General features: G+C 33.9%; 1 protein-coding gene and 1 pseudogene across 1 annotated transcript; both read left to right on the top strand.

The window, feature by feature from the left end:
- LOC110663812 (glutamyl-tRNA(Gln) amidotransferase subunit C, chloroplastic/mitochondrial-like) overlaps window positions 1-3,430 on the top strand; it is a 3,671-nt pseudogene extending 241 nt beyond the window's left edge.
- A 26,512-nt stretch (window positions 3,431-29,942) lies between these two features.
- LOC131178709 (probable UDP-glucosyl transferase 73B6) lies at window positions 29,943-31,705 on the top strand. Its single transcript, XM_058144203.1, has one exon. The coding sequence runs from the start codon at window positions 30,097-30,099 to the stop codon at window positions 31,630-31,632; it is 1,536 nt and encodes a 511-aa protein (XP_058000186.1). The 5' UTR covers window positions 29,943-30,096; the 3' UTR covers window positions 31,633-31,705.
- The last annotated feature ends 40,384 nt before the right edge of the window (window positions 31,706-72,089 follow it).

Raw genomic sequence — 72,089 nt, 5'->3', positions numbered from 1 at the left:
GGGGGGGGGTGTTTTGTAGGCAGAATTAATTGAAAGATTTAAGAGAATTTAGAATTTTTTCTATGAAATTTTTGTCATAAGCATGTTGGATGAATGACAATGCATGCCTTTTATTTTGGGTTGTGGTGGCCACTATATATATATATTCGACTCTGTTTTTTAGTGACATTTTAATCAGTATTGTTAAGTAATATTCTAATTTTGACAACAAAGAATTCAACTTTGTACGCATTAGTGCTTCTAAGAAGGAATTTCTTTCCGTGAATGGCTTGTCTAGGTAGAGTAATGAGTAATTCTTGGTGTGGGTAGCTCGATCACTGGTCGATGAATAAAGGAAACTAATTCATGTACCTCTGAAGCAAGGGGACCGAGTGACAAGTTTGGCTTGGAAAGAATAAATTATTAATATAAAGGGTTGAGTTTAGTAATGAAGGCAGGCTTGTGTAATTTGATGATCTTTGCACTTTGGTATTTGTATCATAAACTTGAACTGCCTCAATTTTTTTGTTAATAATTATTATTAAAGTAAATGATTTTGAAATGATAAAGACAAGTTGTCCTTAAGAAAATAATTTTGAAATAAAAGAAGGGACCGCATAGGAGAATGTTTTACTCATATAATATCTCTTTAGACTTGACATTATTAAACTAAAATTTTAAAAGTATTATAAATATAATATAATTTCAATTATTACACATAATCATTTAGCTATTTCTCAAATTTTCTTTTATAAATTTTGCATACCTTTTAGATTAGATATTAGTATAGCTATTTTAATACTAATATTATTATTTTTATTGATACTTTGATGTTGGAAATATATAATTATTTTTAAATATAATAATTTGAATGTAAGGACCAAAATCAGAACCAAATTTGGTACTGGAATCGGAACCAAATTTAGAATAAAAAATGTGGTTGAACCAGAATCGAATGTACTAAAAATTGAACCAGAACTAAGCTAAAAAACAAAACAAAAAAAAGAACCAAACTTTGGTTCCAGTTTTGTTTCTTGCCAGAAACTGAATCGAAACCACACACTCTTAATTTGAATTAATTAGATACATGATTGAATTTGTAAGTCTATAACAAGTTTTGTAAATAAGCAGAGAAATATATAAGCTATAAATTTTCTCCTATTTAGTTATTATTTATGATTGAATCATTTATGGATTGTTATTTATTTGTTTTGTTATATAGGAAATTTTATTTAAAAATAAGGCATTGTTTATTTCACGGAAAATACTTATATATGGATAATATTTTTCATGGAAAATGTTTTCTAAAAGAATATATTCCATGAAAATATTTTTCGTTATTTGGTTGTAATATTAAACTAATAGTATGTATTTATATTATGTATGTATAAGTATTTTCACATTTTAATAAGATTATTAAAGTTTATAAAATAACAAATGATTTCTTTTTTCAAAAAAGGAAGTCATTTTCCTTAAAAATGACTTAGTTTTTCTTTTGATAAGAAAAAATATTTTTCGTTGATTCATTTTTTTTTAGTTTTTTAAATGTTAGAAAGTACAAAAAAATATTTTTCTTTTTTTTTGTGAAATAAATAAAACCTAAATAAAAGAAGATTATAACCGTGAGGATATCTAAGTAATATGCGGGGGAAAAGCAATAAAATTTGATATCTTTTGCTCCAAAAAATAATTGGAATATTATTAATGAGCTTATGAAACGTAACATTAGTTTGAATTTCAGTATGAGTCAAATATAAAATAAATAAACAAAATAAAAATCAAATTCAATTACAGATTTTTAAGTTCAAAATCGCAAGTGATTGCAGCGATAGAAGTTTGGCCCATGTAGAGGTGAGCCTGCAGCTAATATTAAAGTTGGTTTCTATTATTGAGGATAGGACTAGGAGGAAGGGATCGAGGTTTGAAGAGGTGGTTTTTATTGAAGCAACAGAGTCAAAATGGGAAGCATAGCTCTATTACTACTCAAAGTACCATCACCACCAAGGCATCACTCATTTTTCAACAACAGAAAATTGAGCTCTGTTTCAGAACTGCTCACTCATTACAATAGTTTTAAGACACAAAAATGCTCAACAAAAGCAACACATGGGTCCTCTCTTCAACCCCCAAATGTGTGTCGTTTGGCTAAAACTGCTCGAATTTCAATTACCCCAAATGAGGTCTTATTATCTTATTCATTACCCATTTGAAATTCCTTATCAAACTTTATTTGTTAATCTTTTTCCCTTATCCCATTTGCTTTTTGATAACTATTTCAGGTTGAAGAATTCACCCCCAAAATTTGACAAGTGATTGACTGGTATATGCTTGTCTCTCATTGTGGCCATGTTTTTGTGATTCTATTTTATTTTATTTTTGGGGGTTGACTATAGTTCATGATTTCCTAGGTTTGGACAACTTCAAGCAGTTTATCATAATAGTGTTGAGCCTGCAATCAGAGCAAGTTCTTTACATTAATCACTTATATTTATTCAATAATTTTTGGCTTGCTAGTTATACAACACTTTGGATTTGGGTCTTTGAATTGAATAGGGAGATGGGGTCGAACATGGAAAATTTTATGAGAACCTACTTTGGCCACTGATATGGTTTCATAACAAGAATGCCTGTAATCACATTTGTGGGTATTATTTTTTAGGCTAATTAATTGACATCTAGCTGATTTAGTCTTCATATTATCCAGTCCTACAAAATTCTAAAAGTTATATTTTACAAAATTCTTTCATTTCAATTTTTACTGTAGTGATTATAACTTGACTAGTTGTTGATAAGTTTTAATGATACAAACAATACATTCTAAAGGATATTGATGTGTAATTGAGTTGTATATAATGTTTTTTTTTTCCACTTCATATAAGTTTTCTATGTTCATCAGTATTTTTTCTAACATATCAATCTTTTTATTGCTTTAATAATTAACTTAAGTTCAATCACATAAATGGGCACTAAACTTTTCACTATTTTAATCTTGTAAAGTTTCTTTCTTGAATTCATAGAGATAAGAGGTGAGAACTTGCGTGATGATATTCCTCAAGCATATGGGAATAGGTGAGGGAGGAATAGTAATTATTAATTGTTTCCTGCAGTACAGTAGTTGTATTAATTTCTATTGTGCTTTGAGCAAGGAAGCTGTGGTTGCTACTATTCCAAGCTATGAAGAGCCTTATATCAAAGTTCCCAAAGTTTTGAACAAGGAATAAATGCACTCTTTAGATAAACTTGCTTCTTTCTTTATGTATGCAACTTCAGCTAAGTTGTAGACATTGTTGTCAATTCCTTGCATGTTATTCATGGTTTAATTTGTCTAAATAAGTGGATTTGGGCATGCTCTCATATAGTAATAAATTTCTTTCCACTGTTTAGTCTTTGTTTTTACCCTTCACTTTTCAGGGTATTGGGCGGTTGGAAATGGAATTCTTATTGATGGGTAGGACATTTGTTTGTTGCAAAGAAGGATGTACTTAAGCCTCTAATATTATTTTATGCTGACTCGATATAACTAGGCATTAATAATGTCAATTTCTGTATACTCATCCATAAGAGACTACTAATCATACCTCTATAGAGCTTTTCATCAACTGGTTTTCCTTTTTCATCCTTGTCAAGTTTGGTGTTTGTGCTCATTGGAGTTCTACTTGGCTTACTATTCTCTTTCCCAAACCTCTTGATCAATTCTTTGGTGAACTTGGCTTGGTTGATGAAGATGTCATCCTTAGCTTGCTAGATTTGAAGCCCAAGGAAGAACTTGAGTTCTCCCATCATGCTTATCTCAAACTCACTCTTCATGGCATTAACAAACTCTTCACACAAATACTCATTAGTAGCACCAAATATAATATCATCAACATATATTTGTACATCAAGGATGTCATTTACATGATTTTTAACAAAAAGAGTTGTATCAACTTTTCCTTTTGAAAAATCATTTTGCAAAAGAAAGTTACTAAGCCTTTCATACCAAGCTTTAGGAGCTTCTTTCAAACCATACAAGGCTTTAGTCAATTTAAAAACATGGTTTGAAAACTCATGATTTTCAAAACTAGGAGGTTGCTCAACATATATCTCCTCATCAATAAAACCATTTAGAAAATCACTTTTAACATCCATTTGGAAAAGCTTAAAATTCATGTATGATGCATATGTAAGCAAGATTCTAATGGCTTCTAATCTAGCTATGGGGGTAAAGGTTTCATCATAGTCAATGCCCTCCTCTTGGTTATAGCCTTTGACTACTAACCTAGCTTTATTCCTAGTTATGTTTCCATCCTCATCTAATTTATTTCTAAACACCGATTTGGTGCCTAGAGATGGATGGTCCTTTGGCCTAGGAACTAAGGTCCAAACCTTATTCGTTTCAAACTGATTGAGCTCCTCTTGCATTGCAAGTGCCCAACTCTCATCATTAATGGCCTCATCTATGCTTCTAGGTTCTATTTGAGAAATGAATGTGAGGTTATTACATATATTTCTAAGAGAGGATATAGTTTTTACCCCTTTTGATGTATCACCAATGATTAGGTCTTTAGGATGATCCTTCTTGAATGTCCAATTTTTGGGTAGATTTTGTTGAACTTCTCGATATGGAACTGGTTGACCTTGTTGCTCTTGAGGCTCAACTTGATCAACTCCCAAGTCCTTCAAGGGATCTTCCATGTGTTGATCTTGAATTCCAGTAGATTGAGGATCTTCAAGAGTCAACTCATTAAGATTACCTATAACATCATCATCACTAGAAATATCCTTTCTAGGACGAAAGGGGTTAACTTCATCAAATACAATATGTATTGACTCCTTAACAACTAGGGTTCTCTTATTGAAGACTCTATATGCTTTACTAGATGTAGAGTACCCTAAGAAGATACCGTCATTAGTTTTGGAGCTAAATTTATCTAAATTATCTTTGGTATTGAAAATGAAGCATTTACAACCAAAAACTCTAAAATAACCTATTTTAGGTTTCTTGCCATTCCATAGCTCATAAGGGGTCTTCTTTAAAATAGGTCTAATCAAAACTCTATTTGAAACATAACAAGCCTTATTAATGGCTTCCGCCTAAAACTAAGTAGGCAAATTATATTCATTTAACATAGACCTCACCATGTCTAAAATAGTTCTATTTTTTCTTTCAACAACACTATTTTGTTGGGGAGTCCTAGGAGAAGAAAAATTATGAGTGATCCCTAGTGAGTTACAAAACTTATCAAATTTCTCATTTTCAAATTCTCTACCATGATCACTCCTAATAGAAGATATTTGAAAACCCTTTTCATGCTGAACCCTTTTTGAAAATCTCTCAAAAATATCAAAACATTCATCCTTATGAGCAAGGAATGCAACCCAAGTATACCTAGAGTAATCATCAACAATCACCAAGGCGTAATATGCACCACCTAAGCTAGCCACTCTAATAGGACCAAACAAATTCATATGCAATAATTGAAGGGGTATAGAAGTAGATACCTTATGAATAGATTTAAAAGAGTTCTTGACTTGCTCACCCATTTGGCATGCATTACACGCCTTATCCTTTTGAAACTTGATCTCTGGTAGCCCATCAACTAGCTCATCCTTGTTCAAGTTTGCAAGAAGGTTCATGTAACACCCTCACTGTAGCAATTCCACACATTCTACTGTTCAGGTGACCGGTGCAGGTCCGGACAGCTAGAACATTTGAAAAAATATTTATACTAAAGTGAGGAGTCATAATTAACTCAAATAATAATAAGAAAAATTTAGAAAAAATTTTAGAAATAAAATACAACCAAGTTAAATGAGCCGATGCCCTAGCGATGGGTAACCTAGTGGGAAGTTGCGATCTTCGTAGCTAGAAGCCCTAAACTCAGGAGAAAATTCATGAAATAATTTTTGGGACTCCAGACAAGAGTCATTGAGGTTTCAATGGCATTAAAATGCCAAGAAAATGCTTCTGGAATTTTATCAATCGGTATAGACAATTTTGGCTCAATAAGCCAAACGGAGGGCATTTTGGTCATTTTATCTTCAAAGATGATTTTTGGCTAACTTGTTCAGTTAAATAAATATTTTGTATAACATAAAATGTGAATAAATATTGCTAAAAATTGAATTAAAATTAAGTATAAAAAAAAAAGAAAAGAAAATTGAAAAAAATGGGACTTTTGACATCACATGATGTCATTAAAATTTCTCTCCACCAATCACAATTAAGCAAATTCATTAAATAGGGAAAATGAGGCAAAATTGAAACAAAAAACATCTGTTCTTCTTCCTTCATCAATCAATAGCTTCTCTCTCTCTCTCAACCTCCATTAAACCTCACTTCCCAAGCTTGATTCTTACTTTGTTTCACCACAAAACCCTAACCTCTCTTTATTAAAATTTTACCCCACACCTTAAACAACCTCTAGGCAGCCATTAGAAAGAGAAGAGTGGAGTTTTTCAAGTCTTGGAGATTGACTAAATTCAGGTTAGTGCCAATTTAATTGCATAATAGTTGTGTGTGGCTGCTATTGAACATGATTTTGGTGTTTTAATTCATGGATTGTATGTATATAGAGAATTGAAATTGTTGGAGTTAGGGTTTTGGAAAAACCTAGGGTTTTTCTCATGTATTGGTGAAAGGAAATTCTAATGGTCAATTAGTGACCATTTGGTTATGTTTGAGTAGGAATTGAAGTGAATTGTGCCATGGGAATTGAGGCTAGATGTGCTGCCTTGAGTGCCCTGCAGGTCTAGATGTGAGTCCAGCATGTGTGGGCAGCTATAACTTGGATTGTGTAGGTTCAATTGGTTCAAGGCCAATTAGACATGAAACTAGACACATAATGGCACAATTTTGGTGAAGGAACTCTGTCCAAAAACTAAACATAGATGCCCTAAAAATTAACCAAATCCGGGTGACTTACATTCTGCCTGGGCAAAATGACCAAATGAAGAGTATTAATTCATTTGGTTATAACTCAGTGTAGAAAGGTTCAATTGACCTGAATTTTTATCAATAGAAAGCTGAGACATAGGCCTACAACATTCATGCAGAAAACAAACCCAAATTTTGACCATAACATATCTAAAAACTGACCTGCAGTCAGTGTACAAAAACTGCAGAATTGATTCTGCCCAGAATTTCTGGAAAAATTACAATCCGGCCTGTTATGGTGTTTAGGCCATAACTTGAGCTAAAAAACTCCAAATTGAGTGATTTAAAAAAATATATGTAACTAGACACAATAAGGAACAACTTTGATGAAGAATATTTAGCCAAATTCTCACTGTAGAATGGCTTAATGGAATAGTGAACTCTAGCACCCAAAATTGAAATTTCTTATTTATTCACCATTAGTTAGAAGTATGGATTGGCAACTAATGCCAACACTTTTCGGAACCAAAATATGGTAAATTTATGTGATTAGGACTTATGTAGCTATTATGCATTGGAAAGTCAATAATTTAACCTAAATAGTAAAATGAATAGTAACCTTACATTAGAAGCATGAAAATTCAATCAATAAATTGGTAATGTGCCCTAGTACACCTAGTAAAATTGGTTTGGATAGGTTGGCATGCCAATAGGGTTCAGTTAGCAGTACCGCACATGGCATTATGCCACTCTGTGATTTTATGGCTTTTAGCCATTCTGATATTATGATGATACTTGGCCTTGTGCCTAATGTTATTACAGCTTATCAGTTATTCTGTTGCACACCGGGAGATACATACATGACCGATGGTGTGATAGCCCAAGGTACTTGGTATCCAGTGCCAGTTTACCCATTTATCCAGTCCAGTCATCCAGTATAGGTTACTTGGGCAACCAAAAATGAAAGTTGATAAATTTAATGAAATAATGGATATAACAAGTACCAAATAAATAAGACTACAAATAATTACAAAAAATTTATCTGCATGAGACATCAATTTACACACTGCATATTTATTTTCCTTTGGTTCTTTTTATTTTATTATTGGCACCACTAAGCATTATTGCTTAGCGCGTTACTTTTTGCTACACGTAGGTACTGGAGATACGGAGTGCGATCCTAGTAGACCCCAGTCAGGGTGAGAGTCAGATCTGCTAGTGTCCTGTGTCACCTCTCAGCTACAGTGCATTGGTAGGATGCTAGGCTACATTTTGTATTTTTATAAATTTTGTAATTAAACTTTTATTTTGTCATGTATATTGAAACTTATGTAATTATGTATTAATGAAATTATCTGTAAATGGTGTTCATAAATGAAAGTTGAGTATTTATTTATGATTTGAGTAGTAAATATGATGTGAATTGAATGATTGGAAAGTTTGAGAAATTGATGAGAAATTGTTGAAAATTGATGTGATAAATTGGGAGTTGTGGAATGAAATGATTATTGGAAGTGTTTTTCACAGGTTCCAAAGAACTGTTTTTTCCATTTTTAGCCGGTACTCTGCTGGATTTTCTATAAAATTTTTGGAACCTCAAATGAATTTATAATTTCTATAAATGACTTTAATGGGTCAAATCTCCCAAATTGCATTTCATCATTATAAAGAAATAAATTAAGGAAGGATAAAAATAATTCAGATAAAATATGTGTTCCGGTACATAGTGTGGCATATCTTGCTCTGCTATACTGTAGACGAGTAAGGGGTGTCATAGTCCATGCTAGCATGTGCAAGCCTTCTATGCTAAGTCCAAGAGTCATCACTAATAGAAACAAAACACTTGACATCTTTGTTAGGCAAAGCATGCAAATCACTAACATAAATATTTTCAATTCTTTCACCAATAAACAAAATTTTTATATCACTCATCTTAGACACAAAGCAAGATTTAGACTCAAAAACAACTCTCTATCCCTTATCACATAATTGACTAACACTAAGCAAATTATGTTTTAAATCATTAACCAAAAGCACTTTGTCAAGAATAGAGGAGTTTTCCTTACTAACCTTACCTATTCCCACAATTTTACCTATACCATTATGACCAAAAGTCACTTGCCCACCTCCATCTTTCTTTTTAAGTGAAAGGAAGAGATTGACATTCTTGGTCACGTGTCTTAAACATCCACTATCCAAGTATCACTTACTTTCAAGCTTTGAGGATTTCAAGCACACCTACACATGATAATTCAATTTACTTTAGGTACCTAAATGTGCTTGGGTCCTTGAAGGTTAGTAGTTCCATCATTAAAATCAAATATTCTACCATATCCAAGATGGATTTTGCTAATAGCATACTTATAATTGGTGTGACCAAACTTGCCACAATAGTGACAATGACCATTGAACCTTCTTATTCTTGGTCTATATGCATGAAAGTGTGAATATGGTCTCATGAGACTATTCTTTTTGTGTCTATTATGTGAATGTGAGCATGAGGCATGGTTAGTGTGATGATAGTTATGAGGCCTAGTAGCATGTTTCCTATGAAGGTTTGGCCTAAATGCAACTCTCCTAGATGTATATATCCTATTTACATTTTGTCTAGGAGCATGTTAATGAAATGAAGTCTTTTTAGTTTCATTACCATAAGATTTCTTTAGCTCTTATCCTTTAGGATTTGACATTGGACTAGGGACTTGGGGACTAAGCTCATTAGAACTAGATGCTTTAATAAAGATGGTCTTGGAAGGAGGTGCTTGGGAAAATTTACTATAGCCAAGTCTATACTTGATGCTAGGAGACCTTTGAGAGTCCAAAATTGCATTAAGTTTATCCTTTCCTTTAGCAAATTTAGAAAGAGAAGTTTTTAGCTCAATAATTTCATTCTTCAATTTCTCATTTTCTAATGAGAGCTCATCTAAGGATTTTTGCATATCATCCCCTCAAGGTTTATCATCCTTAGTTAAGGTCTCATTTTCCTTCCTCAAACTAACTACTTCCTTTTTCAAGAGCTTATTTTTCTTGTAACTTAGTTCTAGTTTATTATTCATAGCTTTAAGAGCACTAACTAGTTCATCATAAGAAAATTCAACAATATCATCATTTAAAGTTACCTCATTAGAGCTTTCCTCCATTGCCATGAAGCACATGTTGGCAACTTCATCATTGATCTTTTCACCTTTACATCTTGTAGATATTGCACATTCTATGCTTCTTATTCTTCTTGATTCTTTTTCATTGTCTTTCAAAGCAATTAAGCACATGTCAATCATGGAGTTTTCTTTGAAGCTTTGTTCATGAGCATTATCCACTTGTGGCATTTGCTCCATTTGTTGATGAGAGGAATAGTTTTTGGTGTACTCAACTTCATCAACTTGACAACAATGGTTAGAATTATACATAGAATCAAGAAAATCCCATATATCTTTAGCAATGGAGCATTTAGAAATTTTATTATAAGAAAAAACATTTAAAGAAATTCTCAACATATGCATAGCTCTTATATTCAAAGAAAACATATACTTATCATGCTTACTCCATTCACCCTTTGTCTTTGGCACATATTCACCATCTACTACTTTGATAGGAATAATGGGACCATTTTCAATTATATCCCATAAATCTACTCCTTCTAATTTAAGGAAGTAATACATCCTATTCTTCCAATAGAGAAAATCATGTCCATCAAAGAAAGGGGGTTTTACTATCGATTGACCTTCTTATGCATTGAGGGTTGCCATTGATCTTTGCTCCAAGATGATTAAGTCTTTGAATGGAGACCAGCTCTGATACCACTTGTTGTCCCTTGTAGCAACCCAAGAGGGGGGTGAATTGGATTCTAATTGCAAAATTAAAGACTAAAAGAAATTTAAACACAAAGAAGAGTAGAGGAAGAATGATGACATAAGAAATTTATAGAGGTTCGGCCATCCTAAGCCTACGTCCTCTCCTCAAGGCCCTCCTTGAGAGTTAACTCCACTAAAATTCTTCTTTGGATTAAGAATAAACCCCTTACAAGCACCACAAGAGCAAACCCTTGTGCTTTTACAAATCCCTTTACACTCAAGAGCTATTTAAAGCTCTATCACAATCAAAATTATAATAAGTGCTCACAACAACCTTGAATGAACTCTCAGAATAATGAATTTATAACTCAAATATCAACTTCTCAACATTAACTATGGTAGCTCAAGTTCTAAAGAGAGAGAATGAGGAAAATTTTTATAATATAATAAATTTCCAAAAGATTGTTGTGTCAAAACTTGTTTCCAATCATAAATGGTGCCTATTTATAGTTTTTGCAAGAAAATAGCAGTTGGGGGTGCATTAAATGCAAAACTAGCCATTCAACCACCCAATGCTCTGTTTTATCGAGTTGCAGAAACCCAGGTTCGGCTGCCGGAGTTAAAAAAACTCATAATTTTTTTTATCCGAACTCATATTTTTGATCCATTTGAACCATTAGAAAGCTAATTCAATGTATTTTGAAAATAAAATACTTTTCAAAATTAATTTTGCATTTTTGAAAAATTTATTTAATTTTCTCTTAATAAAAAATTAGGTGAAAACTAGGTTGAACAAGATATTCTTAGTACTACCTAGACTTAAGCCAACACAATTAATAAAATGAGATTTACAAGATATAAAATAAATAAAAGTTACATTGTAGGTTCCCATAAATGTTTGCTTCCTTATGTTACTCTTCCTTAACCTTAATTTGAAGCAATTTGACAATTTTGAGTCTATGGCCTACAAACTCAACACAAATACTTACAAAGTATATTAGTAGCATACTAATTGTTTATTATCATCAAAACATGGGTTAAGACACCTAGGTCCAACAACCTTCATTTGCCATCATAGATTGTGAATTAACATTTAATTCAATTAAACCCTAACTAAAAAGGGGGTTTTTGGATACTAACCTCTTGTTGCACAATTGAGGTATCCTTCTTGTCTTTGATGCCTCTATGACCTCAATTGAAGTCCCTCTAGCTTGTCCACCATAAGCACACCAAGGATCAAGTATGGCAGCCCCTATTTGACTTCCCCAGCCTTTGCCAACCACTTGTAATTAGGGGTTTATGTTTTAGTGAGGTTTAATGGATGTTTATAACACTAGAAACACTTTTTAGCAAATTTAATTCAAAGAAATGAAGGATTTCTCTTTGAATCAAGTGAGAAAGCAAGAAAGGAGAGGGGAGCTCAATGTTGCTGTCCACTTTGAGAGGAAGAAGAGAATTGCTTTCTCTTTCTTCTTTTTCCCTTTATATAGTAAGTCAAAGTTTACTTACGCTTGCCACATGTCACCATAAGATCCTATCTTACTTTTTGGTTGACTTAATCCTATAGAGCCAAGTGTCAAGCTCCCTTTAAATCATGTAAAGTGTGTTAGTGGTATACCCTAGAGCATATCATTTAGTATGTATCTTGTACATATTTTATAAATAAAAAGGCAATTTCACTTTTTCGTTTACATAATATATTTATGTGTAATAGAAAATGTCCATTGATATTTGTTAGAAATTCTATTCTTAAGTTGTTAAGAATATGAGTAACAGTATTTCTAGCATAAAGTCTCATAAATTGGTTCACAATCGAGGATATTTCATAATAAGGACATGACTTATCTAGAAAGATTATAATCATGTTTGTTCCCAAGTTATTTATATGAGATGTAAATAAGATGGAATGGTGAGTCTCATGCCATATAACAAACATGATAGGCACTTATGCATGATAAGTAGGCTGAACCAGTGACACTTATGACAAGCATATGGAGTTTACTCTTGTCAATGCATTGTCATAAATCATATCAGTGCATATAATCTTTAGACCTAAGATAGCACAGTTATCTTGTATATAGGTGGTTTGAGTTTGATATTGCTTTCATACTTGTACTATGTATGGGCATATGAGCATGTGCTGTCTCCTACCAGTTATGTATGGAGATAGGTGTTGATCAAGATGGAATCTGTTACCCTAAGTAAATAGGGATAAAATCCTATGTTCATTTAATTGTTCTTGATGTTTCAAGTTCCTGGCCAGGACAGACAGATTTAAACAGAAAAGAGTTTCTGATGAGAAAATCTTTTTAATCAAGAACTGGAATTAAAAGAGAACATAATATTTATAGTAAATGGGGTTTGACATAAATCGTAACTCTAGCTCGAATTGGAATTTTGTAACAGAGAGATTCTAATGCATGGTAACATATAATTATAGGTTCATTTAAGGTATTCCTTGTTACTAATTGGGTGGGCATGGCATGCTATGCTAGGTGTTAACCATGGTCTATGAGGTGCCTAAAATGATTTAGAGAAATTATTTATGGTAAGAAAAAGTTCTGATGATATTAAGAGTTGATATCATATCTCATTGCCAATTAGTGATGAGCCTAGTGAGTCACACACATACACAAGTAATCACCAAGTTAAATGTGATTTAATTGATTAATTAAAGAGTTTAAAAGATTAATTAAATAGGTTTGGTTTGCAATTAGATTACAAATTCCCTAGCATGGCTTGAAACCAAATATAGGTTATTGGATGTATAGTATAAGTTAAATTTATATTTAAAGTGTTTAAATATAAATTTAATTATGAGAAATTAATTAATAGAGATTAATTAATTAATTTATATTTGATATAAATTGATTAAAAGAGGAGAAATAATTTTTTTGGGTTGAGAACTCAAAATTAAAACACAAGGGTAATTTGGTCATTTCACATGGTAACATGTGGCACCATGAGATGGTAACACATGGCACCATATAAGTTTGCCATTTGTCTTTCTATTATGCAAGGTGATCAAAGTCAAGATTCAATCTAGCTTTGACACTTGGCTTAATGTGATTAGGTTAATTAAAATTAATATGTAATCAAGTGATGACATGTGACAAGGGTTTTGAGCGATAACCTAATTATATAAAGTGATGTTATGAGAAAAATAAAAAAAATCAGCCAACTCTTCTTATTCTTCAAGTGTGCTGCCACCTCTATGTTCTTCCTCTTCTCTTCTTCTTTTCTCATCAATTCAAAGAGAATGATCCAAGTTTCTTTGAATTAAAATTTCTAGAAATTGTTTCTAGTATCCTATATACATCTACAATCTCTCTAAAGGCAAAGACCTAAATTACAATTGGGTGGCAAGACTTGAGAAGCTGGTTTAGGGGCTACCATTGGTGATCTTGGTGTGGACAAGCTAGAGAGACAACTCTTGGGTTCCTAGGTGCTTCCCAAAGGTACTAATTACATCTACAGTGCATCAAAAGGTTAGTGCACATGTTATTCTTTTAATCTAGGATTCTAATGAATTAATTTATTAATTCAAAATCTTAAATGACAAATATAGATCCTAATATATATTAAAAGTGTTTTAATATGCAATTGAACATTGAAATCAATTAGGTACCTAATGAATGTTGCATGATGCGTGAGACCCTAGAACAAATTTTTGAATTCAATGTTCTAATCTAACAATTTTCATGCTTCTGCTCATTCAATTGGTATCAGAGCCACTATATTTGCCATTTAGATTGTTTAATATCTGATTTAATTGTGTGATTTGATCAAAAGTTGATTGATTCATTGCTGGTTAGACCAACAATGTGGCAGCAAGATGAAGAGCACCATTGGTGCGCATGGTTTGGTTCATTCAACCATGCACATGGTTTTTGGGCTTGAGTGTGGGCTTGGTTTCAAGGCCCATAATTAGGCCCATGACTAATTAAAATGTTTAATTAGGAGTTTTAATCACACAATTAAATTTTAATTCATTTGTTTGAATGAGATTCAAATCTAAATTTTTTAAATTTGTTTGAATAAGATTCAAATCTGAATTTTTAAATTTGATTGAATGAGATTCAAATCTGAATTTTTAAATTTGTTTGAATGAGATTCAAATCTAAATTTTTTAGTTGAATATGAGATATTCAATTTAATTCTAGTGTGTATGTTTTATTTAATTGTTAAATAGTAATATGCATGATGGATGATCATGGACAATAAAAGACTAATGTGATTGGATTTATTTCTTTTATGTTTCTTTGGGTTGTAAATTTATTAATTTATTTTGGTGGTATGTATTATAAGTGTTATAATAATTTTGGGTTATAATTTCATTTATTTGAGGACTTTAAAGTCCATGTTTTTGTAAATTTATCTTGGTATGCCAAGGATTACTATGTAATTGGATTGCAAGAAGATCAAGGAGGTTAAGAGCATTGGTGGGACCTGTGGGAGGAATTCAAGATTAAGTGTTGATTATGTACTCCTTCAGCAACTCTTGTAATATGAATGAATGAAATGCACCTAGGAATGCCCTGATTTAATTCTTGGTGGCTCAGAATTGAATCCCTTAGAAAGTCTATGATCATACCATATTTGTTGTTTATCCATGTATGCATGAGATGTATGAAATGTATGCAAGTATATGATTTATGCTTGCCAAATGGATAATGTGCAAAGTGAGACCATAATAGTAATTAAGCCGACCACAAAATCTTCCAAACAAATGATTAAGTTAGAAATGGTATAATTAAAGTAATTATATCATGGGCTCTCCATTGAGACAATTATTTTAAGAAATTTTAAATACTTGCATATAATGCAATTAATTTAAGAGATTTTCTTAAGAATAATTGTTAAGCATGAGATGTTGTAAATATGTAAATGGTTTGGTGGCCAATAATGGATGTGCCTGAGGACATTAAAATTATTTGCATGTTTACTGGCTCAATGGGATCAACTTAACTAATGCAAGATAAGTCAATAATGGATGTGCTTGAGATTTTGAGCATTAGGGGCTAGGTAAATGATTGAACCTCACATGAGATGTGATGGACAAGGAGTTGCTCACTTATAGTTTATTATAATTCCAATAATGGATGTGCCTGAAGATGATCAATAAGACTATTAGAATTCAATCACCAACTAAAAATCCATCCAACTAGGATTTCCATTTCCTACTTTGGAAGTGTAGGATTCACTAAGTTAGTGGGAGGACCAATTTGATTAAAAGACCATAATCATTTGGGTTAATTACATGATACATTTACTAATTAATCTAGTTATTTTATGTAGTTATTCTTCTGATAATAATGAGCACACAACAACCACCACCATCCAATATCCTTGTGAGCATACTTGATCACAATAGGTTGACAGGACCTAATCTTTCTGATTGGCTTAGAAACTTGAAACTTGTCTTGAACCTTGAACATATTGGATATGTTCTAGACTCAAATGTTCCTGGTACCTTACCTCTAGAGGCCACTCAAGAGGAACATGATACTTTGGACAAGTGGAAGGAGCATGATATGAGAGCCAAGTGTTACATGCTTGCTTCTATGAGTAATGAGTTACAGAAGCAGCATGAGAACATACAGAGTGCAAGTGAGATCCTCCTTCACCTACAAGAGTTGTATGGTGAGCATAGTAGGAATGCCAGGTATGAGATATCTAGGCAACTATTTTGAATGAGGATGTCTGAGGGACAGAATGTTGGGGATCATATCCACAAGATGATTCGGCTTATAGAGCAGTTGGAACATCTTGACTTTAACATGGATTTCCAACTGCAAACGGATTTGATCCTTCAATCCCTTCCTGAGTCATTTGGGAATTTTGTGATAAATTTCCATATGACTAAGCAGGAATACACCTTGGCTGGTTTACTTAACATGCTGGTTATTGCCCAAAAGAATATGCTAGGCAATAAATGAAAAGAGGTAGCTTTGATTGCATCTTCTTCTGCTAGAAAGTCCAACAAAAAGAAGGGCAATAAGAAAAAGAAACCTCAAATTCCTGGTCCTTCCAAGAAGATAGCTAAATAGAAGGGGAAGACCAAAGCTGATGGAGGCAAAGGAAAGTGTTTCCATTGCCAAAAAGATGGGTACTAGAAAAGGAACTGCCTAGAGTATCTTGCTTCTCTGAAGAACAAGAAGGATACACCTTCAAAAGGTATGTCTATATCTTGTTATTTAGATGTTAATGATGCTCATAGTTCATCTACAGCTTGGGTTTTAGATACTGGTGTCAGTTCTCACATTTCTTATGATATGCAGGAACTAGCAAACAGTAGCGGCTTGTGTTCTTGAGATGTTAGACTCCGGATTGGTGATGGCTCAACTGTTGAAGCTTTAGCCATAGGATCTAAATCTTTTTATATGTGTGGACATGTTTTATGTTTGAATGATATTTTATATGTACTTGATGCTTTTAAGAGCATTATTTCTATATCTAGTTTGACTAGAAATGGCTATGAATTTCAGTTCACAGATGATGTTTGCAATATTTATTTTGGAAATAAAAATGTTGGCTCAGGTTATATGCATGATCGTCTTTATTATTTGGATAATAATGATAAACACAAATTGAATGCAAGTGATCTAAATGAATGCAATGCCATAATGAAAATCAACCCAAGTTCAAAATATATTTGGCACTTAAGGTTAGGTCATGTTGCAGAAGATAGGATTGCAAAGCTGGAGAAAATGAGGATTTTATCCTCATTAGGTTCTGAACCTACTCCAACTTGTGAATCCTGCCTTCAGGGCAAAATGACTAGATCACCCTTTGTTGGACAAAGGCTAAGAGCTAAAAATATTTTAGAGCTAATACATAGTGACATATGTGGCCCATTTAGAGAAATGGCTAGAGATGGTTTTCATTATATTATTACCTTTACAGATGACAAATTAAGGTTTGGGTATTTATATTTGATGAAATACAAATGGGAATCCTTTGAAAAGTTCAAAGAATTTAAATCTGAAGTAAAAAATCAAACAGGAAAAGTATTAAAGCTCTTCGATCAGATCGTGGAGGTGAGTACTTGAGTACTGAATTTGATGAATACTTGAAAGAGCATGGTATTGTTTCCCAGCTGACTCCTCTAGGAATGCCACTGCTGAATGGTATATTTGAAAGGAGAAATCGTACCTTATTAGATATGGTACGTAGTATGATGAGCTATACTGATATGCCAATCTCCTTTTGGGGATTTGCATTTGAATCAGTTTTGCATATTCTAAATAGGATTCCATCAAAATCAGTATCTTCCACACTTTATGAGATATGGCATGGAAAAAAACCAAGTTTTAAGCATGTTAAGATTTGTGGTTATCTAGCTTATATTAAAAAGCTAAACACTGATAAATTGGAAACCAGATCAGAAAATGGTCGATTTGTTAGATATCCAAAAGAGAGTTTTGGATATTGTTTTATTTGCCAACATCACAAAAGGTTGTGGTACGCAGAGATGCCACATTTCTTGAACAACAGTATGTTCAAGAAGGAGGCAAAGGAAGGCAAATAGAGCTAGAATTGAAGAATTTTGATCAACTAGCAGATCAGATGGATATAGATCCATCTAGTCAACCTACACCTATTGATGAAACATCTACAGCTATTCCTCATAGATCAACTAGGATATCTCACCCACCAGTGAGATATGGTTTTCTTTATGAAGAAGAACAAGAGTTGTTTACTCATGAAGAAGTAGATCATGGAGATGATCCACTTAACTATGAAGAAGCTATATCAGATATAGACTCTTTAAAATGGATTATTGCTATGAAATCTGAAATTGATTCCATGTATAAGAATCAAGTTTGGGATTACCCACCTGAAGGTATTGTACCTATAGGGAATAAATGGGTTTTCAAGAAGAAAATTGGTTCTGATGGAAAGGTAGAGACCTATAAAGCAAGGCTAGTAGCGAAAGGGTTTTGCCAAAGGCAAGGAATTGACTATGAGGATACTTTCTCACCTGTTGCCATGCTTAAATCAATTAGGATTCTATTAGCAATAGCTGCATACTATGATTATGAGATTTGGCATATGAATATCAAAACAGCTTTTCTCAATGGATACATTAAAGAAAACATTTTCATGGAACAACCTAGGAGTTTTGAATCCCAAGATGGCTCCAAAGTATGCAAGCTAAAGCGATCCATTTATGGGTTGAAATAAGCTTCGAGAAGTTGAAACATCCGTTTTGATGAAGCCATTAAGTCATTTGGTGTTATTAAAAATGAGGATGAGCCATGTGTATATAAGAAGGTTAGTGATAGTGCTATCACTTTCCTTATCTTATATATGGATGATATTTTATTGATGAGTAATGACATAGGTATGTTGACAGCTGTAAAGGTATGGTTGTCAAAAACATTCTTCATGAAAGACTTAGGGGAGGCAACCTATATTCTTGGGATTCATATCTATAGAGAAAGAGCGAAAAGAATAATTGGTTTATCCCAAAGTCTATACTTGGAAAAGGTGTTAAAGAGGTTTAACATATTTGATTCCACGAGAGGATTGTTACCAGTGAGACATGGTATCCACCTTTCTAAAGAGATGTCTCTAAAGACACCTAAAGAAAGAGATAAAATGACCAGGATTCCATATGCTTCGGCTATTGAAAATTTGATGTATGCAATGATGTATACTAGGCCGGATATCGCATATGCTATTAGTTTAACTAGCAGGTTTCAATCCAATCCAGGTTTGGAACACTGGATAGCTGTCAAGAATATCCTTAAGTACTTGAGAAGAACTAAGGATTTATTCTTGATTTATGGAGGTGGTGACTTGCAATTGGATGGTTATACTGATTCTGATTTTCAATCAGATATCGATGATAGAAAGTCTACCTCTGGGTTTGTGTTCATTTGTAATGGAAGTGCAGTCAGTTGGAAGAGTTCCAAACAGAGTACGATTGTAGATTCCACTATAGAGGCTGAGTACATTGCTGCATCAAATGCTGCAAAAGAAGCTGTTTGGATAAAGAAGTTCGTGACAGAACTTGCAGTAGTTCCTTCCATTGAGTCAGCAGTTTCACTCTACTGTGACAACAATGGAGCAGTCATACAGGCTAAGGAACCCTGATTTCACTAGAAATCCAAAACACATAGAAAGGCGCTACCACATTATCAGAGAGACAGTTGGGTGAAGCGATGTAGCCATGCAGAAAATAGCATCAGCTGAAAATCCAGCTGATCCATTCACTAAGCCTATGTCACAAGCTCAGTTAGACCGACATCTTGAGAAGATGGGTCTAAGGTATTGTAATGAATGGCTCTAGCGCTAGTGGGAGATTGTTAGTAGTATACCTTAGAGCATATCATTTAGTATGTATCTTGTACATGTTTTATAAATAAAAAGGCAATTTCACTTTTCTGTTTACATAATATATTTATGTGTAATAGAAAAGGTCCGTTGATATTTTATTAGAAATTCTATTCTTAAGTTGTTAAGAATATGAGTGATAGTATTTCTATCACAAAGTATCATAAATTGGTTCACAATCGAGGACACTTCACAATAAGGACATGACTTATCCAGAAAGATTGTAATCATGTTTGTTCCGAAGTTACTTATATGAGATGTGAATAAGATGGAATGGTGAGTCTCATGCTATATAACAAACATGATAGGCACTTATGCATGATAAGTAGGCTGAACCAGTGACACTTATGATAAGCACGTGGAGTTTACTCTTGTCAATGCATTGTCATAAATTATATTAGTGCATATAATCTTTAGACCTAAGATAGCACAGTTATCTTGTATATAGGTGGTTTGAGTTTGATACTGCTTTTATACTTGTACTGTATTTGGGTATATGGGCATGTGTTAGCTCTTACCAGTTATGTATGGAGATAGGTGTTAATCAAGATGGAATCTATTACTCTAAGTAAATAGGGATAAAATCCTATGTTCATTTAATTGTTCTTGATGTTTCAAGTTCTGGCAGAATGACAGATTTAATCGAAAAGAGTTTCTGATGAGAAAATCTTTTTAATCAAGAACTGGAATTAAAAGAGAATATAATATTCATAGCAAATGGGGTTTGATATAAACCATGACTCCAGCTCGAATTGAGATTTTGTAACAGAGAGATTCTAGTGCATGATAACATATGATTATAGGTTCATTTAAGGCATTCCTTGTTACTGATTGGATGGCCATGGCATGCTATGCTAGGTGTTAACCATGTTCTATGATGTGCCCAAAATGATTTAGAGAAATCATTTATGGTAAGAAAAAGTTCTGATGATATTAAGAGTTGATATCATATCTCATTGCCAATTAGTGATGAGCCTAGTGAGTCACACACATACACAAGTAATCACCAAGTTAAATATGATTTAATTGATTAATTAAAGAGTTTAATTGATTAATTAAATAGATTTGGTTTGCAATTAGATTGCAAAGTCCATAGCATGTCTTGAAACCAAATCTAGATTACTGGATGTATAGTATAAGTTAAATTTATATTTAAAGCGTTTAAATATGAATTTAATTATTATAAATTAATTAATAGAGATTAATTAATTTATTTATATTTAATATAAATTGATTAGAAGAGGAGAATAATTATTTTGAGTTGAGAACTCAAAATTAAAACATAAGGGTAATTTGGTCATTTCACAGGGTAACATGTGACACTATGAGATGGTGACACATGGCACCATATAAGTTTGCCATTTGTCTTCCTATCATGTAGGGTGATCAAAGTCAAGATTAAATCTAGCTTTGACACTTAGCTTAATGTGATTAGGTCAATTAAAATTAAGATGCAATCAGGTGATGACATGTGGCAAGGGTTTTGAGTGATGACCTAATTATATAAAGTGATGTTATGTGAAAAATAAAAAAAATCAGCCAACTCTTCTTATTCCTCAAGTGTGCCGCCACCTCTATGTTCTTCCTCTTCTCTTCTTCTTTTCTCATCAATTCAAAGAGAATGATCCAAGTTTCTTTGAATTAAATTTGCTAGAAATTGTTTCTAGTGTCCTATATACATCTACAATCTCTCTAAAGGCAAAGACCTAAATTACAATTGGTTGGCAAGGCTTGAGAAGCTAATTTAGGGGCTGCCATTGGTGATCTTGGTGTGGACAAGCTAGAGGGACAACTTAGGGTCCTAGGTGCTTCCCAAAAGGTACCAATTACATCTACAGTGTATCAAAAAGTTAGTGCACATGTTATTCTTTTAATCTAGGGTTCTAATGAATTAATTTGTTAATTCAAAATCTTAAATGACAAATGTAGATCCTAATACATATTAAAAGTATTTTAATATGCAATTGAACATTGAAATCAATTAGGTACATAATGAATATTGCATGATGCATGAGACCCTAGAAGAAATTTTTGAATTCAATATTCTAATCTAACAATTTTCATGCTTCCACTCCTTCAAAGTGGTCTTCCATTGTAGGAAGACAAGTGGCAAGATCATATGGTGCCATGTGTCAACATCTCATGGTGCCACATGTCACCATATGATTTAATCTTACTTTTTAAAAAAAAAATTTAATTTGAGTTCTCAACTCAAAATTAATAATTTCTCCTCTTCAAATTAATTTATATCAAATATAAATTAATTGATTAATTAATCTCCATTAATTAATTTCTTACAATTAAATTCATATTTAAACAATTTAAATATAAATTTAATTTATACTATATATCCAATAGCCTAGATTTGGTTTCAAGTCATGCTAGAGACCTTGCAATCTTATTGCAAACCAAACCTTAATTAATTAATTAATTAAACTCTTTAATTAATCAATTAAATCATATTTTTCTTGGTGATTAACTTGTGTAGTTGTGTGACTTACTAGACTCATTACTTATAGGCAATGATAAATGATATTATCCCATAATATCATTAGAACTATTTCTTACCTTAAATGATTTCTCTAAATCATTTCAGGCACATCACAGACCATGGTTGACACCTAGCATAGCATGCTATAGTCACCAAATTAGTAATAAGGAATACCTTAAATGAACTTTTAATCATATGTTACCATGCACTAGAATATCTCCGTTATAAAATTCCAATTCCAGCTGGGGTCATGGTTAATGTCAAACTCCATTTGCTATTAATATTATGTTCTCTTTTAATTCTAATTCTTGATTAATTAGATTTTCTTGTCAGAACTATTTTCTGACTAAATCTATCTGTCTTGGCAAGGACCTTAAATCATCAAGAATAATTAAATGAACATAGGATCTCATCCCTATTTACTTAGGGTAACGGATTTCATCTTGATCAACACTTATCTCCACATATAACTAGTAGGAGCCAACACATACCTATATACCCATACATAGTACAAGTAAGAAAGTAGTATCAAACTCAAACCACCTATATACAAGATAACTGTGTTATCTTGGGTCTAAAGATTATATGCACTGATATGATATATAACAATGCATTGATAAGAGTAAACTCCATGTGCTTGTCATAAGCGTTACTGGTTTGGCCTACTTATCATGTATAAGTGCTTATCATGTTTGTTATATGGCATGAGACTCACCACTCCATCTTATTTATATCTCATATAAATACCTTGGAAACAAACATGATTATAATCTTTCTAGATAAGTCATGTCCTTTGTGAAGTATCATTGATTGTGAACCAATTTATGATACTTTGTTCTAGAAATACCGTCACTCATATTCTTAACAACTTAATAATAGAATTTCTAACAAAATATCAATGGACCTTTTCAATTACACATAAATAGATTATGTAAATGGAAAAGTAAAATTGCCTTTTATTAATAAAATATGTATAAGATACATACAAAATAATATGCTCTAGGGCATACTACTAACAGATGTCACACTTAACTTGCCTTTATGTCTAATAAACCCCTTTTTCCAACACACACCATTAGAGATTGTCACACCCTACTCTCCCGTAAGATGTAACATGATCCCGTAGTACACTTAAGGAATTACCGTACTTCGCCTACTGATAACCCATTAGATATACTACAAGGGATTTTAAAATAATTTTCGTGAAATTTAAATCATCGATTAAAATCTGGTATTATAAAAATTTTTTTAAAATTTTGGCAAAGTGCCAGCTGTATTTTGAGAAAACAGTTTTTCAACCTGAAAGGAAAAATACTCCCAATATGTTTTCTCAAATACAACTCCAAGAAACTTCATTTCATCTCACAATTCAATCTCAATAATCAATCATTTCATTTTCAAACCAACCTCATTATAAAAGAAACATTTCATTGATTACAAGACTCAAAATTAATATTACAAAACTATTCAAGTAAATGAAATCTCAAATTTTCATTTACAATAATTTACATTTAATTACATACCAAAATATTTTACAAGAGTTTTTATACAACTGCTCAAATAATTTACATACATATTATTACATGCATGTATCAACACCTGTGTACATGGGTATACCTGGAGCTGATCAGAATGTCTCTTCAAAGAAGCTTATTCAATTGCTCTATGCTCTTTTCACTTCCGATAGCATACAAAGCTATCGCTGAGTGGTGAACTCAGTGGTGCACAACTATAATTTAAAATATAGTACAATATATCTTAACAAAAATTACAGCAAATAATTTGAAAATCTAGATACTCATCAAATTCCAAAACTCAAAATATTCATTGCCAATAATATAAATCATTTGTATAAAATGACTTTGATCACAAAATTCAATTTATCAAATCATAACTAACCATTTAAGATAATTCCAACAAAATCAATTACACATAAATCATAATTGAAATCACAATTCTTTACTATTCAAAAATATTCTTTATCTCACTAACTATGCAAGACTAATCCAAAAGGGCCATCTTTGGGGTGATTCTAACTCCTTATGGTCGGGGAGGTCGAATCGGATTCTAACTCCCTATGGTCGGGGAGGTCGAATCATCGTGCACAGTACACATCATAATAATGAATCTTCTGAAAGGGCCATAACATAAAAACTTAGATCTAACCTCTAATAAAAGGAGAATCTAAGTCTGTGCACGTACCATGGTAATCAAAACACAACTAACTCCATTGTCTTCTTAACAAATGAGAGAGATGGGTAATAACCTAGTCAAGCATCTATAGTGAGATATAAAATAATATCACAATCCTTTTAGTGAGCATAAATCACAATACAATTCGATTCAAAGTCAATTCCAATATCCAATAATTTTTATGCTCATCACAATTCAAATCATAAATTTGCATTTTTCCATGCAAATTGCCCATCACAATTCAAAACATGTTCTATCACAATTTTTCAAAACATAATTTATTCAATCCACAACAATGCTTAATACTTGTAGAGATACCATTTCACAAAGCTAAATTCATACATACTATAACAATTTTAATAATCATTGAATTAAATCCAATGCTTGTTAAACATAATACATAAGAAAAATATGTTATTTAATCATATGAAATATTCAGAACAAAATCAGTTAAAAACTAGTTGTGTACAAACTTGATTTGAGTCGCTCCTAGGCCTTGACTCAATGTTCTTTATGCTTCTCAATATTCTTATCAACTGAAACACACAATTTTAAAGTGTTTCAGTACTCAATGAATTTGTTTCCAACCATAAAATCTAATATCTAAATGTTCTTGGTACTATTCCCTTTAATTTATTTCATTAGTCAACTTATAATGTTTACTCTTGATGCACTCTAAGTGAGTCAATTCCAATATTACCAGTATGTCACATTTTAGAGCCCTTTAGTGTTGGCATATGTTATCAAATTTATTTTCAAATGTATTGCATTTTATTGCAATTTATCGGATTTCGGTGTACTATTTTGACCTAGCCGGACGACCTAGCTCCCTCAGTTTTCGGGTTTTGATCCAAACTACAAACTTGTAGGTCTATGTCTTATTGCATGCGTGGCAAAATTTCAGGTCATTCTGAGTTGTGTAGACCAAGTTATGGTCAATTTACCAATGCTGGACAGAATGCATCAAAATGGTAACTTAGGTCATTTTTAGGTCACTTTTGGTTCGGCCAGTTTTTGGACCGGAACTTGTGCAAGCTATTTGGCTTGGTTCTAGCCATTTCTAGGCTTTGGTGTCTCATAAGAATTGTAGATCTATGTCTAAACTATTCATGGTAAAAATTTTAGGTCAATTGGACCTGTTTTGAGTGAGTTATGGCCAAAACACTAACTACTGCCCAAATAGTCAATTTTCAGGCTTTTAAGTCACTAATCCGGATTTGGTCATTTTTCAAGTCACCTTATAGGTAGAATTTTGGTAAGCTTCCTTCATGAAAGTTGGCACATTCTGCGCCTGGTTTCACCTCCAATTTGTCTCATACCAATTGGAGTCGCACACTTAAGGTTCTAAGCCAAAACATACACTGCCCTACTACACACTTCTCATCACTTACCAATTACATATTCAACACTTATCAAATTACTTCCTTCATGCCAATTCTGGTTTGTACCTTACCATTAACACATTTAACAACACATTTTTGGTCATTTTGGACAGCTTGTAACCATTCTCAATATGCACACTATAATACAAAATTTTCCAAAGTCCATTTACATCATTTAACCACATGAATATACCCCATTTACATACCCAATTCTAAACCATTATACACATATCCATGCTGCCATTAATAATAACATCTTAAACAACCATAAACAAGTAAAAACAAGCTACATATACTAAATTTCCATGGCTGCCAAAATGTACATCTCTATTAAAACATCAAACTTCAAAAATTCTTCCATAAATCAACTACCCACAACCTTGGCTACACTTTTAATGAAACAATAATTGAAAATACTCACTTACCACTTTTGAAGTTCTTCAAAACCTCACCCAAACTTCTTCTTTTTGCTGCCAATGTTTTCCCCAAGCTGATTATGCAAGGTTTAATGAAGGATTTATGGTGAAAGGAAGCTTGAATCATGGATGCATGGGTGTGGATGTGAGTTTGGCCATGGAGTTCATTTCGGCCACTCTTCCAAAGGTTGAAGATGACAGAATTTTCTATCCAAAGGTTGATTAAAGGTCCACTTAAGTGATGTTAGTGGAGCACTAATTGATTAAAAATCTATTTTAATGTTAAACTTTCCAATTTTTGCAATTTGGCCACCACACTTTCACTATTTACATAATGTATCTCATTTTAATTTTTTATGATATTTTCAAAGTTTAATATCATTTATTTTTAATGGACATTTAGGTCAAAAGACAACTCAGGGTGTCAAATAATCACAATGCCCTATTCAGGTTGCATTCCGATTTTTCAAGAATAACACCGAGTTTTGTCGTTTCTTCGATTTCTCGTTTTTTTTTTGTACTAATTAATTAATTTTTCTTTGATATTTCTAATGACATTTATACTTCAATAAATGTTTATTTAAGTCTTAAAAATATTTTTCAGGGTTTCCCATGATCCAGGGCTAGTCAACGGTTCGCGCCGCAACTTTCTAGTGCGGTCACCCATTGCTATGGTTTTCGGCTCGTTTAACTTGGTTACATTTCATTGCTATTATTTTTCCTTTGTTTTTCTTGTATTTTCTTTTGTTGTATTTCATTATTTTATGTCTTCTCACCCATATCTAAGTGTAGTTCTAAGCATCCTAGCTGTCCGGACAGACACTGTCACCGGAACAGTAGAACGCACTACCGAACATAAGGGTGTTACAGAGATTTTGCAGAGATTCTTTGCAAAAAAAAAAAATATAAAGTTAGCATTTATATGTATGACTTGGCTGTGTTAGCCAAGATTCTCTGCAAAGGCATGAAAAGGCAATGCAATCATGTTTTATAAATACGACGACAATAAATCGATTTTTTGAAAATCGACTTAACCTTTGACCACTAGAAACTTATAAATACTTTTAATATCACCCTATACTTATAATTTTTTTTCCATTCACCATAAAATTATAAAAAGCTCTCTGTTCTGCTAGTGCGAATGGTTGATATGGAGGTCAATTTGTTTATTTTGTGAAATCTTTGAGACATTATTGCACTTGTGTAGGTATTGTCATGTAGCATAGTTGGTTTGATGTCTATTAAACCTTGAGCATGTTTGCAGTGTAAAAGGATTTAATTTGAAGCAGTGGTTTTTAAGCCTGTCAAAGCTTCTCACTTCTGTTGATATTCTTTTTTTTTTTTTTTTTCAATTGTTGCTTGATTCTTTATATGGAAGGCACAAAATAAATTTTGCTTCAAGGGGACTTCATGGGATGTGTCATGGGTAGTTAGCATCGTGAGATATACAGTGCCTGATTTATCCTCCTTGTCTGCTACTTTGATTGATAAAATGACTAGCCCTCTTAAAATGATCTGCTGGAAGCCTTTTTTGAATGGTTAGGTGAAGATGAATTGCGATGCTAGTTTTATGGTGTCTAGGCAAGTTGCTTTTGGGGTGGTCTTTTGGAATGAGAAGGGGGAATTGAGGGCATGTGCATCAAAATTAGTGGGTGCCAGATGCTGCTAAGGCAATGGCTTTAGCCTATGGTCTTCAATTAGCTATTGAGTTGAGTTTTATGTAGCTAGTGGCTCAATTAGATAGTTAGTGTCATTCAGAAAGCTTCAAGGTGGGGTGTTAATTCATAATAGCTTAGGAGTGGCTTTAGAAGATTGTGTTATCTTTAGTAGTCTACTTTCTAATTGTTTATGGTCTTATGCTCAATAAAGAAGCTCATTCCATTGTTAAGTTTTATAGGGAAATTAGTGAAAAATATGTTTCTTTATTGGGGTAATTTTTATTATTCATCTTTGAATTTTGTCTTTTGTTTCAATTTTGTCCCTTAATTTCAATTTGATACTAAAAAATCTCTTAATTTTAATTTTGTTTTACAAAAAATCCCTCTAACCTGCAATAGTTGATTTATATATTAAAAAAATCTCTCTAATTTATAGTGTAACATCTTACAAATTTAATTTCAATACTTTCCGATCAAAGATAAATCCTCATTCTTTTCAAAAAAGAAAAAAAAAATTATTGTGATGGTATTGATATTTTTATAATGGGTCTAGATAATGATTGAAATGGGCGGGGGAGAGAAAATGAAGTAAAAAGATAATTTTTTATTATTTTTTAACATAAAAAACTACTATAATAAATTAAAGTTTAAGAATTTTTTAAAAACACATTGAAATTAAATGACAAAAGTGAAACACAAGATAAATTCATAAAAATTACCCCTTCACTTAGACGTAATTTCTATGCCCACTTAATGAAATCAGTTTTTATGCTGGTTATAAGAATAAAAAATAAAAATTGAATATGAATTTTTTAATAAAAAAATATTTATACTTGTTATTATTATAAAATAAATATGATCATATTTATTTTTATTTTTATTTCCATTATGTTATGACATTTTTAAATTAAATTATTATGAATACAAAATAAATATTAAAATATATGTTTATTATCATTTTATTATATCTTTTTCTTCCTTTTTGTATGAACTGTTATGACTTTTTCAAAATAATTTATAATATAAATTTGTAAAAGGTCATAATTAAAAGTTGAAAATATAGTAAAATATTTATTAAGAATAATTTATATCCAATAAATACTTATTAGATGTATTTTTACATAACTATTAATTTTACAAAATAGAAATTATGTAGCAAATTATTTAAACTGACAGATTCAATTAATTTTTTTCGATTTACTTTTATATATTTCAAAAGATTTTAATTTTTTTTTTTATCAACATCATGAATTTCTGAGAGAGAAAAAGGACGTCTTTTTTCTAGTCAAGGAAACAGGTAAAGGAGTAGGAAATGCATACTGCCACACCCATTGCCAATCCTAGGTCGGTGTACTTATGGCCTAACTGAAACCTAATTGTCAAACCTTTGTGTTCATATATGTTCACGGGCTTTGTCACTTGCTGCTAAAATTTTAGATGGATTTCCAACTAGTTTGATGAGTGTTCTATACATATTTTATTTACCTTGCTTAACCACAATCATTTTCCCAAGAAGAGATGGTGCAGTATCCCAATAATACTTACAACCTTAAAAAAATGATGAAACTGCATCTACTATAAAATTGAATTGAACTTATAATTATCAGCCTGCCCTTACTAATTTTATTGAAAAAATTTTTACCAAAACTGATAAAAATAAATACCTAATTATGTATTTTTTATTTATCAAATTTACAATTCCAGTCAAATACATTTTTGGATTCCTTCCCCATTACCATCATCCCTAACCGACACAAAAGTGTGGTTTCTTTTTCAATTATTTTTTTAAATAAAATTATTGCCGACTAGACCAGCAATGCCAATCCTTCCTTCCTGCCTTCCTTCCTGTTCTCACAACTAACAGTCAAATCCCTTTCCAATAAGCAAGAACCCTTGCAACTATTCCTTCCTTTCTTCTTAAGTTTTCGTTTTTGCTTCCCTCTATAAAAAAACCAATATCCCCCAGTCCTAATCCTATCGGTACCAAAATGACTCCTGAAATATGGGTTATTCCATTTTTTGGGCAGGGTCATCTTCTGCCAAGCATGGAACTCTGCAAGCTCATTGCATCCAGAAATTTGAAAACCACACTTATCATTTCCTCTGATCTCTCATCCAGCATTCCCTCCTCTTTCTCTCAATATCCACTCCTCCAGGTAGCCCAATTACCCTCCTCTCCACCTCCTCCTCCTCCGCCGCCTCAGCCCTCATCTGACCCCTTTCAACATCACATTAACCATCATTCTCAGATGGCCCAAGCTATTGAAAATCTCATCTCTATCCGATCCCAAAACCCAGATTCTGGTTTACTAATTTGTGCTGTGGTTGATGTTATGATGAGTTGGACTGGTCAAATCTTCAACAATTTTGAGATTCCGACAGTTGGATTCTTCACATCTGGAGCTTGCTCGGCTGCCATGGAGTATGCCATGTGGAAGAATCACCCTGAAGATCTGAAAACTGGAGAGATCCGTTTGCTTCCTGGATTACCGGATGATATGGCTCTTACGGAGTTAGACCTTAAAACAAGACCTCATCGACCTCCTAGTCCTTCTCCATCTGCAATGGGTGGTGCACCACTACGTCCACCTGGCGCACCCGGTGGCTTTCCAATACCACCTGGTGGTATTGGGCCACGAAAATTTGGTCCACCGAAGCCTGGCGATCAGCCACCATGGTTAGAGGAAACTCAGGGATCAATTGCGTTGATGATCAATACCTGCAATATTCTTGAGCTTCCTTTCATGGAGTATCTGGCTAATCAAATTGGAAAACCGGTTTGGGGTGTAGGTCCGCTTTTGCCCGATCAGTACTGGAAATCAGCCGGTTCAATCATTCATGATCATCAATTCCGAGCCAACCGGCGGTCCAATTTCACTGAAGACGAGGTAATCACATGGTTAGACTCGAAGCCACGTGGGTCAGTATTATACGTTTCATTTGGCACTGAAGTGGGTCCTACAATAGAAGAATATCAACAAATAGCTCATGCATTAGAAAAATCAAATCGGTCATTTATCTGGGCGATCCAACTCAGTTCAGGTCGACGCGGTCCACCAAGACCGGCCGGTCAAGCAGAAGCTGAAGAATGTTATTTCCCTCATGGGTTGGATGAACGAGTTGGGGAGAGAGGTTTGATAATACATGGATGGGCACCACAATTGTTGATACTGAGCCATCCATCAACTGGTGGGTTTTTATCGCACTGTGGGTGGAATTCAACCACAGAAGCAATTGGTCGTGGGATGCCAATTTTGGCATGGCCAATAAGAGGAGACCAATTCTATAATGCCCAATTGATAGTGAAACATTTAAAAGTTGGATACATGATTTGTGATGATATGTCAACAATGGTTAAAGCGGATGTCATAGTCAACGGAATGGAGAGGCTGTTAGGAGATGAAGAAGTCAAAAAACGAGCAGCATTTCTTGGTGCTCAATTTCAGAATGGGTTTCCACTGAGTTCAATCGACTCTTTGGATGCCTTCAGCGTTTTTATTAACCATAAGACATATCTGGTATAGTTAAGTTTGATCAAGTGCTATTACAGCTGTTTTTGATGTTATAGTGTTAATTTTAAATTTAATTTTCGCGAAATTTAATAATTTATTTTTAGATTTTATTTTATATTATATTTTAATATCTAAATTTTAAAAAATTAATTATTTAATCATCACTTTTTACATTACATTTTAATCTCAAAATTTTAAAAAATAAATTATTTAATTTTAACATATAAAATAATTAATTTACCTCATTAATTTAATATTTATAATAATTTCATCCATTGATAAAAGATAAATTACAGAAGAAAAAAAATAAATTCAAATAATTTATGAAAGGATTTTTTATTTTGATAGAGATTAAATTTTTTAATTTTTAAGAAATCAAATAATAAATTACCTAATAATTAACTTAACAGATGAAAATTATATTAATAGTAAAAGAAACTTAATTCTATCATTAATAAAAACACTCTATAGAAGAAAAAAAAAAGAGCAAAAGACTTATTTAGGTTTTTAAAATTATGTCAAATAGTTAAATAATTTTTTAAAGTATTTTGAAGTCTAATTAAACACTTTAATTTTTAAAAAAGATTAAATAAGTCATTTATATTTTAAAAGTAGATCAAATATGTTATTTTATTATTTTGTAAATAAATATGTCCTTTAACTTTTAAAAATAGATAAAAAAATTAAATTATAATTTACTACTAACATAAATTTAGCTAAGACTATGCAGCAATCTTGTTCTTATCATTTGCAACATGCTGATAATTATTTATTGCATCTTATAACAATTTGATAAGTTGTATTTTTACCGAATGGTTCGATAAACTTCTTAATAGAAATTATGACGAAGATGATGAAATCATAGAAAAGTTTTTTGAATCACTTGATAAAAAACAACTTATCAATGTACTATAAATACAACAAATACTTATCGAGATTTTACAAATCAGATACGCAACATTATCGATGAGAATTTCATGCACTAGAAGATTTTCGTGTATAACTTTAAATAGATTTATAATAGAAAAAAAAATTATAATTTATTCTTTTTGAACTATTTTTAAAAGTCAAATTGATTTATTTATCTCCAAAATAGTAAATGAATTTATTTAATCTATTTTTAAAATATGGAGGACTTATTTAGTATATTTTAAAAGTTGAAAAATTTAATTAGATTTTAAAACACTTTAAAATTTTATATAACTATTAATCTATACTCTAAGAGATGAGATAGACCTTTTGAAAAAAAAAAAAGTGATTTTTCTATTGGTTTTCTCATCGTAACAGTGGGCCAAGAAAATAAATTAAGATAACAAAGGAACAACTTTTTTTTTTTTTTTCAGAATTTTGATGTTGGGGTTGTCATCTAAAAGGTCCTCCCTTTTTCTAAATATTCCTGGAGCAATTTTTTCTTTTTTGGAGTTTTCTGCAAATCAAATACAATTACACTTAGAAAATACATGTATAATTCAATTTTAATGTAATTATATCATGTTTAAAATCTACGGAGTTCTATTTTTTCCGACCACCATGATGATTCAATGATCTACATTTTAAATGACAGTTGGATTTTTTTCCCCCTTATATATATATATATATATATATAAACTTCTTTCATTTAAGTGATAATTAACAACTAAGGATTCACTAACGTCAAAAACTTTTTCAACCCAAAGAATTTTAGAGACAGTGCTTAGCACAATATTTAACTAACCCATTAGCACAATATTTATTTAGAAACAATGCTTTTGCATAATCATTTTATTTAATAAGGTCTCTTTGATTATCCCTTTTTATTTGGCATTAAATTCTCAAATTTATATTCTAATGAAAATTTGGTAGAGTTTCTCTTATAATTTAATCCTTAAATCTCCAATAATATTAAACGGTACAACTTCAAAATAATACCAAAATCCACATTCAAATGTTATTCAATTTCCAATACATAACGTTTCAAAACTCATAACTAACAAAACTTAATTTAATATTAGCAATCCCATTCATTTAACTGAATTTCATTGATAAAAGTATCCAAAAACATAATCAGGTAAATATTAAAGATTTGGGATTCATACATGGCCCAAATTAATCACATTTCCAACAATACAAAATAATTTCAGAAGAAGACATCAAGCATCTATTAAATATGCCTATACTCGTGCGCATGATCCAAGTCCATAACAAAATGTCTATTCCTAAGCGTATGCTTCTTCTTTTTACTAAGTTCCCAAAATAAAATGAGATGATAACCTGCCATTCTCCTCGGTCTCTTGCTTCTGGTGCTATATGCTGAGCAAGTATATAAGATCATGGAAATGGCATCTAATCTATTTCTCCTAGTATTCTATTAATCCAATTGAAGGATAAAGAAACAAAACAATAATTAATTCTAATGTGCAAGTAAAATAAACTATAAGATTTATACATTCACAATTATTGTCCAATCATAGCATTAAAGTCAATATAATTGGAATACACATATTGTCCAAGATTATGCAAATGATTAAGAGTAAACACTTTTAGACCCTCAACTTCCGACATCACTTTAAATTCACACTATTGCCCGCTTAAGCAATTAATTGTTTCACTTTAGGATTTCACTAATTTGGGAACCTTAATTATGCACAAATATAGAGTTGAGAGGGACTACACTTAGGGGTGAACCTTTGTCCTTTCTACTTCAAAAGAAGAATTCTGTAAATAATCACTTAGAAAGCAAAGCTTCTATAATATTCACTTAGCAAAGCTACTTTAGTAATCACTAGAAGCAAGGCTACTTTAATAATCACTTTCATCAATTTATAGGATCACTCCCCTCTATATCATGCATAATGGGCATCTTTGGCTCCGTAGAATTTCACTTCAGTTGACACTTCCAATTTGGTTTCCATTACCATGTATATTTCATATCTTCATGTAACACTTAAAATAATTTTTGCTCACTATTTTAAGTTGTTATCACTCACAAATTCATGTTTATAGAAATATAATTTCCGCTTCAACTTAAGGTACTATAGCCTCAATATTATTGCACTTATTACCTCAATTAATTCACTTAAATCATCATCACTTTTCATTTCATTTGCAGTTCTCTTTATCATGGTTTTAGTATGATTTTTACAGAAATGATGAAAAATTGATAGCCCTTAACCTAAAGTGGAAATAGTTGATAAATTCCACTCTATCACTTCCTAGTTCACACAGCAATTAAGTACACTATTTCAAATCAATATATGCATCATTTCAAGGGAAGTTCATTCACTATTTCACATCACATTATATCACAATAGTTCAACTACTCATGGTAACCATACCAGACTTAGTTAGGGCACAAAATAAAAGCAATAATGCTCATAAAAGCATATTAGGGGCAGCCTATAAAATCCACTTAATGAGGCATAATAATTTAAGTTTAAGAAATGATATACTCACCTACAAGTCCAATCTCACGCTAGAATCATTTGGCAACCAAACCACTCTATTTTTCCCTCCTAGGCCAAAACATTGACAAGCTAAAATTTAATTTCACTTCACTTTTTTTCCAACCAATTTCTCCTAATTTCGATCACAATCTAGGAGAGAAATTACGGTTTTTACTTTCAAGAAACAAGGTTCCATCTCTTGAAAATGTCCCTTGGCCGAAGCCCTAGATGAGTACTCTTTTTGAACCTTTTTATGACAATTAACGATAGAAAATATCAATTGGAATAATGAGGAAGGGATGGAAGCAAGGAATTGGAAAAACATTGGGGAGTTCTACTTACCCTAAGATTGGCCAAAGCTAGTCCACTTTTCTCCCTGTTTTGTCTTGCTTCAACGTTTCTCTAATCAAGCCAACCCTAAAGCATTTTTTAAACCTTGAGGATGGAGAAGAAGTAAAGATAGGAATAAATTAGATAAGGGTTGCCCTTACTCTTTATTGGCCAAAGCTTGGCCCTCTTTGCTCTGATTTCTTCCTCATTTAAACTCGCTTCCCTCCTTGTTTATGATGTTGATGATTTTGATGATGTAGAATTGAATTTAGAAGGGATGGGATATAAGGTTAGGGTTGTAAAAGAGGTGATGACAGAGTTGAGAGGAAATAAGATGGAGTTTAAACGAAAGAAAAATGAAAAAGAGGGAGAACGAGAGTGTGGTTGACTACCCCTCTCTTACTCTTCAATTTTTGAGTTGTGCTGTAAAATCACCAAGTGTCAACAAATGCTTGGCTCTTCTCATATAGCTGTCATTGTGTTGGAAATTTTCACTTTTCATCATTAGTTTTTAACTTCCATTAGATGTAACACCATTTCACTCGTTTTCTATTCTTACCAATTATATTTGTCTCTTAGTAATTTATTTGCATTCCTATTACATATAGGGTTTGATAGAATTCAATAACACTAATGTCCTTAATTTTTGTATCACTAGTTCACTTCTCCATTAGTATAATAACACTATGGACATTTATTTCCATTTTTCTTAATAAAAGATTTTATTTTAATCTACATCTCAGATTTGCAAGTCACTTAGTGTTTATTTTCTAGTGTCATTGGCAACATATAAAAATTTTAATTTTTACTAAAAATTGAACACCATTGAATCTATTCACTTTAATTTCTTAAATCACATTATATTACAATTGGATTTTCGTAGTGTTACAATGCAAACCTCAACAACCTCAGGTGACCATTTTCTAATCACACATTTCACAGCATATGGAAGAACCTCCTTGCTATCATTCCTAAAATCTATCTCATGCCTAACTCTATCATCACACACCATCCCTACATCCACATTTAACTTCATTTGTACCATAAGGGGAGGACACCATCTAGGAAATGAGGATGGATTATGATTCATATGCTTAATAGGAATAGTTATAGAAAAACACTTCTAAACTTACTAGCCATAACATAAGCACTACATACAGTCGATTTAAGGCCACAACCATTATTCTCAAAGCAGAGCTTATTTTGTGATGTCCATATAGTGATAGCACACCATAGAAAGGGAGAAAAAAAAAACGTCCTCCAAAGACAATGCATCCATTAAATCTGATAGCCAATGCAGAATAGAAGCCAAATAAAAGTAAGGACTTTAGAAAATTTACATGGATGCCATATAGTAGAACTTTGAAGCACTAATAAAAAATGTATATAAAAGTTTCATTATGAGAGCAAAAAAGGCGTGAAAGATTTATGGATCAGATCCTCCTCTGCTAAATACATCTTATTGGTAGGGTATCCAAAATATCTTTCTGTAAAAAAAAAAAAAAGTGCCTTTGGTCGAATATGAAGTGATGTGACCAAAAGAACATAAAAAGAAAGAAGATTATTTTGGTAGCAATAACACAAAAACCAAGCAAAAACAAAGATAAAAGGTAGAAGTAACCAAAAAAAAAAAAAAGATAAAACTTGCAAAAAACTCCTTTGATAAGTGAATTGAGCCAAAACAACTTTGAGAAGAAACTACACACCAAAATAATAAGACAAACTACTCCTTTCTAATATAGTTTTATGACTTTGAGAACACAAACACGAAGAAAGGTAGGATAGAGAAATAGTTAAGGTAATGCAAGCTCCTTTAATAAGATGAAATTGCCAAAAAGAAGAAAACAACACTAATGAAAGATGTCACACAACCTTAGCTAAGGAATATGATAAGTCAAGCTAGATGCCATAATCAAATATTGATTAGTATAAATGAATTTCGCCACACTTGTGGCCAAGTGACAAGAGGAAAAGTAACACTTTATTAAACAATAACCTCAACTCAACTCAACTCAACTAAGCCTTTATCCCAAAAATTTGGGGTCGGCTATATAGATTCGCTTTCTCCACTCTAAACGATTTTGGGTTAAATCCTCAGAAATTTGTAATACTTCTAGGTTATGTTGTACTACTCTCCTCCAAGTCAATTTAGGTCTACCTCTTTTTTCTTTCTGTCCTCTAACCTAATGTGCTCTACTTGTCTAACTGGAGCCTCCGTATGCCTACGCTTCACATGACCAAACCACCTCAATCTCCCTTCTCTCAACTTATCCTCAATTGGTACCACTCCTACCTTTTCTCTAATACTCTCATTACGGACTTTATCTAGTCTAGTATGGCCACTCATCCACCTTAACATTCTCATCTCTGCAACTCTTATCTTAGACGCATACGACTCCTTCAATGCTCAACACTCACTACCATATAAAAGTGAGGCTTTTATATAGGCACCCAAACAAAGACATAATCCTACCTGGAAAATAAAATAAAATCTTATATAAACTTGTAATAAGATATACATAGAACAAATAGGAAACTAAAGACAACTAGGAAAACTTGAGAAAGGTCAACACTATAACAATTAGAATTATAGAAGCCACACTAGATTTAAAGTCTCCTTGATAGCTTGAATTTAGCCTACTTTTTAGGAAATGATAGATTTTCAGCCTAAAACTCTTCCAAAGGATAATGATCAACTATAATTTATCCAAATCCTTTTAGGAATCCTAAAATATTTTCAAAATTCATCCTTAAAGTTGCTAGTCAAAATCCACCTTCATCATCCTTAAATTTGCTAGTTTAAATCCACCTTCATCTAGGAGAATCTTGTTGGTCAAGTATGCTAATTGTTAGGAGTATGCTTTAGAGCATTTCATTTATTTATGTCTTGTAAATAATTATTTATCAATAAAAAGCAATTATTCTTTTCTGTTTATATAAATTGTTTACGTGTAATAGAAAAAGGTCCATTAATACTTGATTTGATGTTTTATTCTTAATATGTTAAGAATATGGGTGACAATACATGCTTACACACGTATTATAAATAGGGTTCGTAATCTAGGATACTTCATAAGGGACATGACTTGTCCATAAAGGTTGTCATTCATGTTTGTGTCCATGGATTAGTATGGGATACTAATGAAATGGAATGGTGAGTCTCATGCCATATAACAAACATGGTGGGCACTCATATGATAAGTAGGCCAAACCAGTGATGCTTATGACTTGCACGTGGAGTTTACTCTTGTCAATGCAATGTCATAAAGATCATGCTAGTGCATATAATCCCTTGACCTGAGATAGCACAGTTATCTTGTATATGGGTGGTTTAAGTTTGATACTGCTTTCATGCTCATACTATGTATGGGTATATGGGCATGTGTTGGCTCATACTAGTTATATATGGAGATAAGTGCTAGTCAAGATAGGATTCATTACCCTAAGTAAATGGGGATAAAATCCTATGTTCATTTAATTGTTCTTGATATTTTAAGTTCCTGGACAGGATAGATAGACTTATCCAGAAAGATTTTTTTGACAAGGAATCTAATTAGTTAAGAACTAGAATTAAAAGAGAGTATATGATTCGATGCAATTAGAGTTTAACATAAACCGTGACTCCAGCTAGAATTGGAATTTTGTAATGGAGAGATTTTAGTGCATGGCACGCATGGCTAAAGGTTCATGGATTGGAGATATAACTCATTACTAATTAGATAGTCATAACACATAATGCTAAATATCAATTATGACTTATGAGAATTCAGATGAAATGGGATTTTATTCTCATTACCAATTAGTCACACACTAAGAGCATATTGGCCAAGACATGGTTAACTTGATTAATTGGCTAAAGAGTTTAGTTAATTAATTGAATTAACAAATTTAGTTTGCAATAGAATTGCAAAGTCCTTAGTATGACTTGAAACTAAATTAATCTATGGAAGTCCACAAGTTAATATTTAAATGGTTTAAATATAAACTTGAAAATTAGTTAAGGGGTGAATATGAAATTGGGAGAATTTGACTTGGTCAAATGTTGACCTTGTTGACTTAGTCAAAGTTTAACACTTTGACTTAGTCAATGGAAGACTTTGATTAGTTAATTAATGATGATTAGTTAATTAATCACGGTATAATGATTCTTGATTAATTTTATTGATTAATGTTTAATGATGACAAATGGACCAATTGGATGGGGACAAGAGTTTGGATTAGCCAACCAAAACTCAACATTTGTTAATTGCATTAATTAGAAATTTGGGATATTTAAGGAAGAGTTAAGAAGAAAATTAATCTTCTTTCTTTTCCTTATGTGTGCCGGCCAACTTGGTCTTCCTTCTCCCCTTTCTAGCTTCATCTTCATCCTTGAGAAAATTCAAGATTTCAAGTGGTTGATCTCTTGAATTAACCATTGGAGGAAGTGTTTCTTCATTACTTCCAACTAGAAAACCATAAGAACACAACATACTCTTCCACCCTTCTTCTTGGCTGTTGTATTTTAGGAATTTGGAAGAGTTAGTGGCTATTCAAATTGGTCTTGGCTGATTGCTTGTGTGAACAAGCTAGAGGACTTACAATTGGAAGTCTTCACTACCCGGATTAAGGTGGAATTGGTTGATTCTGCGCCTCTGAGGGTAAGTGATCTCCAAAACCTTTACTCAATTTAATTTGGGAAAATTGTTTCCTAATGGCAATTAGGTTTATTCTAGACTTAAGGCATGATTTAGTAAGACTAAATGTTGAATTTTTAATGGCTTAAGTTGATTGCATGATGCATGAAACCCTAGCTTAGGAAAAATTTTCAAATTGCCAAATTCTGCACCTCTTGTGGAATTATTCCATAAATTGGTGCATAACTCTGTCAATTGGTATCAGAGCCACCCTAATTTGCCATTAGAAATATGATACATGTTATGAATAGCTTGAGACCATGTCAGGTTGAATGGGATATAACTTGAACACAAGTTAAATTGAGGTGAAAAATCAAATGCATGCTGGTTACTGTTCATCTTCTTGGTTTGGCCAAAATTTGGACTTGAGCATGCAATTTTATTTTTTTCATTTGACTTGATTTATGGTCTTATACATGCATATGATGATGTTTAAAATCATTGGATAGCAAGAAAAATGTAACATCCCCACTGTACATATTTTGTACGTTCTATTGCTCCAGTAGTCAAATAACAGTCCAGGCAAGTCAGTATGTCTGGAACTACACTTCGGTGATAGTGAACAGACATATAATGATGAAATAAATAAAAAGAAAATACAAGAAAAATCAAACAAAAATGAAAGAGGGAAAATGATGCTAGGTTAAACGAGCCGGCACCGCAGCGATGGGTGACTGCATCGGGAAGGCCGTTGCCGACCCCAGGACCGCGGGGAACCCTCTGAATCTAATTTTGAGACATGAATAAAGGTTTATTGAAATGTAATTGACACTAGAAATATCAAAGAAAAATTAATAAATTAGTACAAAGAAAAACGAAAAATCAAGAAACAGACAAAAATCGGTGTTACCGAAAAATCGGGAATGTAACCCGAAGTGGGGTATTTTGGTCAATTGACACCTAGAGTTGGCTTTTGACCTAAATGTCCATTAAAAATAAATGATATTACACTTTATAAATGTCATGAAAAATTAAATGGTGATACATTATGTAAATAGTGAAATAATTGAGCTAAAGGTGCAAATAATGAAAGTTTAACTAATTAAACAATTAGTTTAGAGTTAGTGCTCCACTAACTCAATCCTTGGGACATTATCTAAGCCATTAGTGGGTAGAAACCACTTCTTCTTCACCAAAACACAAACCAGCCGAATTTCCACCATGGGAGGACTCCATTGCCGCACCTTGCTCTACCTCCGTGCAAGCATGTTCTAGCCTTCCTTTCCACTTCCTTCCTTCATTAAAGCTTGCATACTCACCTTGGGGAAGATATTGGCAGCAAGAAAAATAAGATTTGGTGAAGTTTTGATAAGCATCAAAAGTTGTAAGTGTCCAAAATCCCTCTCTTGCTTTAGTAAAGCTTGTGTTTAGGTTGAGGTGAGTGTTTTGGTGAAGAGAAATGAAAGAAATAGTGAGAAATGGACTTGTCCATTTTTGGGCAGCCATGAACCTTTGTTGAGCTTGAGTTATTTTTACTTCTAATGAATGAAAATGAAGGTTGATTAATTCAAATGAAAGTTATAGTAAGTTTGTGCATAAGTATGTACATGTAGTGTTTAGATTAAAGGTGTAAAATGGAACCTTGAAGACTTGAGCAAACTGCCACATTTGGCAGCCCTTAATAGCATGAATTTGTGTGTGAACATGTGGTTATTAATGATATATGTTAATGTCAATTTGTGGGCAGCAAGTGTAAGTGATGTTGAAGTATGAATATGTTGAAGTATATGTGTAATATTAACATTAAAGTATATTGAATTTTGGTGGAAGTGAATATTGAATTTAATGATGGGTTGTGTGCATTGAGCACTTGAACATTCTGCCCAGAATTGTTGCTGAAATTGTGTACAATATATGTATAGAAGTGTTGTTGATTGAATATTGTAGTAATGAGGAGGAGAAGGAACATTAAATTGGGAGTGTATGAGCTTTGTGCAGGTTGTGTATTGAAGGCAGCACCTAAATGAGGCCATAAATGCCAAACTATGAACCCAATTGGTATGAGGCCAATATGGGGTGAAACTAGACACCAAATAGGCTAACTTTCATGTAGAAAGGTTGCCAAAATTCTGCCTAGAAACTGACCTTAAAAAGTGACCAAATCCGGCTTAGTGCATTTGAGGCCTGAAAATTGACCATTTGGGCAGTAGTTAGTGTTTAGGCCATAACTCACTCAAAACAGGTCCAATTGACCTGAAATTTTGACCATGAATAGTTAAGACCTATATCTACAAGTCTTATGAAGACACCAAAGCCCAGAAATGACCAGAACCAAGTCAAATGGCTTGCACAAGTGCGGGCACAAAAACTGCCGAACCAAAAGTGACCTAAAAATTGACCAAATTGTGCACTAAAAGTGCAATCTGTCCAGCTTTAGCAAATTGACCATATCTTGGTCTACACAACTCGGAATGACCTGAAATTTTGCCCCGTGTGCAAGAAGACGTAGAGCTACAATTTTGCTTCTTTGACCAGAAGCTAAAAACCAAGGGAAATAGGACTTTAAGCTAGACCAATCTAGCACACAAAATTGAGAATTTGACATTTTGCTTGCAGTGATGCTTGAAGCATTTTGGCAATGAATGCCAACTCGTAAAAATGGTAAATTGCACTATATTGGCAGCATATTGAGATATAAATTTTGATATATTGATGCTAGAAACAACTTATCCATATTACCTAAAAAGGTCAACATATGCATTGACTTGTGAATTATATAATAGTTAGTAAACTCCAAAAATTGAAGAATTAAACAATTAATTAATAATGTGCCCTAGTTTGCCTAGTTGACTAGTATGGATAGATTGGCATGCCAATAGGATTCTAACAGCTGTTCTGTAAATGCCTTCATGCCATACTGTGTTTTTACGGCTTATTATGCCGCACTGTGACTTTAATAGCCTACGGCTATACATATTGTGTATTTATTTTTGGCTTATCGCCAGATTGACTATATGGCTTTTTAGCCACGCTATTTGCACACCGGGAGACACTTTGTGACCGATGGTGTGACGGCCCGAGGTACTAGGTACCTAGTGCTAGTATATCCGTTTATCCAGTCTGGTCAATATATAGGCTACACGGGCAGTAATTCAAGTACTATTAAATTTAAATAACTAAATTCAGTCTTCTGACATACAACACTACCAAAATTAGTAGATATTAAAATGTTAGCAAATAAAGGTAGAATCAACAATTGTGTAGAACACCGATGCCATAAATTTATTTACCTTATTTTAGTGTATATTTCTTTATATTTGGCACTACTAAGCAAAATTGCTTAGCGCGTTGCTTTTGTAACGCGTAGGTATTGGAGACACAGTTGGGGAGCCCAACGGGCCTACGACCGGGTGAGACATCAGATCTGCACAGGAGTCCAGAGTCATCTGCACTGCATTGCATACATGGTAGGACTTAGGATATCTTGTATTTTGTATTTTCGTTGTATATTTGAAATTCAGCCCTGTATTTTGTAATGTTATGAAAGCTCTAAAGTTTGTAATATTTTGTACATATTAAATAACATGGAGATTTTCTGTATATATTTAAATTATTATGGACTGTATTATGGAACTGTTTATTGAATGTAAAAGTCTATTGACTTTACTGAGAAATAGAGACTGTGAAAATATTTGAGATTTTGATATCATCATATTAAACTGTTTTCAACAGGTTTGGAAGGACAGTTTGTCCTAAATATAGACGGCATCTTGCCAAATTTTTATTACCAGTCTTGAAACACTGATTTTATTAAAGTATGACAATAGTATCAGCATGATATGAATATTATATAAAAGACTTCTTAAAATTAAATTGAGTTCAAGAAAGGAGATAATCACAGACTAGGTGTTCCGGCACGCCGTGTAGCACGCCTTGCTCGGCTATACTGTAGACGTGTGAGGGGTGTTACAAAAAATCACAAATTTTGAGTGAAGCACCATTATGCCAAGGTGGAATGCCCATAGGGCAAGTGTTGTGATTAAAGGTGCTTTCATCAACTTTTGTGATTTTGCTTGATGATTAAATTGTTCAATCTTGGTCCCAAACTGAATGTAACATGTTTTTGAATGTGATTCATGAATGTTTAGGTTAATTTTTAGTTTGTGATATTAAGAATTAACTAGTAGATTCAAGTGTTGAATGTATGTCTTGGCATGATGGATGATCATGGACTTTAGGAGACCAATGTGATTGTTTCCTTAATTGATTCTATGGATTTGTAATAATTATTTTGATTTTACAAGGGTTGTATCATAATTTGTTGTGATAGAATTTTAGGTTGTACATTCATTTATATGAGCTTGAATGTTTAATTTCAATGTAATTTCACCTTGGCATACCAAGGATAAATGTTATAATTGGCTTGGTGGACTTACAAGATGGAATGGAGCCTAGAACATTGATGGAGATCAGTGGGAGCACCACACTTCAAGAGTTGAAGAGATGGGATTAAGCCATAATTAGATGGATGTTCACCTAGGATGCCATGAATTCAATCCTTGTGGCTGGGATTGAATTCCCATAGAATAGTCTATGATCATACCTTTTACATTTCTATGATATGAATGTATGTATATGATATATATATTCATGATGTGTATGTGATATACATGAAAATGGATAATGTGCAAAGTGAGACTTAATAGTAATTAGGGCAACCCACTAAATCTTCCAATAAAATGATTAAGTTGGTAATGGTGAATTTTGGAAATTGCACCATGGCCCTCCACTGAGGCAATTACTTGAGAAATTTTAAACACTTACATTATTGGCTATGGTTGCATAGGGATAATGCAATTTGGTTTAAGAGATATTCTTGAAAGTAATTGTTAAACATATGATGTTGTAAATATGTAAATACTTTAGTGGCCAATAATGGATGTGCCTAAGGTCATTAAGATACAAATTTACATGCTTGTTGACTCAGTGGGCACAACTTAACTAGTGCAAGATAAACCAATAATGGATGTACCTGAAGTTTTGAGTATTGGGGTCCAAATAATTGATTGAGCCTCACATGAGATGTGATGAACAAAGAGTTGCTCACTTGTCGTGTAACACCCTCCCTGTAGCAACTCTGTACATTCTACTGTTCCGGTGATCGGTGTCGGTCCGGACAGCTAGAATGTCTGGAAAAATATTTAAACTAAAGTGAGGAACCATAATTAACTCAAATATCCATAAGAAAAATTTAGAAAAAATTTTAGAAATAAAATACAACCAAGTTAAATGAGCCAATGCCCTAGCGATGGGTAACCCAGTGGGAAGTTGCGGTCCTCGCAACTAGGAACCCTAGACCTGGGAGAAAATTCATAAAATAATTTTTGGGACTCTAGAGAAGAGTCATTGAGGTGTCTATGACATTAGAATGCCAAGAAAATGCTTAGAAAAATTTTTAAATCGGTACAGATGATTTTGGCTCAATAAGCCAAAAGGAGGGCATTTTGGTCATTTCGTTTTTAGAAATGATTTTTGGCTGACTTGTCCATTTAAGTAAATAATTATTATGATCTAAAATATAAATAAATATTGCTGAAAATTTAATTGAAAATGAATAGAAAGAAAAGAAAAAAAATGAAGAAAAATGAGACTTTTGACATCATGCTTATGCAATTAAAATCCTCCCACCCAATCACATTGTGACACATGGCAATAACTCATTTAAAATGACTAAATGGGTAGAAAATGAAAGAAAACAAATAAGTTTCTTTCATTTTTTTCAACTGCAATGAACCAGCTCCAAGCTATCCACCATTGCCTTCCCAACCAAGCTTCGTTTCCCACCATTTTACACCATAAAATCCCTTGCTCCTTTCATTAAAAATTTTCCTTACACCTAGAGCAAGTCTTGGGCAGCAAAAAGAAGGAGAAAAAGAGAAGTTCTCAAGCTTTGGAAAGTGCCTAAGTCAAGGTTAGTGCCAATTTCTTTTAAAAATTTTGTGTATGGCTGCCATTGAACATGATTTTGGTGTTGTAAACAATGGATTGTATGTGTATGAAAATTTTAGTTGTTGGGGTTAGGGTTTGGACACAAACTTGAGAATTTGTTCATGTAAGGATGAAAATAAGTTTTAATGGTCAATTAGCGACCATTTGAATGTGTATGATGAGAAAATGAAGTGAGTTGAGACTTGGCATTTGTGTATGGCTGAGCTGCCTTGGCTGACCTGCAGGACTGAGCATGAGTTAAGCAGGTTTGGGCAGCTATAAATGGAGTTGTAGAGGTTCAATTGGTGCAAGGCCAATTGGACATGAAACTAGACACACAATGGCACAACTTTGGTGAAGAAACCCTGCCCAGAAAACCAAACCAAGTTGGCCTAAAAATTGCCCTAATCCGGGTGACCTGCATTCTACCTGAGCAAAATGACTAAATGAATAGCATTTATTCATTTGGTTATAACTCAGTGTAGAAAGGTCCAATTGACCTGAAATTTTACCAGTAGAAAGCTGAGACATAGACCTACAACTTTCATGAAGAACATAAATCCAAATTCTGAATATAACCTAGTCAAGTTGTCAACCAAACTTAGGTTACCAAATCTGGCAGAACCAGTTTTGCCCAGAATTTTGGATTCTGTCCAATCCGGCCAGTTATGGTATTTAGGCCATAACTTGAGTTACAAAACTCCAAATGGAGTGATTCAAAAAAGGAAATATAACTAGACAAAATAAGGAACAACTTTCATGAAGACAATTTTGCCAAATTCCTACTGTACAAATGACCAATGGAATAGTAAATATGAGGCTTAAAATCTGAAAATTTTGAATAACTAACACTAAGCTTAGAAATGGTATTGGCAACCAATACCAACAATTTTAGAATGCAAAATGTGGTATGTTGGGAGTATTAGAACCAATGTACCTATTGTCTATGCAAAAGTCAATATTTTAGTTGACTAATGAAATGAATAGTAACACCTAAACTTAAATTTCAAGAATTGTACAATTTGAAAGTGTAACATGCCCTAGTACACCTAACAAGATTGGTTTGGATAGGTTGGCATGTCAATAGGGTTCAGTTAGCAGTAGTGCACATGGCATTATGCCATTCTGTGATTTCATGGCTTTTAGCCATTCTGACATTGTGTTGATACTTGGCCCTGTGCCTAATGTTATTACAGCTTATTAGCTGTTCTGTTGCACACCGGGAGATAAATATGTGACCGATGGTGTGACGGCCCGAGGTACTTGATACCCAGTGCCAGTTTACCCGTTTATCCAGTCCAATCATCTAGGATAGGTTACTTGGGCAACCAAAAATGAAAGTGGATAAATTTAATCAAATTATGAATATAACAAGTACATAATAAATAAGATTACCAATAATGATCGAAAAATTGTCTGCATAAGACATCAGAACATGCATTGCATATTTATTTTCTATTATTTCTTTTTATTCTATTATTGGCACCACTAAGCATTATTGCTTAGCGCGTTGCTTTTTGCCACGCGTAGGTTCTGGAGAGACTGATAGAGAGCCCAGTAGATCACAGACTGGATGAGACCTTCTGCAGCTCTGCATAGTATCTGTGTCACCTCACCGTCATCAGTGCATTGGTAGGACACTAAGTTTTATTTTGGTATTTTGTAATTAACTTTTATTTTCTCATGTGTAATTAAGACTTATGTAATGTATTTTGGGTATTGATGTAAGTAATGGAAATTTTGTTTATGAATGAAAACGTGAATATTTATTTATGACTTTTATATGAATATCATATGAGATGAATGATTGAGAAATGGAAATGTTGTTGAAAAATATTGAGATTTTGTTGATGAAATGGAGTTTGGGATTGATTGGAAATTTTGAAAGTGTTTTTCATAGGTTCCGAAGAACTGTTTCTCCATTTCTAGCCGGTACTCTACCGAATTTTCTATAAAATTTGCGGAACCTCAAATAAATTGATGTTTTTCCATAAATGACTTAAATAAATTATACTTCACCAATTGTACTTCATAACTATGACAAGGAAGGATAAAAAGGATTAAAAAAAAAACAATAAGGTGTCCCGGTACATTGTGTGACATATCTTACTCGGCTATACTGTAGACGGGTAAGAGGTGTCACATTTAGTGGTATCAGAGCACGGTTTAGGCGTTTCTGGGCCTAGATCGAGTCCATACCATGCATTGTATTTGTAAGAGTCAAGGTGACACTAATGCAAATCTGTTTGTCTTTGTTATTTTGAATAGGATATGGACCCCACATCTCAGAGGGCAGTTGAGGAGGAAGTGGAGAGTCATGCTCCACCTGCAGCAGCTGAGACTAGGGGTAGGGGAGAACCTGCTCCACCAACTCCAGCAGAGCCTGCTCGGCCTCCACAGGCCATGTTCCAGTAAATGGCCGAATTCTTCAGACAAATGGCTAGGGTAATGCCACTATCACCACCACCTCCACAACAGAAATCACATCTGGAAAGACTGAGAAAATTTGGAGCAGTAGATTTCTTTGGCAAGAGAGAAGATGATTACATTGCGTAGAAAATTGGTTGAATGCAATGGTAGAGTTTTAAAACAACTCCACTGCACTCCAGAGCAAAATCTAGAAGCTGATGTATCTCTGTTGCAAGATGATGCCTACCAATGGTGGGATACAGTGTCTAGTGAAGTGCAGCCAGAAGTAATAACTTGGGACTTCTTCCTCTCAGAATTCAAGAAGAAATATGTGGGTAGTGTATACCTAGAAGAGAGAAGAAGAGAGTTCATTAACCTGAGGCAGAGACAGCTGACAGTGGCCGAGTATGAAAAGGAATTTGTCAGACTGAGCCGCTATGGAAGGGAGATAGTCCCTAATGAGGCCGAAAGGTGTAAGAGATTTGAAGAGGGATTAAATGACAATATAAAGATCAAGATCACTACCTTGGGAATCACAGACTTCACCAAGTTAGTGGAAGCTGCAATAAAAGTTGAAAAGGTTAGAATAAGTGAGTAGTCCAGAAGAGAGAGACAGTAGAAGAGGGGCCCGGGTCAGTCTAGTTCATCTCTTGCACCTGGGAAGAAGTTCAAAGGTCCACCTGCACAGAGTTTAGGTCAACCACAAGGTTAGGGTCAGTCCCAGGGACCCAGGCCACAGTTCACCCCTAGCAGAGGTCAGTCTACACCATCAGTGGGAAGCTCTCCAGGGACGGGGTTCAGGGGACCAACCCCAGCATCTTCTGCATGTCCACATTGCCTGAAGTGGCATAAGGGGGAGTGTTGGAGAGTGACGGGTGCCTGCTTAAGGTGTGGGTCAACAGAGCATCAGTTAAGGAACTGTCCACGCAGAACTGCTACAACTGCTCCAACACAAGTAGACAGACCTGCTCCTGCACCACAAAGGGGTAGGAAATCTAGAAAATCTGAGGCAGTGGGACCATCACAGAGGCCTGCATCTGAGCCAGCAGAGAGGCCTGAGGGCAGAGCACCTGCCAGAGCCTATGCCATAAGAGCTCAGGAGGAGCAAGATGCCCCGGACGTCATCAGGGGTACGTTCTCCCTCTACAATACATCTGTGCATGCATTGGTGGATCCAAGATCCACTCATTCATACATCTACATCAACTTACCCGTAGAAAGGGGGATATTAGTAGGGGAGAGTGACCAAGATATTCTAGTTACTAATTCATTGGGCCACAGTGTAGTGGTGAACAAAGTGTACAAGGGTTGCCCGTTAAGGATTCAGGGGTATGAATTCATGGCAGACCTGATTGAATTGCCTTTCCATGAGTTTGACATGATTTTGAGAATAGACTGGTTATCACGTCATCAGGCAATGGTTGATTGTAAACTGAAGAGGATTTCTTTAAAAACTCCAGAGGGTAATGAGATCACAGTTGTGGGGGAAAGGACAGATTTCTTGTCCAATGTTATCTCAGCCACAGTGGCAAGAAAACTGATGAGAAAAGGCTATGAAGCCTACCAAGCACATGTGGTGGATACTAGGCAGGCTAAGCCAGATCTATGTGATATACCCACAGTAAGAGACTTCCCAAATGTGTTCCTTGAAGAATTGCCTGGCTTGCCACCAGAAAGGGAAGTTGAATTTGCTATTGAGATATTGCCGGGTACAACACCAATTTCTATTGCTCCTTATAGGATGGCACCCACAGAATTGAAGGAACTGAAAATCCAGTTACAGGAGTTGCTAGATAAGGGGTTCATACGCCCCAGTGTGTCACCATGGGGAGCTCCAGTGCTGTTTGTAAAGAAGAAGGATGGGACTTTGAGGTTATGCATCGATTACCGGTAGTTGAATAAGGCGACTGTGAAGAACAAATATCCATTGCCTAGAATTGATGATCTGTTTGATCAATTGAAGGGAGCAGGAGTATTTTCTAAAATTGATCTCAGATCAGGGTATCATCAGTTGAGGGTGAAGGATGCAGATGTGCCAAAGACTGCATTCAAGACTCGGTATGGGCATTATGAGTTCCTGGTGATGTCCTTTGGCCTAACAAATGCACCAGCGGCATTCATGGATCTTATGAACTGTATCTTCCATCCATACCTAGATCGGTTTGTAGTGGTCTTTATTGATGATATTTTGGTGTATTCCAAAACCAGTGAAGAACACGATGAGCATTTAAGGATTGTTCTATAAACTCTGAGAGAAAAGAAGCTGTATGCTAAGTTGTCCAAGTGTGACTTCTGGTTGAATGAGATTGCATTCCTTGGACACATAGTATCAACTGATGGGATTAGGGTGGATCCTAAGAAAATAGAAGCAGTGATGGAATGGAAGCCTCCCAGAAATACAATTGAGGTCAGAAGTTTCTTGGGGCTAGCTGGGTATTATAGAAGATTTGTGAAGAGATTTTCCTTAATAGCTGCTCCAATGACCAAGTTGTTACACAAGAATGTCAGATTTGACTAGAATGACAAGTGTCAGATCAGTTTTGAGAAGTTGAAGGCTATATTGATAGAGGCACCAGTGTTAACACAACCAGTGTCGAGAAAGGACTTTGTGGTCTACAGTGATGCCTCTCATAATGGGTTAGGGTGTGTATTGATGCAAGAGGAGAAGGTGGTCGCCTATGCTTCCAGGCAGCTAAGGCCACATGAACAGAATTACCGTAACCATGATCTAGAGCTTGCAGTAATTATCTTCGCACTGAAGATATGGAGGCATTACTTATATGGTGAAAAGTGCTACATTTACACAGACCACAAAAGTCTGAAATACTTGCCAACCCAGAAGGAGCTCAACCTCAGACAAAGGCGATGGATTGAGTTCCTGAAGGACTATGATCGTGTGATTGACTATCATCCTGGGAAAGAAAATGTAGTTGCTGATGCTTTGAGCAGAAAATCCATCACAGCTTTGAGATCATTGAATACCCGTCTATCTTTGGCTAGAGATGGAGCTATTTTGGCAGAGTTGCAAGTGAGGCCAAATATGCTACAGCAGATTTTAGATGGGCAGAAGGTATATGAGAATTAAAGGCTATTATGAGCAAAATCCTAGAAGGGAAAGAAACTGATTATGAAGTGAAAATAGATGGGTGTCTGTACTACAATGGAAGATTATGTGTACCAGTTGATGGGGAATTGAAAGCCAGTATTCTAAAAGAGGCACACACCAGTGTTTATGCTATGCACCTAGGAAGTACAAAAATGTATCATGATCTGAAGCTTCAGTATTGGTGGCCTGGTATGAAGAAGGACATAACTGACTATGTGACTAAATGCTTGACATGTCAGCAAGTCAAGGCAGAACATCAAGTTCCATTGGGCTTGCTACAACCTATACGTATACCTGAATGGAAATGGGATCGGGTCACCATGGATTTTGTAAGTGGTCTACCTCTCACCCAGAAGAAGCATGATGTAGTATGGGTGATAGTAGATAGACTAACGAAGTCAGCACACTTTCTGCCAGTTAGGACTGACTACTCACTGGAGAAGTTAGCAGAATTGTATATCAATGAGATAGTTAGACTGCATGGAATTCCACTTTCCATCATATATGATCGAGACCCAAGGTTTACATCGAGATTCTGGAAGAAGTTGCATGAATCCTTGGGTACACAACTCCACTTCAGCATAGCTTTCCATCCTCAGACGGATGGGCAATCAGAAAGAGTAATCCAGGTAAACAATTGAAACCAATTGAACTAATACAAATATTGAACTGAAATGATAATAAGAGCATGAAATATATGTCAGGTCCTTGAGGATATGCTGAGGAGTTGTGTCATTGAGTTTGAGGGAAGTTGGGATAGATACCTCCCACTGGCAGAATTTGCATACAACAATAGCTACCAAGCTAGCATTCAAATGGCTCCGTATGAAGCACTATATGGGAGGAAATGTAGAACTCTAGTGTGCTAGACTGAATTGGGCAAAGACAAACTAATAGGGACAGACCTGGTGAAATAGACTGAGGAGAAGGTAAAACTAATCAAAGCCAATATGAAGGTTACCTGAGATAGACAAAAATCTTATGCCAACCTGAAGAGAAAAGAAATAGAATATGCGGTTGGCGACAAAGTGTTCCTCAAGGTGTCACCGTGAAAGAAGGTACTAAGGTTTGGAAGAAAAGGTAACTTAAGCCCTAGGTTCATTGGCCCATATGAAGTCGTTGAACGTGTGGGTCCAGTGGCCTACAGGCTAGCTTTACCACCAGAGCTGGACAAGATCCACAATGTGTTCCACGTGTCTATGCTAAGAAGATACCGCTCAGATCCTTCACATGTCATTTCCATGGAAGAAATTGAAGTACAACCGGATTTGACATATGAAGAAGAACCCATACGGATCCTGGCTCGGGAAGTGAAAGAGTTGAGGAATAAGCATATTCCATTGGTGAAAGTACTTTGGAAGCACCACAACACCAAGGAGGCCACTTGGGAAAGTGAAGAGACGATGAGGCAATAGTTCCCTCAACTGTTTGCATCAGGTAAATTTCGAGGACGAAATTTAAATTAGAGGGGAAGAGTTGTAACACCCTCCCTGTAGTAACTCTATACATTCTACTGTTTCGGTGACCAGTGTCGGTCCGGAGAGCTAGAACATCTGGAAAAATATTTAAACTAAAGTGAGGAACCATAATTAACTCAAATATCAATAAGAAAAATTTAGGAAAAATTTTAGAAATAAAATACAACCAAGTTAAATGAGCCGATGCCCTAGCAATGGGTAACCCAGTGGGAAGTTGCGGTCCTCGCAACTAGGAACCCTAGACCTAGGAGAAAATTCATAAAATAATTTTTGGGGCTCTAGAGAAGAGTCATTGAGGTGTCTATGGCATTAGAATGCCAAGAAAATGCTTAGAAAAATTTTTAAATAGGTACAGACTCTTTTGGCTCAATAAGCCAAATGGAGGGCATTTTGGTCATTTCGTCTTCAGAGATGATTTTTGGCCGACTTGTCCATTTAAGTAAATAATTATTATGATCTAAAATATGAATAAATATTGCTGAAAATTTAATTGAAAATGAATAGAAAGAAAAGAAAAAAAAATGAAGAAAAATGAGACTTTTGACATCATGCTTATGCAATTAAAATCCTCCCACCCAATCACATTGTGACACATGGCAATAACTCATTTAAAATGACTGAATGGGCAGAAAATGAAAGAAAACAAATCAGTTTCTTTCATTTTCTTCAGCTGCAATGAACCAGCTCCAAGCTATCCACCATTGCCATCCCAACCAAACTTCCTTTCCCACCATTTTACACCATAAAATCCCTTGCTACTTTCATTAAAAATTTTCCTTACACCTAGAGCAAGTCTTGGGCAGCAAAAAGAAGGAGGAAAATAGAAGTTCTCAAGCTTTGGAAAGTGCCTAAGTCAAGGTTAGTGCCAATTTCTTTTAAAAATTTTGTGTATGGCTGCCATTGAACATGATTTTGGTGTTGTAAACCATGGATTGTATGTGTAAGAAAATTTTAGTTGTTGGGGTTAGGGTTTGGACACAAACTTGAGACTTTGGTCATGTAAGGATGAAAATAAGTTTTAATGGTCAATTAGTGACCATTTGAATGTGTATGATGAGAAAATGAAGTGAGTTGAGACTTGGCATTTATGCATGGGTGAGTTGCCTTGGCTGACCTGCAGGACTGAGCATGAGTCAAGCAGGTTTGGGCAGCTATAAATGGAGTTGTAGAGGTTCAATTGGTGCAAGGCTAATTGGACATGAAACTAGACATATAATGTCACAACTTTGGTGGAGAAACCTTGCCCAGAAAACCAAACCAAGTTGGCCTAAAAATTGCCCTAATCCAGGTGACCTGCATTCTACCTGAGCAAAATGACTAAATAAACAGTATTTATTTATTTAGTCATAACTCAGTGTAGAAAGGTCCAATTGACCTGAAATTTTACCAGCAAAAAGCTGAGACATAGACCTACAACTTTCATGAAGAACATAAATCCAAATTCTGAACATAACCTAGTCAAATTGTCAACCAAACTTAGGTTACCAAATCTGGTAGAACCAGTTTTGCCCAGAATTTTGGATTCTGTCCAATCCAGCTAGTTATGGTATTTAGGCCATAACTTGAGTTACAAAACTCCAAATGGAGTGATTCAAAAAAGGAAATATAACTAGATAAAATAAGGAATAACTTTCATGAAGACAATTTTGCCAAATTCCTACTGTACAAATGATCAATGGAATAGTAAATATGAGGCTTGAAATTTGAAAATTTTGAATAATTAACACTAAGCTTAGAAATGGTATTGGCAACCAACACCAACAATTTTAGAATGCAAAATGTGGTATGTTGGGAGTATTAGAACCAATGTACCTATTGTCTATGCAAAAGTCAATATTTTAGTTGACTAATGAAATGAATAGTAACACCTAAACTTAAATTTCAAGAATTGTACAATTTAAGTGTAACATGCCCTAGTACACCTAGCAAGATTGGTTTGGATAGGTTGCATGTCAATAAGGTTCAGTTAGCAGCACTGCACACAGCATTATGCCATTCTGTGATTTCATGGCTTTTAGCCATTCTGACATTGTGTAGATACTTGGCCTTGTGCCTAATGTTATCTGACTTATTAGCATTACATTGTACAAGGAGATACATATGTGACCGATGGTGTGACGGCCTGAGGTACTTGATACCCAGTGCCAGTTTACTCGTTTATCCAGTCCAGTCATCTAGGATAGGTTACTTGGGCAACCAAAAATGAAAGTGGATAAATTTAATGAAATTATGAATATAACAAGTACATAATAAATAAGATTACCAATAATAATTGAAAAATTATCTGCATAAGACATCAGAACATGCACTGCATATTTATTTTCTGTTATTTCTTTTTATTCTATTATTGGCACCACTAAGCATTATTGCTTAGCGCGTTGCCTTTTGCCATGCGTAGGTTCTGGAGAGATCGATAGAGAGCCCAGTAGACCACAGACTGGGTGAGACCTTCTCCAGCTCTGCATAGTGTCCGTGTCACCTCACCATCTTCAGTGCATTGGTAGGACACTAGGTTTTATTTTGGTATTTTGTAATTAACTTTTATTTTCTCATGTGTAATTAAGACTTATGTAATATATTTTGGGTATTGATGTAAGTAATGGAAATTGTGTTTATGAATGAAAACGTGAATATTTATTTATGACTTTTATATGAATATCATATGAGATGAATGATTGAGAAATGGAAATGTTGTTAAAAAATATTGAGATTTTGCTGATGAAATGGAGTTTGGGATTGATTGGAAATTTTGGAAGTATTTTTCACAGGTTCTGAAGAACTGTTTCTCCATTTTTAGCCGGTACTCTGCCGAATTTTCTATAAAATATGCGAAACCTCAAATAAATTGATGTTTTCCATAAATAACTTAAATAAATTATACTTCACCAATTGTACTTCATAACTATGACAAAAATAAATAAGGAAGGATAAAAAGGATTAAAAAAAATAATAGAGTGTTCCGGTACACTGTGTGACATATCTTACTCGGCTATACTGTAGACGGGTAAGGGGTGTCACATGTAGATTGTTATAAGTCCAATAATGGATGTGCCTGAGGATGATTAATAAGTCTATAAGAATTCAATGACCCACTAGAAATTCATACCAACTTGAATTTTCATTTCCTACTTTGGAAATTTAGGATTCATAAAATTAGTGGGAGGACCAATTTGATTAAAAGACCATAATCATTTTGATAAATTACTTAATACAATTACTAATTAAATATTGTTATTTTCTGTAGTCTATAATCTGATAAAAATGAGCGCACAACAATGACCACCATCCAACATTCTAGCAGGCATATTAAACCACAATAGGTTGACTGGTCCCAACTTTTCTGATTGGCTAAGAAATTTAAAACTTGTCCTTAATCTAGAACGTATTGGATATGTTTTAGATTCAAAAGTTCCTGGTCCCTTACCTTCTGGGGCATCTCAAAAGGAACTTGATACATTGGACAGGTGGAAAGAGCATGATATGAGAACAAGGTGCTATATGCTGGCATCCATGACAAATGAATTGCAAAAATAACATGAAAAGAAGCAAAGTGCATATGAAATCCTCTCTCACCTACAAGAGTTGTATGGTGAGCATAGTAGAAATGCCAGATATGAGATATTTAGGCAACTATTTAGAATGAGGATGTTGGAAGGACCAAATATTAGCGATCATGTTCATAAGATGATCCAGCTCATAGAGCAGCTAGAAGATCTTGACTTTACCATGGATTTCCAATTGCAAACGAATTTGATCCTTCAGTCCTTACTAGAGTCTTTTGGGAATTTTATTACAAATTTCCATATGAAAAAACAAGAGTGCACCTTGGCTAGCTTATTAAACATGTTTGTTATTGCCCAAAAGAATATGTCGGCTAATAAAGGAAAGGAGATTGCTTTGGTTGCATCTTCTTCTTCTATTGGAAAGTCCAAGAAGAAGAAGGGTAATAAGAAAAAGAAATCTCCTGTTCTAGGACCATCTAAGAAAATAGCCAAGCAGAAAAAGAAAACCGAAGCTGGGCAAGGCAAAGGAAAGTGTTTCCACTACCAGAAAAGATGGGCACTGGAAAAGAAACTGCCTAGAGTATTTAGCAACTCTAAAGGATAAGAAGGATAAGCCTTCTGAAGGTATGTCTGTTTCTTGTTATTTAGATTCTGATAATACTCCTAGTTCATCTATAGCTTGGGTATTAGATACTGGTGCCAGTTCTCACATATGTTTTGATATGCAGGAACTAGCAAGTAGCAACAGCTTGCAGACATAAGATGTTAGACTCAGAATTGGCAATGGAGCAACGGTTGCAGCCTTAGCCATAGGGTCTAAATCTTTGTACTTATCTGAACATATTTTGTATTTAGATCATGTATTATATGTACCTGATGCTTTTAAAAACATAATTTCTGTATCTAGTTTGACTAGAAATGGATACAAATTTCAATTTGCAAATGATGTTTGCAATATTTATTTTGGAAATAATATTGTTGGCATGGGTTATATGCATGATGGACTTTATTATTTGGATAATAATGATAAATATAAAACCATAGCTAGCAATCAAAATGAATTTAATGCCATAATGAAAACTAACTCTAGTCCAAAACATCTTTGGCACTTAAGATTAGGTCATATTGTAGAAGATAGGATTGCAAAATTGGAGAAAATAGGGATTTTATCTTCATTGGGTTTTGAACCTACTCCAATTTGTGAATCCTGCCTTCAAGGTAAAATGACTCAATCTCCCTTTGTTGGACAAGGGTTAAGGGCAGAAAATATTTTGAAACTAATACATAGTGATGTATGTGATGAAGGAGTGGAAGCGTGAATAAAGGGCATTAGAACCTTGAATTTCAAAAATTATTTCTAAGGTTACATGCACTATATCAAGTGTCTTATGATCTTAATCAATTTCTAATGTCCAATTGTATACCAAAATATATTTTAGCATGCATTAAAATTTCATTTGCCATTAAAGATTATGAATTAACATTTAATTCAATTAAATCCTAACTAAAAGAGGGATTTTTAGATACTAACCTCTTGATGCACAATTGATGCCTCTTAGGATGTTCTTAGGACCCTAAATGTTGTACCTCTAGTTTGTCCACCACAAGCACACACCAAAGTTGCAATGGCAACCCTTAAATTGGCTTATTAAGCCTTGTCAACCAATTTTGGGATGGGGTTTATACTTTATGAAGGTTGTATGAATGTGTTGGGTGTTAGAAACACTTTCTAACAATTTTAATTCAAGAGGAAATCAAAGTTTTTCCCTTTGAATCAATTGAGAAATTGAAGAGGAGAAGTGTGACACCCCTCACCCGACTATAGTGTAGCCGAGCAAGGCATGTCACACTCTATGCCGGAGCACCCTATTTTATCTTACTTTATTCCTTTTTGAATCACTCCATTTGCAGTTTTGTAGCCCAAGTTATCATCAAATAACCATAATTGGTTCTTTTCCTAATTCTGTTTCTTTAATTAGGTAGATTTTGGCATTACCCTTTACCAATTTCATTGGACATGTTATAGTTACTTTTAGGCTTAGCGTTCTTCATATAATTTGTTGCCCTATGTCTTATGGTCATTTAGAAATTTTAATTACAATTTTCCAAGTTTTATAGAATTAATTATACCAATTTAATTGGCCTAGACTCCAGTACCCTGTGCCTTCAGGGTCCAAGTTCAGGTCAGTAGCTTTGACCTCCATTTTAGGGCTCTTATGTTCATAATTTGAGGACAATGTCTAAAACAAAGTTGGAACCCTATTTTTTAGGGTTCCAGATCAGTATGGCTCAACCTAATTAGAGTTTCCTAGTGAAAGATATGCTATAAAAACTATTCTGGGGTCAATTGTGATTTGGTCAAACTCCAAGTTTTTATGTGTTAAATTCTTCTAACCATTTGACCTAGTTCCTTTGGGTTCTGGGTTTTGGTCAAAAGACCAATATTGTAGACCTATGTCTTATAAAACGTTTTCCATTGGTTTCATTGCATTTGAATTTTTATAGACCAAGTTATGGCCATTTTTCCAAAACTGGTCGGGTAGGCTTATGTCCAGGAAATTCTGGGCAGAATTGATTTTGGTTAGTTTGGTGATCTATCTTGGGTCAGTAATTTCATTTGGTTAGAGGCATTTTTGGGCTTGGTGTTCTGAATAAAAGTTGTATTCCTATGTCTAAGCTTTCCAACGATATAAAATTCAGGTCATTTGGACCTGTCTAGAGGGAGTTATGGCCAAATGAACATGTACTGTTCATTTGGTCATTTTTCTGGATTCAGAATTTGGTAAGCCGGATTGGACCAGCAAATTGGTCAACTTATGGACAGAATTTGGGCATGGTTTCTTCATGAAAAATGGAGTATTTTGGGTCTAGTTTCACCTCCAATTGGCCTCATACCAATTGGAGTCACACAACTTCAGTTATGACTCAAAGAGTACAAGAGACTCATAGGTCCGAATTTCCTGCAAAGAACATGCACTCCCAATATTCATTCCTCCTTACTCCCAAACTACAATTTGTCATTCATAGCACTTCAATTAAGCAACAATCAGTCTCAATTTGATCAATTCCAAATAATTCCACAAAAACCCTAATAGTTAGGTCAAACCCTAACTCAAAGTCCAATTTTCAATCATGTCCATGCAATTCCACTTCTATTGTATGTAATATATCAATTATCCTCACTAATCAAGTTTAGATGAACCAAAATTATCCAACTCCTAAACCTCCCTAGGCTGCCAAAAACTTAAAGTTCCCATATATTCAAGGTTTTCTTCAAATTTCATAAAATTTACACTTAGATTATCATGCTTCTACAAATTAAGGAATAAGAGAAAATTGGTTAATGCACTAACCTCTTATAGCCAATTCCAAGAACTCCAATTCTTCAATTTTTCTACTTCTTTTTGTTTTCAATCTCTTCTTCAAGGTCTATTGACAAATTTTTGTGTTTGGGGTGTAGGAAAATATGGTATGAATTGAAGGGAAATTAAGCTTGATGGTGGAAGCTTTGGGAAAAGGAGGTTCGGCCATATGAAGAGGAAAGAAGACAATCTGAAATTTTCTTTGATTTTTATCTATTTTTAAGTGTTTTATGAGTGCTTGTTGAATGGTGATTGGTTGGGGCTTTTTAATTGCATCATGCGTATGTCATAAATCCTATTTACTTTCATTTTTGTTTTTCTTTTCCTTTCTTCTTTGATTACTCATTTTTAATAAATTTTTCTTCAATATTTATTCACATTTTATATTATATACCTCACTTACTTAAATGGACAAGTCGGTCAAAAATCGTCTATAAAGGCGAAATGACCAAAATGCCCTTCGTTTAGTTTAACAGACTAAATTGTCTGTACCGATTGAATAAATTCTCCTAACATTTTCTTGTCATTCTAATGCTACCTAGGGCTCCATAACTCTTCTCTGGCATCCCATAAATTATTTCACAGGATTCCCCTCGGGTTTAAGGTTACTAACTGTGAAGACAGCAACTTTCCATTAGGGTCACCCATCGCTAGGGCATCGGCTCATTTAACTTCATTGTATTTTATTTCTTAAATTTTTCTAAATTTTTCCTTACTATTATTTGGGTTATTTATGACTACTCACTCTAGTTTACATGTAGTTCTAGACATTCTAGCTGTCTAGACCGACACCGATCATCAAAACAGTAGAATGTATGAACTTGCTAAAGAGAGGGTGTTACAAGAAGAGAACTCCATGTTGCTGTCCAACATGAGAGAAAAGAGAGGAGTGGCTGATTTTTCTTTATAACCTTTCTTTATATACTTAGGTCAAACCCTAACTCTCTTGCCACATGTCATCACAAGATCTCATCATAGGAAGACAAGTAGCAAGATCATACGGTATCATGTGTCACCATCTCATGGTGCCACATGTCACCATCTCATGGTGCCACATGTCACCATGTGAAAAGACCAATTTGCCCTTACTTTTTAATTTGAGTTCTCAACCCAAAATTATAATTTCTCCTCTTTAAATCAATTTATATCAAATATAAATAAATAAATTAATTAATCTCTATTAATTAATTTCTCATAATTAAATTCATATTAAATTAAATTAAATATAAATTTAATTTATACTATACATCCAATAACCTAGATTTGGTTTCAAGTCATGCTAGGGACTTTGCAACTTATTGCAAACCAAACCTCTTTAATTAATTAATTAAACTCTTTAATTAATCAATTAAATCACATTTTAAATGGTGATTAGCTTGTGTAGATGTGTGACTTACTAGGCTCATTACTTATTGGCAATGAGAAATGATATTAACTCTTAATATCATTAGAACTCTTTCTTACCGTAAATGATTTCTCTAAATCATTTCAGGCATCTCATTGACCATGGCTGACACCTAGCATTGTAACACCCCGATATGCATAGCATGGTATATTTTACTATTTCGGTGACAGGTGTCGGTCCAGACAATTAAGAGGATTAGAACTATGTTTAAGACACCTAGAAAAGCCCTAAATGATAACTAATAGTGATTACCAGTTAGTTAAGTATAAACAAGAAAGACAAAGCATAAAAAGTTAAATGAGCCGATGGTCACAGCGATGGGTGACTGCGAGGTCAGTCCTAACCCTAATTTTGAACGGAAAATTGTGACACCGTGGTCCTAAGCACTATTACGAACCTAGTGGAAAAGAGAAAATCACAGAAAAGAGCTAATAAGTAGGTTAAATAATTAGGTCAGGACTCCGGAAGAAACGCCGAATTATTTGCAAACCGGATCAAACCGGCGAAGGGCAATTTGGTCAATTCACTCCTAGTGGTGACTCCTGACCTAACTGTCTAATAAAATTGGAGAAATGAAAATTTTGGAATAGAGAATTAAATTAAAGAAGAGTAGAAAATTAAAGGAAAAAGAAAAGTAAATGCAAATGGAATTATTACATCACTTTGGTGACATCATATATGATGTCAAAATAAAATTTTACTTACCCTAATTTTTGACCAAGTCAAATTTAACTTAATTAGACATAAAAACATAAAAATTAAAAGAAAAAAAATCATTTCCTTCTCCCCCAACCAGCCGGCTGAACCCCAATCCTCTCTCTCTCCATGGTTTTTCCTCCATTAACAAATTATTCAAGCTAGAATAACTTGACCTTGCCCCATAAATTTCTACCCTAAACCCTCAAAAGCTTCTAATTCACCAAAGATAAGAAGATTGAAGAACAAAGAGAAAGGAGAAAGTGAAGAAATTGGTGAGCTAGAAATCAAAGATTGAGGTTAGTGATTTAAATTGAAAATTCTAGTTCAATGCTTATGTTTCTAGCTAAATTAACTTAGAATTAAAGTGAAAATTTAAACAAAACAATTATGGGGGATTAATGGTAAATTTCGGCCAGCCTATAGGGAGGTAGAAATTGCTTGAGTTTGATGAAATTAAAGTGATAGAGAAGTTGAATTAAGTATGTAGATTAAGATTATGCACTTTAATTTCATTAGTTGCATGAATTACACAATTAGGGTTCTTGAGGTCTTGAAATTGGGAGAAAAATTGAATGAAATGGTCAATTGATGCAATTGACCCTAATTGAGGTTAGAAATGGTCAATTGGGATGAATTGTGATGTGTTGGAATTGGTAGAAACAAAATGCAATTCAGATTGGTTAGGGGTCCCAACCTGGCAATTTGACCTAGGTCCCTTTCAGGGACCAAAATTAAAAGTTTACCAACCCAATTGGTATGAGACCAATTGAGAATGAAATTAGACACATAAAGACACAATTTTCATTTAGAAACCATGCCCAGAAAATGACATTAACATAGTGAACAATTAGGTCAAACCCAGATATTGTGCACTGCCACTGTACCAAAATGACCAAATGAACAGTGTTTGTTCATTTAGCCATAACTTGGGCTAGACAGGTCCAAATGACCTGATTCTTGTGGCATTAGAAAGATATGACATAGAACTACAACTATTATGAAGAACACCAACTCAAATTCTGCCCATAACCAAGTCATTTTGCCACCCAAATTTAGTTGTTCAAAACTGCCAGAACCAATAAAGTGCCCAGAAATTCTGGGTAACACCAATCCGGCCAGCCTTAGGAAAATAGCCATATCTTGGGCTACAAAACTCCAAATGGAGTGATTCAGAAAGTGAATTAAAGATAAGACAATAAGGAACAACGTTGATGAAGGACACTTAGCCAAATTCCTACAGTAAATAGATCAATAGAATAGTACAAAATAGGGCACCAAAACTGAAAAATTGAGTTTTATCTTAGGAGACCTAAAATTGAAATGGCAATCTAAACCAACAAATTAGGCACCCAAAATGTGGTATGTGGGTGTAATGAGAATTGGTATACCAAATTAGTGTGGAAAAGTCAACATTTTGACCCAATAGTCAAATGAATAGTAACCACCATAATTAAGAACACAAAGAATTCAATTTATGGGAGTATATAAGTAAAGTTTAAATGCAAATTTCAATTGTTAAAATTATGGTTAAACATAATTTGAATAAATATTGAAACATCTTAATTGTGTGCTTCAGTGGAAAAAGGGCCTTCCGAGGAAAGGAATCGACAGGATTGAAATAAGGAAAAAACTGATTACGAGGTTTGTGCACAATAAACTTATTTAAGTATTTCTTATTGAAATTTGATTTAGTATGTAATATGAATAGTTTTTAATTGTTTTGGCTTTGGGAATTTTATTTGGAAATTATTGTGTTGCCTACTTTGTAAATGGAAATTTTGAGATAAAATGTGATTTGTGGTTTGTATGAAATATTTAAATATTGTGATTTGAAATTGTTTTTGATTCACACTTGGTATGACAGTCCCTTACTATGTTCCTCCTCCACTTGTGGGGTTGAGTTTGATATTTGATTATATTCCTCCCTCTCTGGCTTGCCAGTCGGAGGTGAGTTTGGATGAGTACTCATTAGCTAGCTAGCCACCTCCCTCATTGATCTTGATTAGTGGGGTGAGTTTGTATTGTCGTGGTGTACAACACGGCATAGTTTGGAAATTTTGTATCATGGCCTAAGTTGTGTTATTGATTAGCAATACTGTGTTTATTAAATTGTATGATCAAATTTGTGTTATATTGATCTTTGAAAATTGTGAAATATTTAAATTGTGATTTGTTATAAATGTGCTTTAAAATTTGTGAAATGTGATTGCGTAATGTTTAAATTATGATTTGGCAATGAATGGTTTATGTTCAGCTTTTTGAATTTTATTGTGCACCACTGAGTAAAATTTACTCAGCGATAGCTTTATTTTGCTGTCGTAGATAGGGAAAAGGACATAGCAGCAGAGTGAGCTGCTACAGTAATAGGGGAGCACAACTTGAAGATTTTTGTACGGGTATATTATTTATACCCATTGTGATTTGGTTGATGTAAATATGGTATTGTCATATGTATGTATGTAAAATTGAGCAGTTGTACAGTAATTTGTAATAATATTATTTTGGATTTTCTATTTGTAAATTAAGACCAGTGAATGTTAGTAATTTTTCCTTTAATGAAATGTGTATGAAATTATTTAGTATTATTTTGAAAATCTTTGAGCTCAGAATTGTGAATTGTGAAATTTTGAATTTAATTGTGGAAGTTGAGTAAATTGTGATGATTTGAGTTATTAGACGTTGAAATTAGTGAAGTGTATTATTTTGGAAGTGTTTTTCTACAGGTCAATTTTTTTGTTTTTCTTAATTATAGCCAGCACTCTGCCGAAATTTTTATAAGATTTGCGGAAAAATCCAAATGGTTAAAATTTTTTTTACCTACACCTAAACTTTAAAGAAAAGTTTTTAATTTCTACCAAAAGTGCTTGCCACCTTCAAAAGAAGTAAAATTTGTTTTAAAATCCTTTGTAGTGTATTTAATGGGTTATCGATAGGCAAAGTTCGATAATTCATTAAGTATACTACAAGATCATGTTATGCCTTACAGAGGTGTAAGGTGTGATATGTTTAGTGGTATCAAAGCATGGTTTTGAAATGAATTTTGATTCTGCATGTGAATAATTCCTTTGATAAGTACAACTGCTCAAGTGTCTTAAATTGATACATATGATATATTTACATCATGAATATGCACTAACGGAGGTTAACCTCCTTATATTTGTTATCAGGAAGTAGAAAATTTCTGGAATTGGAATGAAAGAAGGAGATCATTCCGTAGAACAATCTGTTGAGGCTGAGGCACAAGGGGAAGCCCCAGCACTCCAGAATGTGAGTGGGTCAGCCACTCCAGCTCCTCAAGCACCGTAGTTTCCTACTCAGTTTGCACAGCAGATGGCTGCGCTGTTTCAACAAATGGCTGGGAATCTGCCAACACCAGCCTAGATACAAGCCCCTGCAGTATAACCACAGCCCTAGCTCGGCAGTATGAGAAATTAATGAAGTTTGGGGCTACCGAGTTTAAAGGAACAGTGGACCCCCTGGAAGTAGAACAGTGGTTAGAGAGGATGGAACGGGTTTTCAGAAAATTGCAATGTGCTGAAGAGTTAAAATTTGAATACTCTGTATCACTTTTACAAGGGGATGCTTATGAATGGTGGAAAACCATCACCCATAGCCTGGTTGAGCCACCAGTCCTCACTTAGGCAGACTTCCTGAGAGAGTTCAGGCAGAAATGGGTCCTCGACACCTATGTAAATATGAAGCTGCAAGAGTTTTTAAGTCTGAAGCAAGGGGACAGAACTATAGCAGAGTATGAGCGGGATTTCTCTCGACTAAGCCACTATGCCGAAAGCTTGGTCACCACCTCAGAGACCGGTGCAAGAGGTTTGAGGCCGGGTTGAGGCCTACTTTGAGAATGCAAGTGGTGGGGTTCCGACATTAGAATTTTTCTGAATTGATTTCACAAGCTTTGGAACTTGAAAGGATTGAGTTGGAAGGGACAGTTAAAAAGGGTACAGAAGAGAAAGAGAAAACTGGAAAGACTACTGATCAAGTTCCTAATAGTAGGTCAGGAAAGAGAAAGTACTTTGAAGGATCTAACTCATGCGAATCGGGTAGAGGTAGATCTTCTGGACAGAAACCACACCGATCCGATCAGCAAACTTAGCAGACACCCAGAAATACGCTATCGGATCAGTTTTGTGAAACTTGTGGTAAATCACATGGTGGGGTATGTTATAAAGCCATAGGAGTATGTTTTAATTGTGGAGGGACTGGTCATTTTGCTAAGGATTGTATAAGTCCATGCCGTTCTGGATCATTTACTACGCTAGAAGGATCAGTCCAAGTTTCTACCCCAGAGAGTTCACCATCAGTTAGTAGAGGCAGAGGCAGAAGTAGGGGTAGTACACCTGAAAGTCAGAGTACTATGAATCAGCCAGAACAAGGTAATGCTCCAGCTAGAGTATATACTATGCGGCAGAGGGAAGAGGATGAGACTTCTGACATTGTTGCTGGTACTTTCTTGATTTTTAACTAAGATATATATATATGTATTGTTGACCCGGGGTCTGCACACTTTTATGTTAGTGCTAGCATTGCTTGCCTTCCTGCTGTCTCTTGTATAAAAATAAATTTTGATATGTTAGTAACTAATCTTTTTGGAATTAGTTTTGGAAGAGTTTGCTAGCAAAAAACATCTCCTATAATACGATAAATTATTGAATATCGATAGATAAAAGAGTTATGGAAGTAAAAATTTGAATAGCTGGTTCAGATGTAATAAAGAAATGTTATGAATATTAGCAAGATTATTGACTAGAATGGTCAGAGGACCAATGATTAGGTAAATAATTCTAACATGATTACAATGGTCATTCAATAAGGGAACATGAATCGAAATATTAGACATAACGATAGTAAGAGAAGATTAGTGTCATACAAACAAATTAAATGTTATATTAGATTGTTAAAAGTCTTACACAAACTTAAAGGAAAGAAGATTATACGATTCTATAGAAATGAGAAAAATTAAGTTCTCACTCCATAGGATCACACAAGGTCCTAGAAAGAGTGGATTCATTAGCACACAAAATCGCTTACCTCTAAAAAGGTGAAATGAATTTAAATTCAACGTATGATGGGGAAACTCATAAAGATCTTAGTACATGAGGTGAAGCAGCTGAGAAATAAATGTATACATTTGGTTAAGGTGTTATAGACCATTATTCAGATTATGAAACTACATGAAAATATATGAAAGACATGAGAAAATAAACGTATGACTATTTTAGGATGGATATTGGGTAAAATTTCACGGACGAAATTTCTTTTAAGGGGGGGAGAATTGTAACACCCCTATATGCATAGCCCTGTATATTTCACTGTTTCGATGACCAATGTCGGTCCAGACAATTAAGAGGATTAGAACTATGTTTAAGACACCTAGAAAAGCCCTGAATGAAAATTAATAGTGATTACCAATTAGTTAAGTATAAACAAGAAAAACAAAGCATAAAAAGTTAAATGAGCCGATGGTCACAGCGATGGGTGACCTTACCGAGAAGTGACTGCGAGGTCAGTCCTAACCCTAATTTTGAACAGGAAATTGTGACACCGTGGTCCTAAGGACTATTACGAACCTAGTGGAAAAGAGAAAATCACAGAAAAGAGCTGATGAGTAGGTCAAATAATTAGGTTAGGACTCTGAAAGAAACACCGAATTATTTACAAACTGGATCAAACCGGCGAAGGGCAATTTGGTCAATTCACTCCTAGTGGTGACTCCTGACCTAACTGTCCAATAAAATCAGAGAAATTAAAATTTTGGAATAGAGAATTAAATTAAAGTAGAGTAGAAAATTAAAGGAAAAAGAAAAGTAAATGCAAATGGAATTATTACATCACTTTGGTGACATCATATATGATGTCAAAATAAAATTTTACTTACCCTAATTTTTGACCAAGTCAAACTTAACTTAATTAGACATAAAAACATAAAAATTAAAAGAAAAAAAATCATTTCTTTCTCCCCCAACCAGCCGGCTGAACCCCAATCCTCTCTCTCTCCATGGTTTTTCCTCCATTAACAAATTATTCAAGCTAGAATAACTTGACCTTGCCCCATAAATTTCTACCCTAAACCCTCAAAAGCTTCTAATTCACCAAAGATAAGAAGATTGAAGAGCAAAGAGAAAGGAGAAAGTGAAGAAATTGGTGAACTGGAAATCAAATATTGAGGTTAGTGATTTAAATTGAAAATTCTAGTTCAATGCTTATGTTTCTAGCTAAATTAACTTAGAATTAAAGTGAAAATTTAAACAAAACAATTATTGGGGATTAATGGTAAATTTCGGCCAGCCTATAGGGAGGTAGAAATTGCTTGATTTTGATGAAATTAAAGTGATAGAGAAGTTGAATTAAGTATGTAGATTAAGATTATGCACTTTAATTTCAATAGTTGCATGAATTACACAATTAGGGTTCTTGAGATCTTGAAATTGGGAGAAAAATTGAAGGAAATGGTCAATTGATGCAATTGACCCTAATTGAGGTTAGAAATGGTCAATTGGGACGAATTGTGATGTGTTGGAATTGGTAGAAACTAAATGCAATTCGGATTGGTTAGGGGTCCCAACTTGGCAGTTTGACCTAGGTCCCTTTCAGGGACCAAAACTGAAATTTTACCAACCTAATTGGTGTGAGGCTAATTGGGAATGAAATTACACACATAAAGACACAATTTTCATTTAGAAACCATGCCCAGAAAATGACATTAACATAGTGAACAATTAGGTCAAACCCAAATATTGTGCACTGCCACTGTACCAAATGACCAAATGAACAATGCCATAACTTGGGCTAGATAGGTCCAAATGACCTGATTTTTGTGGCATTGGAAAGCTATGACGTAGAACTACAACTTTTATGAAGAACACCAACTCAAATTCTGCCCATAACCAAGTAATTTTTCCACCCAAATTTAGTTGTCCAAAACTGCCAGAACCAATAAAGTGCCTAGAAATTATGGGTGACACCAATCCGGCCAGCCTTAGGAAAATGGCCATATCTTGAGCTACAAAACTCCAAATGGAGTGATTCAAAAATGGAATTAAAGATAAGACAATAAGGAACAACTTTGATGAAGGACACTTAGCCAAATTCCTACAGTAACTAGATCAATAGAACAGTGCAAAATAGGGCACCAAAACTAAAAAATTGAGTTTTATCTTAGGAGACCTAGAAATTGAAATGGCAACCTAAACCAATAAATTAGGCACCCAAAATGTTGTATGTGGGTGTAATGAGAATTGGTATACCAAATTAGTGTGAAAAAGTCAACATTTTGACCCAATGGTCAAATGAATAGTAACCACATAATTAAGAACACAAAGAATTCAATTTATGAGAGTATATAAGTAAAGTTTAAATGCAAATTTCAATTGTTAAAATTATGGTTAAACATAATTTGAATAAATATTGAAACATCTTAATTGTGTGCTTCAGTGGAAAAAGGGCCTTCCGAGGAAAGGAATCAACAGGAGTGAAATAAGAAAAGTCTGATTACGAGGTTTGTGCACAATAAACTTATTTAAGTATTTCTTGTTGAAATTTGATTTAGTATGTAATATGAATGGTTTTTAATTTTTTTAGCTTTGGGAATTTTATTTAGAAATTATTGTGTTGCATACTTTGTAAATAGAAATTTTGAGATAAAATGTGATTTGTGGTTTGTATGAAATATTTAAATATTGTGATTTGAAATTATTTTTGATTCACACTTGGCATGACAGTCTCTTACTATGTTCCTCCTCCACTTGTGGGGTTGAGTTTGATATTTGATTAGATTCCTCCGTCTCTGGCTTGCCAGTCAGAGGTGAGTTTGATATTTGATTATATTCCTCCCTCTCTGGCTTGCCAGTCAGAGGTGAGTTTGGATGAGTACTCATTAGCTAGCTAGCCACCTCCCTCATTGATCTCGATTAGTGGGGTGAGTTTGTATTGTCGTGGTGTACAACACGGCATAGTTTGGAAATTTTGTGTCATGGCCTAAGTTGTGTTATTGATTGGAAACACTGTGTTTATTAAATTTTTGATCAAATTTGTGTTATATTGAGCTTTGAAAATTGTGAAATATTTAAATTGTGATTGCGTAATGTTTAAATTATGATTTGGCAATAAATGGTTTATGTTCAGCTTTTTAAATTTTATTGTGCACCACTGAGTAAAATTTACTCAGCGATAGCTTTATTTTCTTGTCATGAGATAGGAAAAGGACATAGCAAGAGAGTGAGTACTCTGATAATAGGATCACAACTTGAAGATTTTTGTACGGGTATATTATTTATACCCATTGTGATTTGGTTGTTGTAAATATAATATTGTCATATGTATGTATGTAAAATTGAGCAATTGTACAGTAATTTGTAATAATATTATTTTGGATTTTCTATTTGTAAATTAAGACCAGTGAATGTAAATAATTTTTCCTTTAATGAAATGTGTATGAAATTATTTAGTATTATTTTGAAAATATTTGAGCTCAGAATTGTGAATTGTGAAATTTTGAATTTAATTGTGGAAGTTGAGTAAATTGTGATGATTTGAGTTATCGGAGGTTGAAATTAGAGAAGTGCATTATTTTGGAAGTGTTTTTCTGCAGGTCAAATTTTTTGTTTTTCTTAATTACAGCCGGCACTCTGTCGAAATTTTTGCAAAATTTGCGAAAAAATCCAAATGGTCAAAATTTTTTTTACCTACACCTAAACTTCAAAGAAAAGTTTTTAATTCCTACTAAAAGTGCTCGCCACCTTCAAAAGAAGTAAAATTTGTTTTAAAATCCCTTGTACTGTATTTAATGGGTTATCGGTAGGCGAAGTTCGGTAATTCATTAAGCATACTATGGGATCATGTTATGCCTTACAGAGGGGTAGGGTGTGACAAGCATAGTATGCCATGGCCACCCAATAAGTAATAATGAATACCTTAAATGAACCTTGAATCATATGTTACCATGCACTAAAATCTCTCCGTTACAAAATCCCAATTCAAGAGAGTCATGGTTAATGTCAAACCCCATTTGCTATGAACATTATGTTCTCTTTTAATTCCAATTCTTGATTAATTAGATTTTCTTGTCAGAAATTCTTTTCTGACTAAATCTGTCTATTCTAGCCAGGAACTTGAAAACATCAAGAATAATTAAATGAACATAGGATTTTATCCCTATTTACTTAGGGTCACGGATTCCATCTTGATCAAAACCTATCTCCATATATAATTAGTAGGAGCCAACACATGCCCATATACCCATACACAGTACAAGTATGAAAGCAGTATCAAACTTAAATCACCTATATACAAGATAACTGTGTTATCTTAGGTCTAAAGATTATATGCATTGATATGATATATGATAATACATTGACAAGAGTAAACTCCATGTGCTTGTCATAAGCGTCACTGGCTCGGCCTACTTATCATGTATAAGTGCCTATCATGTTTGTTATTTGGCATGAGACTCACCATTCCATCCTATTTATATCTCATATAAATACCTTGGGAACAAATATGATTACAATCTTTCTAGATAAGTCATGTCCTTTTTGAAGTATCCTCGATTGTGAACCAATTTATGATACTTTGTGTTAGAAATACTGTCACTCATATTCTTAACAACTTATTGTAACGCCCTCACCATATGTAGTCCATACATTCTACTGTTCCGACGACTAATATCTGTTCGGACAAGAAGAATGTCTGGAACTATACTTAAACTATAGTGATGAGACATAAATTGATGGAATAAATGTTAAGTATAGAAAAAATTTAGAGAAAATAAAATAAAATTTAAGAGAATTTATTAATTGGTAGAAGAAGAAGAGAAAAGAAAAAGAAAAGAAAAGAAAAGAAAAGAAAAGAAAAAGGCTTATGACAGTTTAAAAATTAAAGTACTACAAAATTATATATATATATATATATAAATACACATAAGAGACAAAAGCCACCAACCACAAGTCTTCTTGTCCACTTCATCTCTTCTCTCTCTAAATGGCCGGCTGCCTTGGTCCTTCTTCCACCATTTTTGTTAAGTTTTGAGCTTGATTCCCTCCTCATTTACTCACAAAAACCCTTAGCCCTCTTCATTAAAAATTAAACCCACACCATAAGGAAGCTATTGGTAGCCATAAGAAGAAGGAAACTTAAAGTTTGGG

Source organism: Hevea brasiliensis, chromosome 1 (assembly GCF_030052815.1).
Source record: "Hevea brasiliensis isolate MT/VB/25A 57/8 chromosome 1, ASM3005281v1, whole genome shotgun sequence".
Taxonomy (NCBI): Eukaryota; Viridiplantae; Streptophyta; class Magnoliopsida; order Malpighiales; family Euphorbiaceae; genus Hevea; species Hevea brasiliensis.
This window is presented reverse-complemented; position numbering and strand designations above follow the sequence as displayed.

Bases quoted from the DNA above. Each gene is read 5' to 3' on its own strand.
- LOC131178709 (XM_058144203.1), top strand. From the start codon at position 30,097: ATGACTCCTGAAATATGGGTTATTCCATTTTTTGGGCAGGGTCATCTT.